This window comes from Uloborus diversus, chromosome 4 (assembly GCF_026930045.1).
Source record: "Uloborus diversus isolate 005 chromosome 4, Udiv.v.3.1, whole genome shotgun sequence".
Lineage (NCBI taxonomy): Eukaryota > Metazoa > Arthropoda > Arachnida > Araneae > Uloboridae > Uloborus > Uloborus diversus.
Genome location: NC_072734.1, coordinates 36,929,098 through 37,001,186, shown reverse-complemented (window position 1 = coordinate 37,001,186; position 72,089 = coordinate 36,929,098). Strand labels below are relative to the sequence as shown.

The 72,089-nt window shown below is 35.2% G+C and overlaps 1 protein-coding gene across 1 annotated transcript; it reads right to left on the bottom strand.

The window, feature by feature from the left end:
- Positions 1 to 36,170: 36,170 nt before the first annotated feature.
- Positions 36,171 to 52,290, bottom strand: LOC129220043 (synaptonemal complex protein 3-like). Its single transcript, XM_054854375.1, has 4 exons — positions 52,216 to 52,290; positions 39,881 to 40,042; positions 38,536 to 38,634; positions 36,171 to 36,326 (listed from the first exon to the last, which is right to left on the bottom strand). Exons 1-4 carry the CDS (start codon positions 52,288 to 52,290, stop codon positions 36,171 to 36,173), a joined length of 492 nt encoding a protein of 163 aa, XP_054710350.1.
- Between the last annotated feature and the right edge of the window lie 19,799 nt (positions 52,291 to 72,089).

Sequence of the window (72,089 nt, the reverse complement as noted above, 5' to 3'; positions counted from 1 at the left end):
GTTCACTCCAGAAAAGCAATGGCTTTTTCTTTGAAATATTTGTTTAACCCTTTTCTTGCTATTGCTTTGCAGTTGAATGCATTAACAATAGAGAATTAATCCCCTCCCCCCTAGCCCTACGTTTTATTGACAAGAGAAGCCAAATGTGTTGGGAGAGCAAATATTGTGCAAAACTTCAAACTCCAATGAAAACGCCACTGCAATTCTTGAGTCCTAAGTGCTATTCATTAATTACGAAAGGATGATTTTGGCAATTTTTGACCCCCCCTCCCCCCATATCTGAGTACATTAGATTTTTAAAACCCCTCACCCTTATTCTTACGTAAGATTCCATTTCGTTTTTCAAAATAATAACGTGACGAATCTTACATCCCTGGTATTATTATTAAATTCTCTATTATTAAACTAAACCTTTTTGTGTAAAGAAATCTGATATAATTAAAAACAGAGCGTATGTATCTATGCATGTACCTATGTATCTATGTAGTCATCTATGTATCTATGTCCAAATTTCTTTTCACGAAAGACATGAACTAACTGACCATCGAACCAGGTATCGATGGATTCGTAAGCTTCCCGTCTTTCTGTTTGGCTATTTAACATAATCCTCCGATAATAATTAGCGGAGATATTAATTAGAAACTATATTAATTATGACACTTTGATTTCAACACAAAAATCTCTATTTTTCGAAGGCTTTCCTCCATTTAAATTATTATTCAGTGTTCATCTCAACTTTCCGTGAGAATGCTTTTTATTAAAATTTATAGCGTGAAAAAAATCATTGAGATAAAAGATCTGTTGCCATTTTTTCTCGAATATGAACAAGTAAAATTCTTGTTTTTGCTTTAAAGGTTTTTCCTGTTCTCGAGGGATTTAAAATGTTTATTTTTTGGTTATTTCTCCGTGATCTGCCGCAAAATTTTACTGATTTTTTTTTTTTTTTTTTTTTTTGGTTCAAGCCTGAGTGTTGAATTCGCTTCACTTGACCTAACTTTTATTTTCGAGGTGGATCGTGCAAAGCTGGGCGACGCAGTTGGTATTTACTTAAAAGTTGAAATCTAGACTGAATGTTTTTTCGATTTTTTTTCTTTTTGTATATGATGTGATATTAATTAAAAAATAAAACATGCCATACATAGTGCGATTCTTTTACTACATTTTACACTAAATGTATCACCTCCCCTATTTGCCGCCCCTGGAGGTGGGTTAATTTTTTCTTCCTGATAACAGAAATGCTGTGGTGTGCTGTATTAAAATTAAAACCCCGTCATAACTTTTGCTTTCGCTTTACCCGAAATGAATCGTCAAATGCTTCCGGAGTCTTTCTTATGGGTAAAATGATTTTTGACATCAGTGGGTGGGTAAAGTTTTGTTCCTTCATGATAACAGAACTAATGCTGTGGAGGACTGTATTAAAACCCGGTCATTACTTTTGCTTTCGCGTAAACCCGAAATGAATCGTCAAATGCTTAAGGAAGTTTTCTTATGGGTAAAATATCTTTTTATATCAGAGGGTGGGTAAAAATTTTGTTCTTTCATGATAACAGAACTAATACTGTGGTGGACTTTATTAAAACTCTGTCATTACTTTTGCTTTCGCGTTACCCGAAATGAATCCTCATATGCTTCCGGAAGCTGCCTTGTGGGTAAAATGATTTTTGAAATCTGAGGGTGGGTAAAGTTTTGTTCTTTCATGATAGCAGAACTTATACTGTGGTGGACTTCATTTAAACTTATTTTTTCTTACAAAATAAAAACAGAAATTTGAATTCGTCAAATATTTAAACTGATATGAGTTTCAGTCCCGGATCAGATCTCGGTGTGAACTTCATGTGCTCTTTCAGCCTCATTCAATAGCAAAAATCGAACAAGCTTAAGCAAAGAATAACAAAATCCATCACGATTTTTTTCTCCACCTCGAATGGCATCATTCGGGTTTGTTGACCTTGACAAGGCAGTGGCTAAGGATGTTCTTTGCACGATTTCCGCTCCAGGGCACCCCCTCACACGGGGGCTCAGCTAAGCATTCTCAAATAAATAAATAAATAAACCCTTTAAGTAAAGGCCCCATTCTTTCTTTTGTTCATTATTATCGGGCCATTTATTTTATTTATTTCTTTAGCTGCCATCCTTCTTATTATGATTATCCATTTTAAGCTAGCAACGCCGTCTGCACGTCATTATTCACAGCAGGCGCGTTCCGAGGTAGAGTGGAGTGGAGAGGATATTTTGCTTCTCCCAGTCCGATTTTGCTTTTCTTATTTATTATTGAGAGATTTCTGATCCAAGAGTTCGGTAAATCTTGTCTGCCGTGATCGTGAGTTTTAGATTTGTTTCTATGAGAAAAGGAGGTAAAAAGAATGATAATAAATACACGGGGAAACTTTCTGTTTGTTTTGTTGCAACACCGTGCAAAAATGGCGTCATATTTTCTCTCAGCACAGAACGAAGAAAAGAATCTTGCTTCGTACTTTGCGCCCTAATGAGATGTTTCCAGAGATGAAGATTGTTTTAGTTTTTAAAGAGCTTTTGATGTAGTCAAAATGCATACATAATGCGACTCTTTTCATTATGAAAACACTTACATAAGTACATTGAAATGTTCAATTTTTTGATGATGTGACCAAATCACCAACCTAAAAAATATTTTATTTAATGTGGGTGAGTGTGCTTAAAATTTGAGAGCAGATAAAACTGTTTTAACACAAAAAAAAATCTGTACCTCGTGGCCAGACTAACGTAAGTACAAAAATGGCGATTTTCATGTTACTACTGTATCATAAGCATAATCTTGTTCCGCATTGAACCATATCTATACTAATAATATAAAGTTGTAGAGTTTTTTTGTTTGAACGCGCTAATCTTAGGAACTACTGGTTTGCATTGAAACATGTTTTTTGTGTTGAATAGTCCCTTCACTGCGGAAGGCTATAAGCTATATAACATCACCCTATGACTAATAGGAGAAGAGCAGCAATAAAAAATGTTATGAAAACGGGAAAATTTATGTTATAAAATAAAATGCTTGGAACGCAGGATATGCGTAGCCACGGTGACTCGACCTGAAAGCGCTGGATTCGCGACCCAGTGGGCCTAGGTTCAAATCAGCCTGAGGCAAATCTCGAGGTTACTTTTCAGAGAAAATCCTAAACGATGCTAAAAAATATTTGTAAAAAAAAAAAAAAATCTACGCATCATTGTGTTATTTTTTTATATTAACTAACTGATAATATGAAGCTGAGGAATGTATTTGTTTGAACGTGCTAATCTCAGGAACTACTGGTTCGAATTGAAAAATTCTTTTTGTGTTAAATAGTTCATTCATTGAGGAAGGCTATAGGTTTTATAATATAACATCACGCTATGACTAATAGGGTTGCAGCAGCAATAAAAAATGTATGAAAACGGGAACATTTTCATCTATACTAATATTATAAAGCTGAAGAGTTTTTTTGTTTGAACGCAATAATCTCAGGAACTGGTTCACTACTGGTTCGAACTGAAAAATTCTTTTGTTTTGAATAGTCCATTTATTGGGGAAGAGTATCGGCTATTTTTTTTTAATCAGATTGACCAAAATATTTGTAATTGTAAATTGAATGTTTCATCAATTGTTTAGTTCTATGAATTCCTAATAGATGGCGGGGTAAGTTAACTCTTCGAGAGGGTGCTGGCCGACAGTGTTAATAGCTGCGAGGAGCCATGCCCATGGTACGATGTTGCGATCAGCGAATAGATTTTTGAATGCGTTTCATTTTTCGATGTTCAATTATTTAATTTGATTTTGCAGGATTTTTCTACTGGGTTTTGTTTTTCTTATTTGTTCAAGGTTTGCTATTCTTCTTATAGCTGACGATAGTTACTTATCTAAGTAAATAATTTGATTTGCCGTATTATTCAGTAGTGATTGTCCTTTATAATGTTTTTTATAGTATTGTTTATTTGGCGAAACACTTTAAATTGCAGGGGAAAAACCGCTTTACTCGCGAAAAGGGCAGGGTTGTGGTTGCGTGGTTGCTTGGCACGTTAAGCGATGAACTAATGTATTTGGAGAATTATTTTGAGCTTTAAAGCTACTGTTAATATTTTTATGTGTTTTGGCTAGTAGTTTTAAATTCCAAAGAGACTTTAATAGGTCTTTTGAAAAGGTGTGTACGCATTTTAGTTTAAGAAAAATGATCATTTCACATTAAATGGGGTACGGGGGGGGGCGTGAATTTTTTTTTAATTCAAAGGACTTCCTTTAACTTCTTAGCACGGGTATTGTCGTGCGAGTACTTCTAGTAATTACATAATTCAGTAGAAAACAATCATTTATAATTATTTACTGTTTGACTACCGAGGAGATGGAAAGCCTAACTTCCTGTTTACAAACGGAAATGGACGAATCTATAAGATTGCAGGGATAACAGCTTTCGCAGATGTGTGTTAACCTTTAAATAAATTCAACGGAGTCACATTGAAATAAGCAAAACATCCGCATTAAACTTTCACTTTTCCAGAGGTGCCCCCTCCCCCTAAGAACATAGGCACCCCCCTTAATGTCACGAAGACCCCCTCCAAAAGCAAAAGTCCTTCCCAAAAAGAGAAATATACCCCTCAAACCCCCCCCCCTAAAAATTTTAGTGGCGCAGTCTGCGCCATGACCCCCTCCTAGGTAGGCACCCCTGACTTTTTTTGTTCATTCAGAGACCAGCGGACCAGAGGAGTTTGGATTAAAAGATAGAAAAATAAGAACAAAGTAGTATCGAGTACGGTCTAAGAAGCAACTCGTGAGAGCTCAAAAAAAAAAAAAAAAAAAAAAAAACTCATCTACAGTTGTTACTTTTCATGCTTTTTTAACCGGGTCGACAGTCCCCCCCCCATTAGAGATTCTCCCCCCCCCACCCCATGATTTAGTCTCAGAATCGTGAAAGGGTTGCCATTGCTCAGTCCATTTTTATTTTTCGTCTATGTGTCGATTCGTCTGATCTGGACGCTTACCAGTTCCATAGTAACCGTAAGCAGACAATACCAGTGTGACAAGAGCGTGAGCCCCACCCTTTGTACGCAACAGACAAACGTGTTTATGCTCTCGTGAGAAATGGTGATAATGTGGCTTACTTTACAAAGTTTCACTTTGAGGTACAGAACTCGATTCAGTCGTCTTTTGTCCCACAATAATTTTTTTTTACCAAGAATAAAAGTACTTTGCATATATTAAATACACATTATAGTTGTCAGTAAGTGAAAATAACAAACTTCACCTAATACTTATCAGTTTAAGAACGGTTTATCAATGCATGTTTCGGAATAAACTCGATCTGATGATTAGTGCCAATGAGATAGTACGTAAACGAGTGTCAACCTAAGCACAAAATACCGAATTTTCCTAAATTATAATGGTTACAAAAAATTTTATTTGCCAAATTATACTTGGCACTGGAAAGAACAAAGAGTTCCGTCAAGAATTAAATGAGCCTACGTTCCCGTATATCAATATTGACTTTCTAGTATCTAATCAATATTCTCAAAATAAGCTAAGACTACAATTTTTGATTGTCATTATGTTGAACGTACCTTTTAAAGTTCGGGACCTATATTGACTTTTATTTTCCCCGTAGGCTCTAATTTTGAGGGCTGTTGAATAGTTCAAAACTAAGAAAAAAATTGTTCAAATCAAAAAGATATGTTCTATGTATGTTCTTCATCATGAGCGTTTTCCGGTAAAGGTTGTTTGAAGCAAATTCCCCTTTCAGTTCGGGGTTTATATTTGCCTTAAATTTCCTTGTACCATACATTTTAAGGTTTTTCGATCTGTTCAAAACTGAACGAAAATTTGTTCAAATCAAAATGTGACATATGGGAATAAGGTGTCTTTGCCGAGCTCTTTTAAATAAAAAAAGTTTTTTCAAATCAGACAATTCCCTCAAAAGTTATTAGAGGAAGGGGAGCAGACACACAGACCGACAAACGCACATTATTTCCATCTCAATACCCTACTTTCCAATTTTTAATTTTTCGACATTCATTTAGTTATTTTATTTATAATTGACTTTCTTTTGTTTTTATTTTTAGCAAAAGATGAGTTAAGCTTTCTTTTATGCTTCTTTCTTCTTTCCTTTTACGGAAAATAAGGATAACACACAGGCAGAATGACTCTAGAATCTCTCATCTGATATTTTTACTCTAGAATCTTTCAACTTAAACTTTAATGCAGTCATATTCGAAAATATTAATGTCTATCAACACAACGTTGAAACTTAATTCAAAGTTCTTTAGACGGAACTTTTCAACGACAAAAAAAGAACTAATCATATGTTCTTTCTCAACTTAGGTTGATGAAGTTCGACAAGAAAGAATCACGCAACTTAGTCGATCAATCTTAAGCTCATGCATACGGCGTCGATCGATTATTGAACAAATCGACATTCAAGTTTGATATATTACTCGCAAAAATAAGAAGTTAATTTTCATTACAATGTATCCGTAAATGTCAACCAGCCAATCCATCACTTCAGCCTTCCGTGTCGGGTGCAGATTTTTTGTTCCTATATGACAAAGAACCCGATACTAATAAGACTTGAAATTTGACGAGCAATTCTTTAGTGATCGAAATTCTGAAATCATGGATATTTTATGACATTATGATAAAATATATTTAGTAGAGTAAGAATGCGATACTGATCATTCTATGTATCTCTTAGTTTCTATCAGTACAGCAAATCAGTCTTGTTTGCAATATCAATATTGCATAAAACTAATTGTTAGATTTGCCACAATTCTTTTTCCAGAACATTAATACGAAATAATTTAGTACGAGTTCTGTGTGCTATCTACGGATCTAGTAACTTAATGGATTGCGATGTTTTAATAAAGTGATGTTTACATATATATGAAGTGGTACCATCTATTAACTAAATAGATAGCTAGAGTTATAGATTGGCTGTTACACTAATACCAATCACTATGGTTTTAAAATTGAACACAGTTTAAGATTAGGCAAATTATACACATAAAAAAAATTATTTTTACAATAGCAGTTCTGCGCCATGATTTGATCAAAAAAAAAAAGAAGAAGAAGAAGAAAGACGTGTAACATCTTTAACAATATAAGATTATACAGAAACGCAAGTATACCAGTGATGTCAAGTTTCAAACTTCCCATCATGGCTGAAATCCAAAAGTGAAAAAAAATTTACTCTTAGCTGTCTTTCGGTGCGAAATTTTAAAGTATTTATGTCCAATTTTTTTTGGCGACATTTCAGTGAAATTTCTCGTATTTTGTATTCAAGGATTTAACAAATAGGGGGAAAAAACAAATTAAGTAACTAAAAACAAAATCAAATAAATAACGAAAGCGAAAGACATATTTTTTTTCTATAACTCCCTATCGTTTACCCTGAAGCTTTTAGGGTTACTACTGAGAAAAGGTTGTTTTTTCTTTACAGGAAATGAGCCCAGGTCTTCTGTACATGTGACAGCGGTTCAAACCACTACTAAACAATAAATAAAGTGAGACTGCTAAGTACGTCGTCACAGTCATTCTGATTATTTGAAAGATAAATACGTGTCGTATGATGCAAAACGTTTAAGAACTTTTATGGCCTTCGAGCAAGAAATCAATTGTGTGAAGCAGAGTTATCTACTGTGTACTGTGGAAGTCAGACTTAACACCAAATTACGATACAGTTGGAAAAGTGAAGCAGCACACCCTACATTGCCAGCCTTGCTGCCACAAGATAACAACATCAACAACATGTTACCACTTTTTCTTCTATCCTTAAATATATCATAGACTATGATCGAGTAACGCTCTTGACGCCATCAACAATGAAACTCGCACCACGGCATGATAATTTGATAATACGTTTTGGTAATGTTTAAAAAGCAGGGTAAGATTTTGTTGTGACAAGGCTGAACCGTGTCCGGTCATTCAATTGTTTTACTGCTAAGACTGTGTCATTTCAGGGGAATGAAGAAACGAAAAGGGGGTCAACTATGAACGTTATCTACTGGAGTTTGGAGTTAATCCACTGGAGTTAGGGTTAGAATTCCAACTATCAAATATAACCAAACTGGAAATTGCTTCGTTCAAATAAAAAACCAATTTTCACCCGTCCTACCTTGACGGACGATTTCCTAGTATGTTAAATAAAAGTCACTCTGTTTTTTTTTAAAAAGTCTTACTGGGATTTTAAGTGATTAAATATGAACTCAAAATGTCTAATGTTTACTGAGCATTGAAGAAGTAACATAAAAAATTGTGTATGTGAACACACAAAAAAATATACGGGGTGTTCCGTTTTAACCTGCAAGACCTTTATTTTCGCAACCGTTAGTCCAAGATGTATACTTTTAATTGCAAAAATGTTCAAAATCGGATGAAGAGTTAAGATATTAAAAGTTTGAAGTGAAAATAAAAGCAAGTCAAAAAATACAAAATTTTACTTTTTATATGGGCCCCAGATCTCCCAACTTATATTTAGAGAACTAATAACTTTTGAAAAATAATTCCAACACAAAAAACTTGAAATTAGTACGGTCAATGTTCACCGAGATATGAAACACTGCGTTTCGTGACTTACACCACTCTTCACTCGCTGTCAATAACATCTTTTAGGAGAACACATAGCTGTTAACGGGTGCTTAAAATTATACGTGTGCATAGAGTGCGGTTTTTTCAAATTGTTCGAGGTTTTGTAGCATATTTTTGAGCATCACAACATAAAATTTGCATTTATTTTTTAATAGCAATGAAAAATATAAACACCTGGTTTTTCTTACTTTGACGACCTGTCATTCTTCTGAAAGGACGATAGGTTCTAATCTCATCTTCTGTATGGTCCATTAAAACTTTGAACTGGAATATCTCCTTTAGTTTTGGTCGCACATATGTCAAGTTTTTTATGTCAGTAATAGTTTTTCCTAAATATAAGATAGGAGACCTGGGGCCCATATAAAAAGTTAAATTTTGTATTTTTTGAATCATTTTTATTTTTGCTTCAAACTTTCAATATCTTAGCTCTGCATCTGGTTTTGAACATTTTTGCAATTGGAAGTATACATCTAGGACTAACGGTTGCGAATCTTGCAGGTTTAAACGGAACACCCTGTATATGCTTAGTAAGAAAACTTAAAGATGTAGATTGACATTTTTAAAACAAAAATAAGCATTGCATTTAGGCTGTTAGGATTTGAGCGAAGTTTAATTCCAAATGACAGTTTTTAACGTAAATGAATAAAACTGCGTGAATAAAATATCCTACGCTGTTTGGTGTCAATCAAAGGCGCGGTGTGTGGCATCGTGGTAAAAATATTACCGTGAATTCCTCTCACACAGGAAGTGCTTGAAAGTAAAGAAAGGAACAGTTACATAAAATTCCGGAAGCAGCTAGCTACAGATTTCGGTTAAGTAAACGGTTATGTTTGACAAGAGTTGCTTTCTTACTTTTTTACAACAGACATGAGAATTGAGAAAAAAAATAGAATATTCTATTTGTTAAAAAGATTTATTTATTTATTTTTAATGCTGCCGAAAAAGGATGAAACCTTTCTATATGGGGTAGAGATGGACAACGTAGTTCTTTTTAATGATCCATTTATGAGAGGATAGTTTTTTTTTTTACCCGTTTATTTGGCTTATTCATTTGAATGACGTCAATGACGTCAATCAATTCAAAGGAATTGCAAGTGATATCCCGCCAAATTTGACGTACCCTGAAAATGTTTCACTCTATCACTAATATTATTTTAAGGTAAGGAAAATCAACTAAAATAAGCTTGCAGGTAGAAAATATGGCGATAAAAATATGAAAAAAAAAGGATGATCTATTCGTTCAAAAGATTTATTTATTTACTAGTGGTAACCGCACGGCTTTGACCGTAATAGAAAATTAAGAGGTCTTTTGGTTCGCCTGTATATTTACAAATAATGCATGGTGAATTTTCTCGCCAATTGACTTGTGCCCATGTTATGGTTCCACGTCATGATAATTTCGTAATTTTCTCACCTATGTCACTCCATGACTTGTGAACAAGTCATGGAGTGACATAGGTGGGACTGGTTAAGATAATTTTGTTCTTAATACTGGAATAGAAAAAGAACCACATCGAATTTTCGAAAAATAGCTTCGAGGTGCACACCCCCATGCTACAAACTAACTTTGTGCCAAATTTCTTGAAAATCGGCCGAACGGCCTAGGCACTGTGCGCGTCACAGAGATCCTGACAGACAGAGAGACTTTCAGCTTTATTATTAGTAAAGATTTTTAATGCTGCCGAAAACGGATGAAATCTTCCAATATGGGGTAGAGATGGACAACGTCGTTCTTTTTAATGATCCGTTTATGAGGTAATAATTTTTTTTACCCATTCATTTGAATGACTCCGTTCTTTCAAAAAAAAAAAAAAAAATGCTAGTGATCTCTTGCCAAATTTGAAGTACACTGAAAATGTTTCACTCTATGATTAATATTATTTAAAGGTAAGGAAAATCAACTAAAATAAGCTTGCCGGTAGAAAATATGGCGATAAAAGTTTATTCAAAATGTATTTTATTTAGGTTTTGATGAATAAAGCAATTATAGTTCATTTTTTAAAGATATTTCTCAGTGACCGAGTGGTAAGATATCTGCTTTCCTTTCCAAAAGTCGCAGTTTGATTGCAGTTTGGTGCAAATTTAAATGAATAAATTTTATTTTATAACAGAAGTAAATAAATTTAATTGACGTGAAGTCTGAAAACAAGCAACATTGATCTTGAAAAAAAATTACCGAATACCGTCCTCTTAAACATTTTCAATGCGACAAAAATAGAAATACAAATAAAGAACAAAATATGAACTTACGTGAAATAGTGCATAATTTCTAAATCGAAATATCGTATCTCCTGGCATTTTTGGTCACAGATGAAAATGCAACAAAAAGTGACTTTGAATGTGTAAAAAATGAAATAATATCAAAAGATAAATAAATAAATTTAAAACAGAATTTAAGGTTTGGATTACCAGCTGCCATAAAAAAAAATCTAAATCGATTTGTTATTTCAAAAAAAATGAAAAGCTCCCTTTTCAAACCATCCTTTCTTTTTTTTTTTGACAAACTACATCCCTTTAAACAGAAGTTAAAACTTCATATCGCCAATTTATTTTCGGCTTCAACTTCAACTAACTTGCATCCTTAAAAACCCGTTCTAAATATTTTACTTCATTATTTCTTGGCGGACGAGCTTTCAGTTTCAGGCTTGTTACATTATTGTTACCACTTTTGCTTTTCAAAGTACTCATCAATAGGAACTGGTTAGAGGAAAGAACGAAACGAGGCACCGAGAAAAATAAAAAATAAAAAACCAATATACGTCAACGCCATTTTGTTTTTTTCTTTGAGAATTCTTTATGTTTGATGAATGAGTTTAGAATTCGATTGTTATCTCAAATCGTTGCTGTTATTATTTGATTTAGTAACGCTTTTGTTCATAATGAAGTAAGTACTATGCGCAGGTACGTTTTAGTTAGATAATGAAAGATTATTTAAATACTGATACGTTATCGTGACTTTGAATATGATTTAGTCTTATTTAGTACTTTATTTGTGACAGTTTTGATATTTGTTGCGTGTTACATTTTCCTTGTTTATTACTTAATTAACTTTTGTAAAGCCATTTACAGGAAGTTATACGCATGAAGGTAACAGACAGTGTTGCAAAAACTATTCGCGATGGGGTTGCTTCCTTCAGTCAAAAGTACTACTTTTAGTCACTGAAATTGATAGAATAAGCAAATATTAATAATAATAATAATAATAACATGGAGCCAGAAAAAACTTTTATTTTCCCAACAATTGTTTTTTAAGTCAAAATATGACAACGTGTTAATATGCTCAAATAAAAGCATTTAAAAAGAGTTTTAAAAAAAATCCTCGAACAGCTGTTTCGGGGTTATAAAATCAAACCCCTTCTTCAGTGCATAAAAAGAGCGATGGAACAACCAAGTCCGACAACAGACAAGCGGTTCACTTATCTTTTCAGGTATCCTTTATCGTTGTTCTCACACATACTGAAATGTCTCTTGAACTGAAGTGACAAAAAGGGACAATGAATGTTTCATCCGAGAAGAGCTGTTAAGCATCGGCGTCATAGGCACCCCGATGGGAAGTCACTGTGACCTCCCAAAAGTTTCCTTATTCGGGAAATTTTGTCCGAGTACTTGGAAAAAATTATCATCACTTCATTTGTTTTGATTTCGTTCGAATATTACATTTTTGTAAGTTTTTGGGTTAATTTCTATTTTTTGGCTTATTGTCTTATTTTCTTTCTGTGAGACTTTTTTTTATGCGGTCTCAATCCAGTGCATAATTTTTCTTTTAAAACTGTGTTGCAAAAACAACTTTTTGAAGCTACTCGTGAAGATTCGAGCAAGTTTTTTTGTAATGCGATTTTTTATGTGATCCTATCCACAGCATAAAAACAGGTTTGGGTGTATTTATTATTCAATACAGATCAGAAGCAGCAAAAATATTGGTATGAGCAAGTTTTTATTTTGTGGTACTGAAAAATTAATTTTAGGACGTCCCTAAATTAATACTCAGCTACGTCCGTGTGATCTGGTGCTCAGTTACTCAAATGGCTCAAAACTACTCTAAATAAATGAATTGACTCTTACTGAGCCGCAAACGATATATACATTACATCAAAAATTATTTTCCGCAAACGTAAAATTTACTAGACTGAAAGATCGACCAAATACATTCTCATACTTGTTAACATTAGATCATTCATTATTTTATGACTTTTATCTAGCACTACGTTTTTCTGATAAATATATCTCTTTACAGTTAATGGCACATTTATCTGTGGAAGTAAATCAAGAAGTTATGTTCGGCGATAAACACAAGACATCAAATACATTTCTTGCCCCCAGTTTTGTTAAATCAATGAAGACATAAAAATAAATATGAAAAAGATCATGATGAGCTAAAGCTAACTTAAACAAAAACTTGCAGCCGAAACCATTCAAAGGCAAGGGAAACATAAAATTAAAAGCCGGGTACTATAATAGCGGAGGAAAAAGCAAAAAGGCACTCGGTTAAATAAATGAGCATCCCTGTGACAGTCATTATTCAACTCAACTCGTGCAGTCTATTACATCCCCGACTAAAGATAAAAGAAAGTTGGGAAACTCTTAACTATGTTATGCTGAGAAATTGATACATGATTTTTTTTTCTTCGGTTCTTTCCCATTTTGAAGCCTGTAATTCTTAGGGGAGAGTTTTGTTCTCTAGTGTTGGATATTCGAGAAAATCAGTTTAAAAAGCCATCTTCGCACGCCGCTAGGAAAAAAAGGTTTTGACAAATTTGCTGGTGTCTTGAAATACTTGTAATTATTATTTTTTCCTGTGAATAGATTTAAACGTCATTTAAATAGAAAATTGGGTAAAGTATTTTTTGTTTATTGTATTTTGAAATAACTAATTAAATGATGGAGTAGTAAAACTTAGTTTGTATTTAGAAATAAGTAAGCATCAAACACAACGGCAATGCTATGTAAAAATGTAATACAATTACCATTGCATAATTTTTGTTTCTACTATTTTACAAACGAGTCCGATAGAAACCAACTTTTTTTTTTACATTAAATTTAACAATAAATGGCAAAACACAAGGTGACGTTGCGGAGAAGACTTTTACGCGATGCAGGGCTCGACTCCCAGTCATCACAGGAATACTGTTAATTGGTACAGCACTCAAGTCTTATTTGCGCATAATCCATTTTCAGTACAGAGCTCTTTTCAAGGAAAGCTACTAAAATTGGGTACCTCTGTAAGCGGTTGCCTAGTCCTTCCATGCGCGTTAAATAGGAGAAAACCAGAAAACTTCTGCCAGGAAAGGTGATCAGGATTACACTAAGTGTTACAGTGTCCACCTTGCCTGAAAATAACGATTCAATTGAAATATCGGAATTATAACCCAGAACCTACTGGGTCACATTGTGGCAGCTGGACCACGAGTGATACCTGACACTGTCTTTCATAGGCCAAATTGTCCAGCAGCAAATCGTTACTGTGATTTTTCGGTTGAAGAACTTTTTGAAAAAAGCTTTAATTCTTTCTCTTTTCCCCTCTTTCTTTCTGTTAATTATTTATTATTTTTTTGCTCTCAATTACATAACATTCGAGGTGTACAAAATCTTTATTTCAGATTTTAAATATAATAATTCTGTACCTCCTGAGCCAGAAGGACGTACTGTTCGACCACGGATTGTATGGAATTGGCAAGCGTCCAGTTAAGATAAGTCTATCTGAATAAGGGAGAAAGTAAAATTTTGATGTACCTGTTCCGCTCATTTGAATGTGACTCTGCTTAATTCAGAGGCTAACATGCATCTGCAAAAACTGGCAGCCCTGAAAACTAATAGATGCCTCCATTTCTGCCTGTAAACCGGATGTTTGCTTTTCCATACAATCAGTGGTCAGACAGTAAGTCACATAATGATAATTGTACAGAAGCAAGGAAACACTTTTTTGCTGGCGGATGCAAAGGAAGGGACGCGCGCTCTTTTAACCCTGGTAAAAAATTGAAAAGGATTTTTTTTAAAAGAAATACGTTCACATGACTTGATGCGGAAAAATATTCTACATGCAATGCACTAATAAACGGAAAATCGCAATTTTTGGACATCTGTCCTTCTGGCTCTAAAGTACAGAATTTCTTTACTAATAATAAAGTTGAAAGTTTCTCTGTCCGGATCTCTGTGACGCGCATAGCGCCTAGACCGTTCGGCTGATTTTCATGAAATTTGGCACAAAGTTAGTTTGTAGCAATGGGGGTGTGCACCTCGAAGCGATTTTTCGAAAATTCGATGTGGCTCGTTTTCTATTCCAATTTTAAGAACAAAAATATCATAAGATGGACGAGTAAATTACGAAATTATCATAACTTGGAACCGTAACATGGGCCCAAGCCAATTGGCGAGATACGAAATTATCATAACGTGGAACCGTAACATGAGTAAAAGCCAATAGGCGAGAAAATTCACCATACATTATTTGTAAATATACAGGCGAACCAAAAGACCTTTTAATTTTTCTATTACGGGCAAAGCCGTGCGGGGTACCACTCGTAGGGAATAAAAGGAATTTTTTTGTCATTGCTTAATGTTATGAACTGCATCAAATGATCACATTTTAGGTGAAACAGTAACCTGTTTTAATGTAACCACATAACTTTGTTTGCTGAAGAATAATTCTTGTTCATGGAAAGTTGTGCTTCGCAGTATTAGTTATACATTGAGCCTGCAAGTCCGCAATAAAAATAAAAAATAAAATAAAAAAATAAAAACTCATTGCAAAAGCAACCGTTTAACGCTATGATACACAGAGGTTTCTTTTGGTTCACCCTGTACTTCAACGGGCCCTTTATAACTTTCTAGCTTCTAAAAAAAAAATTCACAATTTGTATTCAGTTATTTGATAAATTTTTAATATAATACAAGACGCATATTTTAAATGCCTTTGATTTTCAGATTAATCATCGATGGATGAATCTTTTCTTATAATAAACTAATTAGTTTTCAATGCGTTGGAATTAAACTCGTTTCCAAACTGACGCTGGCTTGATGAAATCATGTACGATAAATTGATTAATAGCAAAGTTAATTCGTTTCACCAATTAGGCAAAAATAAATGGAAAAGCTTTTACAATACTCCACTAATGAGCCTCAATCATAACTCAACACCAGATTTAATCGGTATTTATTGAAAGTACAATCTTTATGCATCAAATAAGCTCATGTCGCCAACTGATATTAATATCGATTACAGTAATCGATTTTTGTTGTACTGTTTGAGGTGGTCGGTCTCTTATTATGGTTTTAAGCGTCTATCAGAGTATAACACGTTTCATTGGAATTTTTATTTATAAGATTAAATATTAGATATAGTATAATTAATAAGGATTTTTATATGAGTGTTTTTACTCTCCGTAGCTTCAGTTATCGAATTCTTATTTTTAAGGAATTTTATCATACTAGCAACTAATAAATTAAGCGTACATTTTGTAGCATTAAAAAATTATACTGGAGAAAGAGGAGGTGGTTATACTCAAAAAAAAAAAAAAAAAAAAATTCTTGCAAAGTCCTTTTGGGATATTTCATATGTCCCTTAGTTGTAACTACTGTAATCTTTTCAAAACAATCGGTGATGGTCGTATGACAGACCCTGCCTGATCTGAAATGGAATAGCTCGTACTATGGTTGCACAAAAAGATTTAAGTAACAATGGCTTTTAATGATGATCTGGAACAAAAAGAGGTGTGGAACGGAAAATATTTTGCAAAGGGCACTGCTCTCAAAATAGGACCCAGTTAGTCTAAAAGAGCCCTTTTTATGTCCTACGACGGACCCTTTACACAACTCATGCTCCGACTTACGGCACTTTGGCAAGTGTAATATTTCCTTACTGAAATATAAAAATAAGCATCATTCATATTTTAATTCAAAAACTAGATGATCTGCATGAAATACATTATTTTGGAATCGATAATTTCATCATTTAAAAATACATGCACCATAATTTCCAGTTAATATAGCATTATTCTTTTCATAATTACTTATAAAAATATTTACTTTCCAATTAATCGCATTTGGCTTCCTTAAGGTCCGAAATTACCTTTATAATACTTAAATTAACAAGAGGAAAAAGCCTAATAACTCTTCAGTTTTTCTGAGTTACTGAATGCGAGATATTTTTTTTCTTCCACCTGCAACTTAGCATCATATTTCTCCCCAGTGGCTCCAACCAAAATTACGGCAGTCTCCAAAACATGTATTCAAAAGTATCCCCGTGGAATGAAAAAAAAAAAAAAAACGGGTTGAAGTTGCCGGACTTTTTTCTGCATTGCTTCCAATTATACTAATAGGCTGCTCCATTTAATATAGTTAATGCATCCTGGAAAGCAAGCGAGAATAGAACAGCTAAGGGAGTCCCTTAACAGCTCTAAAAATCACCTGGCTTCTGTCTGATTTTTATTTCAGTTGATGTCGTAATTTATACATTAATTTTGAATTAAAAAACCGGAATACGGAATTTTTTTCCATCCTAAAAGATATTTTTATTTTCAATAGTTTTTGTAAAGCAAATATAGGATTCAGTTTACGTAAAACTTGGGCCTGTGGGATAGTATAGCTAACGATCAGGGGCGTCCCGAACGTAAATTTTCAGGAGGGGGAAAATCTCAATTAGCCAAATAAAACATAGTGACTTCCCGTGACCTTCCATCTGCGCGCCCCTGCTAACGAGATCGTATAGGCTACAAAAAGTATTTAGAATTGGCATCATTGGTAAACAAATATCTATTTCTTAGCCATAGGTTAAAGCTTGACCACGGATAGATGGCGGATGACTTTAAAGCAAACCATCATTTGTATCATTCGTAATAGAATCTGCAAGAAAGTACCGAGTAGTAAGAGGTACGGTCTCGCAAATCCCTATCTATTCCAAATTTTGCTTCAAGGTCATCCGCCTTCTTTTCGTGGTCAAGCTATACCAACATTAGGTTTTTTTTTTTAAATCTGTGTCATTGAAATGTAATCTTTGTTGTTCTTTGGTTTCTGTAATGTTATTTTTTCCCACCTAGTTTAAATTTATTCAACCCTACAAGAAATTTATCTGTACTGCAAAGCAATTATGTTAGACATAATTTGCATTTTTGGCTAATGAAGAGAATACTGACAAAATGCTAGAAATTCGCTGTTGGTACACGGAAAGTAAGTTCCTTCAGTTCTGGGCGGAACTGATTGTAATTTCTTATACAAATGAATCAATAAGTGAACAAAAAATTTTTACAAAGTTAACTTTTTTTACATCACATAATTGACTATGTTAACGTAGAGTCTGTGAAAATCTTGCTAAATGAAACGCCATCGAATTAGGCATTGCTTTTTGTCGCCTAATTTCTCACCAATTTAGTGATAAATATAGGTGACAAAAACATGGCGCGCACGTGGCGATATATCGCTAGCCTCTTTAGTCTGAACTGAAATTAACATCAATTTGCAATTAACAATAATTATGTCAATACCCCTTTTGGAATATCGGAATGCATCCAAAAGTGAGCTGCACAGTTAGACCGTATATAGAACTAACTAGTGGTACCCGCACGGCTTCGCCCGTAATAGCAAATTAAAAGGTCTTTTGGTTCGCCTGTATATTTACAAATGATGTGTAGTGAATTTTCTCGCCAATTGGCTTGTGCACACGTTACGGTTCCACGTTATGATAATTTCGTATCTCGCCAATTGGCTTGTGCCCATGTTACGGTTCCACGTTATGATAATTTCGTAATTTATTCGTCCATCTTATGATAGTTTTGTTCTTAAAATTGGAATAGAAAAAGAACAAAATCGAATTTTCGAAAAATCGCTTCGAGGTGCACACCCCCATGCTACACACTAACTTTGTGCCAAATTTCATGAAAATCGGCCGAACGGTCTAGGCGGTATGCGCGTCACAGACATCCTACAGACATCCTACAGATATCCCACAGACATCCAGACATCCTCCGGACAGAGAGACTTTCAGCTTTATTATTAGTAACTAGTGGTACTCGCACGGCTTCGCCCGTAATGGAAAAATTAAAAGGTCTTTTGGTTCGCCTGTATTTACAAATAATGTATTGTGAATTTTCTCGTCAATTGGCTTGTACTCATGTTACGGTTACACGTTATGATAATTTCGTATCTCGCCAATTGGCTTGTGCCCATGTTACGGTTACACGTTATGATAATTTCGTAATTTATGATAGTTTTTTTTTCTTAAAATTGGAATAAAAAAAGAACCACATCGAATTTTCGAAAAATCGCTTCGAGGTGCACACCCTCATGCTACATACTAACTTCGTGCCAAATTTCATGAAAATCGGCGGAATGGTTTAGGCGCTATGCGCGTCACAGACATCCTACAGACATCCTACAGACATCCTCCGGACAGAGAGACATTCAGCTTTATTATTAGTAACTAGTGGCACCCGTACGGCTTCGCCTGTAATAGAAAAATTAAAGGTCTTTTGGTTCGCCTGTATATTTACAAATAATGTATGGTGAATTTTCTCGACAATTGGCTTGTACCGACGTTACGGTTCCACGTTATGATAATTTCGTATCTCGCCAATTGGCTTGTGCCCATGTTACGATTCCACGTTATGATAATTTCGTAATTTATGATAGTTTTTTTTTCTTAAAATTTGAATAAAAAAAGAACCACATCGAATTTTCGAAAAATCGCTTCGAGGTGCACACCCCCATGCTACATACTAACTTTGTGCCAAATTTCATGAAAATCGGCCGAACGGTTTAAGCGCTATGCGCGTCACAGACATCCTACAGACATCCTACAGACATCCTACAGACATCCTCCGGACAGAGAGACTTACTGCTTTATTATTAGTAAAGAAGAAGACTAGTGGTAGCCGCACGGCTTCGCCCGTAATAGCAAATTAAAAGGTCTTTTGGTTCGCCGGTATATTTACAAATGATGTGTAGTGAATTTTCTCGCCAATTGGCTTGTGCCTACGTTACGGTTCCACGTTATGATAATTTCGTATCTCGCCAATTGGCTTGTGCCCATGTTACGGTTCCACGTTATGATAATTTCGTAATTTATTCGTCCATCTTATGATATTTTTTTTTCTTAAAATTGGAATAGAAAAAGAACCAAATCGAATTTTCTAAAAATCGCTTCGAGGTGCACACCCCCATGCTACATACTAACTTTGTGCCAAATTTCATGAAAATCGGCCGAACGGTCTAGGCGGTATGCGCGTCACAGACATCCTACAGATATCCTACAGACATCCAGACATCCTCCGGACAGAGAGACTTTCAGCTTTATTATTAGTAACTAGTGGCACCCGCACGGCTTCGCCCGTGATAGCAAATTAAAAGATCTTTTGGTTCGCCTGTATATTTACAAATGATGTGTAGTGAATTTTCTCGCCAATTGGCTTGTGCCCACGTTACGGTTCCACGTTATGATAATTTCGTAATTTATTCGTCCATCTTATGATATTTTTTTTTCTTAAAATTGGAATAGAAAAAGAACAAAATCGAATTTTCGAAAAATCGCTTCGAGGTGCACACCCCCATGCTACATACTAACTTTGTGGCAAATTTCATGAAAATCGGCCGAACGGTCTAGGCGCTATGCGCGTCACAGACATCCTACAGACATCCTACAGATATCCTACAGACATCCAGACATCCTCCGGACAGAGAGACTTTCAGCTTTATTATTAGTAAAGATAAAGAAGATGAAATTTCAATCTTGTACGTATCAACGTTTTTGAGGTAAATTAAATTGGCGATGGAAAATTTACTCGACATTCATTCAAGGATAAGAAAAATGGAAATTTAGGCCAAAATTTGAGTGATTTTATCCATTTATTTTGCCAATACATTAATTTCTGCATTTTGTACAAGGAAGTAGAAAGCTTATCAGGTGAAGTTGTCCTCATTTAATTAAAGAGAATAAGTAGACAGTTTTAACATAAATTTTTACCGTTTAATGTAGTAAATCAGTTTGCTTCTATCTTCTAGGCTGGCCATTTATGGGTGTCAATGGGCCCACTCCGGCTTTGGATTTAATATATTTTCACGCAAGTGGGTGTGGGTTATATATATCCTAATTCGCCCCTCCCCCTGAAAATTCGAAATGACGGATCTGCTTATCTTTAAATTTGCAATCTGAAACTATACCTTCAGAATCAGTAAGTAAGAAACTTTGTGCATGAAACCGTACAATCAGAAGTCTCAATTTTTATATATTTTATAAATTAGTACTTATTTCCACATATTCATTAACAAACACCTTGAACTTTTTCCTCTCGAGCATTTGCTTTTTTAGCATGTTTTTTGAGTAATGAAACACTTCCAATCCATCGTACATTTTCTTCTCCTTTCTTTTTTTTCTTCCTTTCTTTCTTTTTCCTTTGTCTCTAGCAAGCTTCCAACGAGAAATTTGCCAGCGCTGCCATCCAATATTGGACGAAAGAACTGTCTTGAAGTACACTTGGAACGCGTTTAAAATGATTCAAAGCTAAATCTTGAAACAGAAACCGAAGAACAGGTTTTACTTGTTGACAGAGTATGCGCCTTTAGTTTTTTCGAAAGGAAATACTCAATGATTTTTTAAAAACAAAATAAAGTAGTTTCTTTGAAAGTTGCGTAAAAAATATATATTTGTCTTAAACTGCGGATTTTTTTTTTTTTGTGAATTACGTATATGGATATTACACACAACCCAATTTTTTTAAAATTTATAAAAAATGATCTACTCCAGAAAAAGAAATATGTAAAAACCTCAGCGAGCAAGCAAAAAAAAACTGGAAATTCTGAAAACCTACAGAAATAACATGATCCTGAAACCGAAATATTGTCCAAATCCTGACAAGGCAGCAACTAGTGATGGGCATAATCGAGTTCTCATAATAGAATCACTCGATTATTCAAGATCATTCGAGTACTCGATTACTATGCGTTCTCAATTGTCACTTTTCGAGTTCTCAAGCGATCAACTGCTCGAATTCTCGCTTTGAACTTCTCGAGATTGTTGAGTTCTAGAGATGTCAATCACTCGAGCAGTGTATTTTTCGAACCTTTCAATATAGTTGACTTCTGACAGGTGTGCCCACCTTGGGGGGGGGGGGGGGTCGTAATGCAGACTCCGCTATTGACATTTTATAGGGGGTGTTTTGAGGGGTATTTTTCTCATTTTTTGGGAGGAGGTCTCTACGATATTGAGGGGGGGGGGTTGCGCCCTTGACTTCAAGGGGTGGGAACCTCTGCTACTGAAGTGATTCAGCCGCAGGGGCGAACCCGTCATTTAGGGGGTCAGAGGGCTGGCATTGAAAAGTTAATGATTTTACTTATGAATGCGCATGGTTTTTGTTGTCTTCCGAAAAAAACTGCGTTGACGCCCTTTAACCCCAGAGTGCTTTGAATCTCAAGGCACTCTATTTAACTCGTCCCTTACAAAAATTTGGAGTGACGGGCTGCGCTGAGGTGCCCACAGGGGGAGGTGGGCCATAGCGCAGACTGCGCCATTGAAATTCTTAATGGACGTTAATCTTTTTTTAGGGAGTATCCTTCTTGAGGGGGGGGGGGGTGTTTTCAGGGGTATTTTTCTCATTTTTTGGGGGCTGTTGCTTTTGGGAGAGAGGTTTCTGCAATATTGAGGGGGTTTCACCCTTGCCCTCTGGGGGTGGGCACCCTTGCTTCTGAAGTGATTCAGTTGCAGTGGTGGATCCGTCATTTACAAGGTCAGAGTGCTGGTTTTGAAAAGTTAATGATTTTAGTTATGAATGAGCATAGTTTTTGTTGTGTTCTAAGAAAATTTGCATTGAAACCCTTCAACTCTTACCCCAGAAAAATGCGGAGTGACGGGCATCGCTGAGGTGACCACAGGAGAGGTGGGTCTTAGCGCAGACTGCGTCATTGAAATTCGTAATGGACGTTAGACTTTTTTAGGGAGTAGACTTCTTGAGGGGGGGGGGGGGTCCCGAGTTTTTAAAAGGTGTACCAGCACATTTGAGGAATAGATACCCTTGCGATCTAAATGGTGTTATGATCAAATGATTGCCTCTCGAATGTTTCATTCGAATATTGTTATAATTGACTGTATGCTGTCGAATTCTTGATTATTAAATGATTCTTTGGGATGCTTTGGTAGTCTAATGATATATTTTGAGCGAAAGGTGTTAATGAATAAACACAGGGACGGGTCTGTGGGAGACACGTGTTGTGTTTCCCGGTGGTGAAAATAAAGGTTGTCGGTGCTAAAAAAGTCATAACTTGAGAGGCATTAAAATTATATTTCAAGTAAAAAAGGGGAATACTTAATTTGAAAACCTGAGGGGACGTCTTCCCCCTTACGTCCACCTTCGACTGTAATACCATTTGGTAATGATACAAGATTAAAAGGCAATAACAAACGTTTTAGAGCCCAAAATATACAAATTACTGCAGACACGTGTTTCGGGGTTTCAAGGAACACCTTTTTCAACGCAAAATAGTGAGATTGTGGATGTAAAGACATTACTGGATGTCTTTACATGCAAAAGCTTACTATTTTGTTGAAAAAAAGGTTTCCTTAAAACCCCAAATCACGTTTCTACAGTACTCTGTATATTATGGCTACAAAATTTTTGTTACTTCATGTTTAGGCACAAAGCTATTTATTTCTTAATGAAATAAGTAGTTTATTTCTCGTGCAATTCATTTCGTATGGCTGCAAATATCACATTTCATAAATACATCACATTTCATACCCATTTCACAAATTGAGATTGGGGGGGGGGGGGGGTAAAGCACCAACCTCAATCGCTACGGAGCATCCCCCGAGAGCTACCAAGAGTCAAGGTGTGCCTATTGGCAGTTTTCTAGCCGCTACCTATAAACCTATGAAAGTTTATACTACTCCGAGTCGGGTCTCCCAAATGCCGGGCCCCTAGTTTCTGACAAGCTAACATGGAATCTCATCGAATCTGCACCCCCAAAAATTGAGACCCCAAAATGAAGATTAAAATCTATCAAATCGAACCCCTAAAACAGGCTTGCATTTCGAACTTTTCCGGAATGTAGGGGCAAAAGATGTATATGCTCATTTTATCGGAAAACAACAAAAAACTAGGCCCACTTTAATGTAAAAACAAGAATTTTTCAAAGAACGGAGGGGGGGGGGGGGGGTAAATGACAACCATAAATTGAACTTTCAGTGGCTAAGTATGTCTCATGACACTCCGACCCGTTATTTCGAACTTTACAAGAAGAGAGGAGGGGTTTTAAAGAGTATCTTACAGGGTGCATATTGCGGAGAATGACAAAAAAAAATTATTTATATAAGCACAATAATTTCTAAAAGCCAGGAGGGTTCGTACCTTCTTAAACCCCTAAATGACAGGCTTGGCACATCTGTATCTCAAGCGCATGGCAGCCAAAACAACTCGAGAATTCAACTCCAAAAGTCAAGGGTGTCACCCCCCCCCCCCAAATGTTACAGAGCATCCATCTAGAAAAAGAGCTCGCCCCCACCCTCCCGAAATGAGATTTAAAAAAAACTCAAAAAACCGCTCCCAAAATGTCAGTTACGCAGGCTGCGCTATGGACCCCCTTCCCCTCCCAAAAATGAGATTAAAAAAAAAACCTCTCAAAAGGCGCCTTTAAAAAACTTACTGGATTAGGCTGCGCCATGCCTCCCCCCTTAATTGGGCACCCCTGTAAAAGTCAACTCAATTCAAAAAAAGCTCAGAAAATGAACTTCACGAGTACTCGATTCAAATATCTCGACATCTCGATTTGAAACATGTCGAGTACTCGATTCCAAAGATCTCGAGAAATCAACCGCTCGAGTACTCGATTCAGAAGATCTAGAGATGTCAATGCTCGAGTTCTCGATTTCAAAAAATCTCGATTGCAATCACTCGAGTTCTCGATTTCAAAAAATCTCGATTATCAATCGCTCGAGTACTCGATTTCAAAAGATTTCGATTGTCCATCACTCGATTATCAATCGCTTGAGTACTCAATCGAAAAAGATCTCGATTATCAGAAGTGCTCGATTCACGAGATCTCGATTATGCCCATCATCAGAGCAACATTTCTGAGAAACAAGCCAAGTGATAAATTGCGGTATTAGGGGAGCAAAATCTTTTCCGTACATAAATACATTATTCTCTGTAAAGGTGAAAAGCATAAAAGCTCACAAAAAAATTAAATTTACTTTACGGACGAACAGGGAGACCATTACTCATCAGACTACGAAGCATCCATTCATAATTTTATAAACAGTTGTTATTCCTCCTCCCAGCTCCATCAAGATCTTTATCCTCATAATTAATGAGCGGAGAATTTTGCCTATTAATCTACATGTGCCGTCGTTCCCCCTTGCTCATTAACTTCTCCCGGCATTATAAGGGTATTTTTTCCATCTCAGTCTCCAGAATTTGGGCGTTTCAATCTTTAACAAACAAGAACAGGGTTTTCTAACAAAGGCTTTTCTTATATGTGCTTTTGAAGTAAAGGCTTGTCAATGCAATATTTATGCACTGCTAGGAATAATTATCAACTAGAAAATCCCCCGTATTGGTATGATGGGTGACAATTCCTTCTGCATTTGAACGAAGAAACTGCCTGTTTGGTGATGTTTTGATAGTTGAAATTTCAACCCTAACTCTAGTGGATTAATCCGAAACTCCTAACAGCTATTTTTGCTTTAAAGAATATCAATTTACACATCCTGCATCCTTAAGTTTTCTTACTAGGCATATATATTTTTTTGTGTGTTCAATTCCCAATTTTTTACGTTACTTCTTCAACGCGCAGTAAACATCAGACATTTTGAGTTCATATTTAGTCACTTCAATTCATAGTAAGACTTTTAATAAAATAAAAAAAAAAAATCAGGATGACTTTTATTCAATATACTAGAAAATCGCCCGTCAAGATATGAACGGTAAAAATTTCTTCTTCATTTGAACAAAGCAATTTCTTGTTTGGTTATATTTGATAGTTGGAATTCTAACCCTAACTCCAGTGAATTAACCCAAAACTCCCAGTAGATCGTGTTCAATGTTGGCTACTTTTTCGTTTCTTCATCCTCCTAAAATAAATGAAATCTTACGGGTAAAACAGTTAAACTACCGGATCCTGTTCAGCCTTGTCAAAATAAAGCATTTTCCTGCATCTCAAACTGTCAGAAAATATTATCAAACTCCCATGCTATGGCACGAGTTTCATTGTTGGTGACGTCAGCGTTGCTCGATCAGTGAATTGGCTATTATGTACGTGAGGATTTTACATGAAAATTGTGGGGTGTAATAGCGTACATGTTGGATTGTTGAACTAAACTTTCCCCAGTTGTCTCGACTTCCAGGGGCGCCGCGATGGGAGGTCACTGTGAACTCCCAAAAAATCCTTATTCGGCAAATTTTGTCCAACGATTCGGCAGAAGAAAAAATCATCATTCGGCAAAAGTTGGAGTTTCATTCATCAAAATTATCTTCATTCAGCAAAATTTGGAGTTCCATTCTGCAAATTGAGAATTTCCGCCTTCCCAAAAGTTCAAGTTCAGGAAACTCCTGCGTACGTACAGTTCAGTATTGCCGTAACTGCACATTTTTATTTTTTGATTTTATGGCGGCTTTTTAGTGTTAACATGTTGTATTTTGAAAATTAAATCATGGCCCCACTGAATACTTAAGCGCTGTAAGCGCCAGCGCATTCAGTGGGGCCATGATTAAATACAGCCACTAGTTATCGTCACTTGAGGCTGCATTTCATTTCAAAGTCCAACGTGTTTGCACTAAAATACCGAAATAAAATAGAAAGGTAAGAATTTTTACATTGGCGGTATAGAACAGCGTGAACGAATTGTTCTACAGCTATCAGGAAATCGTTTTATTAATGAAAGTAGCAGTAACGGGAGATGTGTACCAAATTTCGTTCGATTTCATGCAGTAATTTTTGCTCTGAACCTGTCAAAAATAAAAACGGTCATACACATACACAGAGATTTTCCAAAAATGGCCAAAGTGGACTTAGCACAACTCAAAACGAGCAATCCGTCAAAATTCGAATATTTTGACGAATCCAATGTTTTCTTCTATATATCAGATATAGAAGAAAGTAAAAAGGCGGCCCTAGGTATGAAGGTTTCCCCTAGTTTTTGGCATTTCCAAACGTCTAAGTTTAAATACGTCCTTTTTCCTCAGTGCTTAAAAAAGAGTTGAATGATAGATGCTAGGCAGTTTCGGGAACACAATTTACTCTACATCACTTTGTACTCCGGTAATACTTCCTTAAAATAGCAAGAAATAAAAATGTTAGAATAGAATTAAAATAGCTTTTGAAGGGTATTAAAACTTTCCTTCTTAGCACACTTAACTGCAATTTTCACTGAAAATTTAACACCGCTGCGTCTTAGCTAACTCTCCAGATAATAATGAAGATATTAAACAAACAATGAAAGTCATATGTTCAAAGTAGAAAATGAACTTTGGTAATTGCCTCATCAGGTGAGAAAATTTCCAAAACACTTAAGGCATCGTGTCAAAACATAATCATTTTAAAAGAATAATTACGCAATTCAGAAGAAAAGATTGGAAACTACTTTCAAACATGCTACCGAGCTAACTTAATGGAGTACCGTAGGTGTAATGTTATCTTATGATGAACATAAGATGTCTAATTTTGGTAGAACATAGGATTCGATAAGGGTATACAAAATTTGATCTCGGGTTTCTTTCACCCTCTAACTATCAGTGTCGTATTTGATGATTAAATCTAGAGCAATATCTAAAAGTAAAAAGGCTCTTTTCAACTAGGAATTAACACATTAATCACTTTTCAATACTTCCAACAATTAATTTAAAAACATGTAAATAATTGCTGGGCACTAGATGCAGTATTTCTTTACGACCTTATAGACCTCATGATACCTATAGGGGTGATAGTGGACTCAAGTAAAATTTTCGGAAACTATGAGGAAACTCGACCACCGCCTCCTCCCCCGTAAAAACGTTTCAAATCTGTACCTAAGAGCCAGACGGACGTAAGTCCGAAAATGGTGTCGTTTCTAAAATTTTAAAAGTATTTTTTTCTGAAAGAGCATGCTTAAAAACATAGGATCTGACCATTTTTTAAATAATTTATTTAAGTTTAATATTTTTAAAAAATTACTTAAATCGTTGCGCTTTTATTGTTTACACTTCTGTCGTGTGACATCAAAAATGATGAAATGCCATTCAATGTTGCTATTCACAGAACAAAATATTTAATTCGCTTCTTTACTCACGTGTATTGGCAACGATATGGTTGATAGCAAGCGTAGAGTGCAATTTTAATTCGCTGCTTGATTATCATAACGCGGAAACGTAGTAGAAAGATGCGCCAAATTGCATCATTTGTGACGTCATCAAGACCACGCCTCGCTTGAAAAATCGGACATTTTAAAAAAATAATTAAAAAAAACTGTTGGAAAAATGAAAGTTTTTTCTGGGTCCATGTAATTTTTTTTGCTCATCCTATCCATTTCAATAACTAAAAGTAGTACTTTTGACTGAAAGAAACCACCCCATTGTGATTTTCTGTTTATTAGCAAATTGAATGTAGACGTCTACTCTGCAATGAACCATATGAATGTAATTCTAAAAAATAAACCTTTTCAATTTTTTGCTAGAGTTAAAGGAGCTCTCGTACCATTCTTCGCATGCACCAGAAAAAAGTTTTTCTCTCTCCTGTAAAACTATCATAATGTGACTTAAGTCCTTCTAGCTCTGAGGTACAGAAATAAGCATATAAAAATCATTGAAATGATTCAAAAAAAAAAATTTTTAATAGTTTTTTTTTTTTTTAAATAATTTTTCAGTTGCAGGCTGTGTTGTCAGAAAAAAACTTTTGGAAACATTTCGAAGGGAACATGGGACACCATTGCATGATGAACCTCGTATCTGTCTTGCTTAAGGGGTTACAGTACCTCAAAAATGATCAAACGATCAAAAAACCTTTTTGCTTATTTCAAAACTAAAACCTATTCTAAACACAGGGAAAAAGCTTTGTTGCTTTAGCTCAAATATTTGGAAAGCTATGAGGGATTTTAGGTCGTGCTCTTTATGCGTTCCTTATGCGCAAAAAAAAAAAAAAAAAAACCCTTAAAATTGCTTTTTCTTGATAATCGTTTTTTTTTTTGTGTGTGTGTGTGTTTTCATGTCATTAGAACGCCTAAGGATTTTTTTCATTAAAGATACAGCTTTAAAGTAATACTTTTTGCAATTAGGATAGTATATTTAACAAAACTGTGCATTGGATAAGCGTTTTATAAATTATTCAAATGTTTCGAGAGTTATGTACCATTGAAAATTAAAATTTCTTTTAAAAATTACGTTTTTTTACATTATTAACTACAGAATATTTTCTAACAAACATATGAGCAAGTGAATGCAGATTTTTTCAGATGCTTATTGTGATCGTTTAGGGAAAAAAATGTTTAATTAGTGCAAAAACAAAAAAGCCTTAAGAATTTTAAAAAATTTAAAATTCAATATTTTTTTTGAATTTTTAAAAAAGTAGGCAATAGTTTAAAATTTTGAAAATAACCGATTGATTACGAAATAAGTATGCATGTTCTGGTTTCAAAGAAAAATGAAATTTACTTAAGTTTAAAAAAATGTCTGAAAGGTAATGTGACCCCTTAGTCTAAACAATTTAGCTTGGATTTAGGGTAAGCAAGGGATTAACCAGGTCATCCTTTTTCTTTTTCAAATCGTATGTTGAAAACTTGCTTCTAGTCCCTTAAATTAGGAAATGATTATTTACATAGATAGAAAAAGGAGGCTAGGAGTTGGCCTTTTACATTCAAAGGCGCGGGTTCAAAATCTGCTCCAATCTATAGAATTTCAAGATGCGGCAAATAAAAGATCCTTTGAACATTCGTTTTGACATTGAACACTCTTGTCAAAATTAAACTCCCACTGCAGTCTCGCTACGAAGAAAATCCAAGTGACTCCATTTGGTGGGGAAACTGGGAGTCAAAATTCTTGTTGTAATGGCTATCCGTCAAAAAATGTACCATGTCAAAGAATGGATGCAATGTACTGGGCCTTTAAAATAGTGAGACAACGATACGCAGCATTATAAAACAAACTGTATAGGTTATGCTACATTTCAAAACCAATGCAACAGTACCCTCGCCGACATGCAAAAGGAAAGCTTAGTGTGCAAATCACTGATACAGAAAAATTTAGTGTGTTAAATTTGATAATGGCTTTAGGTGAAATACTTTCGTGACTTCTTAGTACAAAAACATCTCGAACGCTTAAAATTCAAAATCACCTTTCGCATGATAATCACGAACTATTGACGCGTTGAAATCGCGTCTGGTCGTTAATTATACCCTTCCTTGCCTATCCCCTCGGCTTGCTTTATCAACGCGAATCGACGTGCAATGCCGTCCGTCAGTTCAGGGAGTTAGAAACCGAAAAGTTAATTACACAAATTACGCCTAATTAGCTTGATTCTGCGAAGGAACATAGACTTCGGAAACTGGCTATGGTCCAGGGGATGGAGATAAAACTCGAGGAATGAATGCATTCCGTGGTGGATGATCGAGGGGGATGTCGTCAATCATCCCGGCAAAGGAGTGTCAGAACAGGATTTATTCCATTGAATTCTAGTTGAGGTTACAGTTTGAATTTTCCTAGAGGCGAATTTTAAGAGTTTTTTTTCTTCCGATTATAGCTGTTAATTTGGTGAATCCGTGGGCTTATCTATCAGAAAAGGGAGCAGAGCGGTATTCAAATGCCTGAGTTTAATCAGATCTAGATTTGTGGATACACATCTGGGTTATGTTTTGTTTCAGTAAAAATATTATTTCATGTACTGTCAAGCCATCGATGAGATGGAAAGGCGAACATCCGGTTTGCATGCGGAACCACTTTTTTTTTTTCTTTGCAGGGATGCCAAATTGTCTTATTCAGTAGCGAAATTAAGTAATCTCATTGTGAAATGAAGAAAACACGCGAATCCTTGTTTTCTTTTTCCCCTCATTCAGATTGACTCGTTTAACAGCTTTTCAATTATACTGCAAACGTGGACAGACAGTACTGCAAACAATTTACAAATACTTTTTTATTATTATAGGTAAACTTAATTTTCTTCACTGAAAGGACTTTGTTGAAGTATTATGAGAGTTTTGTATACTTAATTAAATAATCGATGTTTTTTAATCGCTCAAAAGAAAGGGTGCGTGTTCTTACGTATGCATGGCATACACGAAATAATAAATCTCAAAACGTAAAACTGTATCGACACTTTTCTACTCTCATATAGTAAACATAAGGGAATAGAGAGTGACAGTTTGAAATTTAAAAGAAAGGAGATTTAATAGCTAGCAAGTGAGATCTAAAACTGCCCAAAAACCATATGACACATGTACAAGGAATAAAAATACAATAACAGTGCCTAGGGTGAGCAAAAGTCCATTTTAAATAGTTACAATTAGTGTTTTTGCAAACAGATGCAGAAAAGACTTTTGCCGAATTTCTAAATGTCGACATAGTACGGTGCAAATAGACCAAAAAAAGGCCTAACCTCAACATCCAAAGTAAAAGTTTCCCTTCATCTCCAAATTGTTCTATACAGTCCACATATTGTTTGGTAAAAAGTTACACCGTTTTCAGCGTCGGGTTTTGGGGGGAGGGGGGGGGGGAGAAGTTGGTAAATTAGTAGTTTTTATCAGTTTTTCCGAAATATTTAGAAAACTATGGCGTTTAGCACGAAAAGTGCAATATACAAAATAATCTACACTGAATTTCGAACAAAATGGTCCTAAACATTATTTTGTTAAGTGAATGGTTGCAGAGTTACGGCAGGTGAAAAATAGAAAATTTTCATATATTTTTTAGATTTTTCGGAAAAAATATTCATTATCACTTAGAAAACTAATTTTTTGTATGAGGAGTGTTTTGTAAAAGCAAATTGCGATCTATAGGGCCGGTGGTATGTTTGTGATAAACCCTTGAAGGAACGACAACCTCACCACCTACTCAAGGGGCTCTTCTTTTAAGGGAAAAGAAGCATTCATGTACCGTGGCTATATAAATCTGCAGCATGGAGAAACACAAACTTTCTCTAGACAATGCCGCAATAAAAATGAATATATTTTAAACATAGATGATTTTTTAAATTATAAAAATTCATAACAATTATGATTTATTGCTATATCACTTTTAATTATGACATTTTTATAAGTGCAGCTTTTGAAGTTTTTTCTGTAGAAAATAGGCATATTTGCCTGTATATTACAACCATATTTTATTGTTGTATATTTTTGACGTTCGTAAACTGAGTTCAATACTAATGTTTAATAAAAATGTAGAACGTTGAATGCGACAGATTGTGATGTAAATTATTCACCAGTATTCAGTCCTCTTCAAGCATACCACCGTCCTCTTCTAGATCTTCGTCTATGATATTAGTGCCCCTGTTATTACTTCTTAGACCTGAGCAATTGCTGCACATACTTGAACAGTTTAGACCACTACTTCTGCACTCGCAGCTACGGAAGCATTCGGCTTTGCAAACGCGCACTATGAGGGAAAGTAATTCCCAGGGAGCTAGAGAACGCATTGTTATAATTGGTATCAGGTATTCACTAATCTTCTTCCACCCCCACTGGAGGTAAATTCTTTTTCTCATCCAGCCGTTGCTGAACCTGGTAATAGGTTCTATAGGGTCTATATGAATGCTGCCTGGTTGCTGCTGAAGTGGGGGTAAGCCAACTTGAACAATGAATGTATGGGCTGCTTTGCGATAGCCTGCAAGTAACTGTTAGCGAAAGCAATATAGATCTTCAGTATTATTTGCTCTAAACATCGCAAGAAAGAAATACTTCCCTGCGTCAGCCACTGCAGTGGGGTCAGCTTTGGAATCATTAAAGACTTAGAAGCTTCGTACGAAGAGCGTTGTTGGCTTACACTTTCCTATACGGTGAAATGTTTCCCTTCTTGTAGAAAGATGGTACATTGTCACATCCTGTGAAGGCGTATATTGCAAAGAGTACACCCTTCATATCTCCAATGCTTCGCTGAATGTCGAAACAGTGCATACCTTCTCCTGATGATTGCCTTTCTTTGGTACCACCATTTTCAATTTGTTTTCTGATGGTGTGTGAACATTCAACAAGAATAGTAAGTCCACGTCATCACCGATCACACAAGCTTCAACTCCATTCTTAGCTTTATCAATCGCTGTTAAAAGTATTAATAAGACAGCATCACCTGATGCTTGATGAACTGTGCAACCACCTCTTTGCAAGTACATTGTCAGGAGAGAAATAAGGCCCATTTTGTTCTTAGTGTTAGCTAGAAATTCACTTTGGTTGATAGTTACATCGATTCAGTCTTCAACTTTGACTTCAATGTTAGTGGTAGAATGTGATCTACGTAATTGTTCTTCATCTTTTGTGGTTCCTTGCTCGTATTCATCAAAAACAAGTTGCTGGCCTATAATGAGCAATTACGTAATTTATGTATTGCTCGCAAATCTGTCTGAAAGTAGCTGGGAAACCTCAGAAAACACAATGAAGAAGGTGATCATCATCAATGATGTAGGACACTTTTTCTAAATCTGGGGTGACCGATGATTCATTTGAATCTGTAACCAAAACAGACACCATTGAAGATTTGCTCCCCATCCTTATCAAGCCAGATTCGTCGAACAAGGATGGAGGATATGCACATAATTCAAATTAAAATACAGTTGAGCCCGCTTATTAGAACATCGGTTAAAAGAATATCCCGCTTAATATAATACATTTTCAATGTACCAAACCAATATAATGTGTTATTTTTATCCAGGTTTTCGGAATATCCCGCTTATTACAATATCTTCTCGTGGCAAAATGGCTATTCACTTAAGCGGGGTTCGACAGTATTTCTTACAATCTCTCATATTTTCATGCAGTGCACACAATCCGATGTAAGAGAGTATTAGGCAGGGGCGCAAGTGGACTCAATTAAAATTTTTCTGAAGGCAATGTGAAATTTTCTGAAACTATGAGGAAGCTCGACCCTTCCCCCTACCCGGTAAACTCTTCAAATATGCATACAAAAATCATTTAAATCATTGATAAAAATTATTTTAAAAGTTTTTTTAATTTTTTAAAAAAAAAATTTCCGTTTTAAAATGTGTTGTTAACCCAAAATTTTCGGAACTTTCTGAAATTTCGGATCAAAAACACCCCTGGTATTAGGGTTCACACATACAGTGGTGTTTTTAATTGTCATAGACTTGGTAATAGAGGCTAACGACTGAACAGCTAACTTTCTTTTCAAGTGTATCTCTGAATGTTTTTGTTCTCAGTCTTTTTTAAAGCTAATAGTCTAACTTCAAGTGCTTTATCACAGTTCACGCAAATTGCAGTAAACCGGTTCCCGTTCCCAGTATTTCTACGTTTCTAGAAAGAGGTAGAAATTCTTACTTTCACGTTTTTACAACTTTTGCTCTTCATCTATGGGTAACAATTTTAGGAAACTCGATGAGGGTAGGCCAAGCCTAGTGGGATCCCATGTAATGCCTCTTAGCTTCTTTTAGACTAGAATACTACTATACAATATTACTTTTTAATAAAATTGTTTAGTTATTTCTGTTTACGTAGTAGTTAGAATTTCATTTTCCAAAAAAATCTGAAAATTTTCTACTTTTACAACCGTCGTAACTCTGGAACCGTTCACTTAACAAAATAATGCTTAGGACCATTTTGTTCGTAATTTAGTGTAGATTATTTTGTATATTGCACTTTTTGCGCTAAACCCCATAGTTTTTTTAAATATTTCCAAAAAACTGATAAAAACTACTAATTTACCAACCTCTTCCCCCCTCCCCCCAAAACCCGACGCTGAAAACGGTGTAACTTTTTACCAAACAATATTTGGACAGTATACAACAATTTGGAGTTGACGGAAAACTTTTACTTTGAATGTTGAGGTTTATGTCTAATTGCACTGTACTAACAGTTAAAATGCCGATTGTATGGGAATCTAGCTGAATATCGGCAACTGACACAAAATCCGATATTTTATTTTTCTCGCCAACTCGGTGACGAAATTTGAAGACCAAAAGCTTGGCGATTTTTCACCAAGTGGTCACGAATTTATGACATCACTTCAGTCAGAATTAAAATGAATACCGATTTTCCCCGAAAACGTGTAACAGGCCCCTTTTGGAACATATGAATGCGACCGAAAAAGGAAGTGGGCAGCTGAACTCTCGTTAGACCTTATACACATGATATAAACCTTCGACATAATACTATTTTTGAATAATGCAAGATACTTACCTCACGAGAAACTAGTAATAATTATCTCAAGGATCGTCAAAATGGATATAAGGGCTATCCATACATTCGTAGATATATATGCACCTGCGGACAGGCGGCGAAAAGGACTCCATATTCATTCAGTGGTTAGTAAAAGGAAATTGAAGCCAAAATTTGAATGAATTTTTTTTTTGGAAATACAGTTTTGTACTTCGGACCCTGTATTCAGAGTTTCTCTAGAATGGAAAAATCATTTCTATTTCGTATTTTAGTGTTCACATTGAAATTGAATTTATATTTTTCATAATATTGCTATGTAGAGTACTATGCTTATGGAGGTGACTCATATTATTGCAGTCTACTACAATACAAAGTCAAATGTTCTGAAACTCGAAAACTAACGAATGCATCAGTGGTTTTATCTGATTGCAACCCTGAATCTGAACTGAGCTCAGATGTCAGGGCTGAATTCGAGGCGTTCCGGCACTTATTAACTCCTGACGTATATCAACACACAAGTAGCCGACAAAGCCTGGGAGACTAAAAATATCTTAAGTATCTTGGTGACTAGTTTTTTCAGAACAAGAATTTTTCAGAAGCCATGTCATACTGAATGTTCCTACAAACTCTGAGAAATAAGGCGAATTTTGTCTAGCTTTTTCAGTTTTTACCGCGGTCTATGTGTATACACAGAGTTGATACAAGACAAATTATTTATTAAAGTTTGTGGGGCAAATTCACTATAACATGACTTCTAAAAGATTCTTTTTCTGAAAAAACTTACTAACCGCTAAGGAATTTTGTAGTCGCATGGGGTACTTAACACACGAATATTGTCCAACCTACTTGTACATAATATGTGTATGTATATTTGGTTACTCTGTTTATTATTTCAACTGAGTAAAGAATACATCCATTTAAGGCCAGATTTAAATTTTAAAAGTTTTTATTGAGGCATTTATAATTACGTAAAACAGGAGAGCTTGCATAAATATCCCTTACATAATATATATATTATTAAGCATTTGTCTCATAGGAACGAAAGTTGTAGTGAACACAACATTATACCTGAAAAAAAAAAACTGTCTCGAAAAGCAAAGTATAAGGTACATAAAGATTGCGTATTCAGTTTTATGCAATCGATAAACCGTAAATTTAGTTTCTAACTACACAATATAGTTAATTTAACGTAATGATTATGTAACTAAGAAAAAAAATGCTTTAACAGTTTTAAATGTATTTTTTTCTCCATTAATAACGGTTAAGTATCAGCAAACGAAATAAATTTTCTTCAAGAAACTAATAAAAAATAAATAATAGGGAAACAAATTAGAGAATATGCTTCAGTTGGTTTCGGATGTTTGACATCTCTTGTTGTTGAGTTTCCCCCATCATCTTTTTCAGCATAAGAGCCATATCTTTACGAAGTTCATCGTGAACTGAAGCAAAACTTTGTATATGATTTTCTTCCAAAGCATTCATACCCTGTATGCAGGAAAAAATTCATTAATTTAAAAATGCTAACGAATAAATTGCATTGATGAGAGACTATCCATTGCACGACCTTAGATCATGGTTATCATTACCTGACAAATTAAGAATTCAAACATGTTGTCATTATCCTTAAGAAAGAGAAATGAAGACTGTGGGTAGGTGTAGACTTTAATTAAGTGATAGAATGGAGCATAGTCATTCAACGAGGCATCTTGTTTATCCTGATATTAGTAGTTTTTTTAAGCACAGTAGAGTCTCGAAATTTCGACCCCAAAATGTGGACCAAAAATAACACTATTTGTGAAAATGCCAAGTTAAGCAGAAATACGTGGTAACATATTTTTCACGTGGCTTTTTTCTTTTTGTCCCGCCAGAGGTAAGACCGAATTTTCGGGACTTAGCCGGGTTATCGTCGAGTTTCCGATCCTCAACTGTAAATAAAGTCAATCGGTAAATAAATGATTCAAACCTTTTTTGGTAAAAATTAAATTTTTTAATAATTCTATTACAGGTTTACATATTTTTTCCACGCGTGATAAAATATGACAAAAAAAAAAAAAAAAATGCGTTTACAAATATATCCATTTTTTTCCTTTTCGAAAATAGAATGATATTTCGGACTGTGAAAGCAAATGAATCGTTGCGAATAGAATCGATACAGATTCATTCAAAAGTCATGCAAGCTATTAAAAAATACTTAAAACCTACAGTAATTAATTTTAAAATACAACTTATTTGGATGATTAGTAACATTATATTGTTCAAAATGACGCACTATTTTTATTTTTATTTTCCATACGCTCTGATACTTTCTGGAACTTTTAGTTTGTAATTTGGTCAAGAATTTTTTCCCTTTCAGCTAAGATCAGGAGTTTTTACGGGTTGTAAATTATTTTCAAGATACACATGTGGATTTTCGGCGGATCGTATAGTCTTGTGTTCTGATTGCTAACGTAACCTGCAGGATGACAAACTCCTGAAAGTGTCCGTGCGCATGGAAAATAAAAATGGCTTGTCATCATAGTGCTGTCATCATCCAGACAAAAAAAGTAGTATTTAAAATTAATAGTTGTTTTGTAAAAGAAAATGTATGAAAAAAAAAGGTTCCGTGAATTTTGGATCCTCTGTAGATTGATATAATTCTTAAATTGTGCGCAGCGGCTCCGTGAAGTCATCACAGAGGAGTAGCAAAATTTACTAATATCTAAACAAAGAATTAAAAGTTACTGCTTGTGCTAAATAAATGTTTCGTAAACAGATATACAAAGAAAAACAAATAATTATGATCTGAAAGTTTTGACACATCTGCTTTTTTTATAATTTCTAGTTTTGGTTTATAAATTGGAAAATAAAATAAATAAATAAACCATAAAAAGTAAGGGGGAGGGGTGGGGCGGTTGCCCCTCCCCCCCTCTTCCCGAATCGCCGCCACTGGAAAGATGATTCAAGACAGTTGAATAATAACTTTTGGGAAAAGTGATTTTACTTTCATAGTAATAACGCCAAACTCAATTATTATACACTACTGACATGAAAAGTAATTCATGTATTGAAAATTTGTAACACTTTTTGTGAATGAATATTTTCAATTAACACTGAAAACAATGGGGTCATTTCCAATATTTTAAAAGTATTTTTTCTGAAAGAACATGCTTAAAAACATAGGCTCTAACCATTTTTTAAATAATTTGTTTAAGTTTAATATTTAAAAAAAATTACTTAAATCGGTGATCTTTCATTGTTTACATTTCTTGCCGATGACCATCACAAGTGATGAAATGCCATTCTGTGTTGCCATTAACCTAGCAAAATATTTAAATCGCATCTTTACTCACGTGTATTGGCAACGCTATGGTTGATAGCAAGCGTAGAGCGCAATTCGCTTCTTGAATATCATAACGTGGAAACGCGGTACAAAGATGCGCCAAAAAGCATCATTAGTGACGTCATCTAGACCACGCCTTGTTTGAAAAATCGGACATTTCAAAAAAAAATAATTAAAAAATAACTGTTGGGAAAATGAAAGAATTTTCTGGGTCCATGTTTTTTTTATTTTTTTATTTATTTTTTTGCTTATTCTATCAATTTCAGTGACTAAAAGTACTATTTTTGACTGAAGGAAACAACCCCATTCAGCTTAATTGGGAAGGACAAATCGTTAAAATTCAGTTAATATTAGAAAAGGGGATAACCAACTTACTTTGGAAAACTCTTCACTCATGTTTTTCAGCGATTGCAGGCGCAGAACCTGTGAGCTTCTAAACTGCTGCTGTTGCTTCTGATTTTGTGTCATAAATTTCTAAAACATATACATCATTTTCAGGATTAGTGCAGTACCAAGTGGCTTTTTAAGTTACGGGCAACTTGTCTACTTACCGAGTAAGAATCGTGTTTGAAAAAAGAAACATTTACATATACATGAAGAATTTTGCCCTCATTAATGTTATTTTAATTTCAGTATATTTTTTAAACTGCATGAGAAAACATAAATTTACTTTAAATAATACAGTGTAAATGGGTGGAGATGAAATTAAAGCTAATTTATCAATATATTACAGCTCTTACTGTTATTTGAAATCTGCCATTCACACATAAATGATTTTGTTTCGAGTATAAATCCACTGCATAAAAAGCTTCATACTTTCGAACTGTGTTTTACTCGCTTATAAAAGACCCTGGCAGAAACAAATTTACAGCTAAATTTTGCTTGGCAATAATTCTATATCAAAGGTATGCGATCTAGTCATATTTTACGAGTGAAGCAGTAGTATATGATTTTAAATTAAATATTGTTATGTTGCAGCTCCCACGAAAAGTGTTGAGCCACATACAGGCACACAGTCTTGAAAAGCTCTCAAAATGAAAAATAGCACTTCTTAAAATGTTTAAGTCCACCAAAATTAGAAAATAAAAAATTTTTACGAATACAGTAATTTCTTGTATATTTTCGGGAGAATAAAATAATTGTAAGTGATTTTGACGTAGCATTAATAAAATTTTTTAAAAATGAAGTGAAATGCAGACCTAACTAGCTCTAATTACACCAATTATGTCGTACAAAAGCCTAGAAATAAATAGTGGATACTGTAGCTAAAATAGTTAGAAACTCAGAGATCACTTTTAAGTCGACAGAAAAGAATCTTTCGCAAACACTTTTGATGTTCTAATGCATCGTAACTCTGAGATTTCATTCGCTTACTTAAGATCTCTGAGCCTCCCCCCCCCCTCCCTTAAAATGTGAGGTCCAGTTACTGTTTAATTTTATGAGCATTCTAAGAAAATATCAACCTAACGATAGATACAAATACTGACTAACACCAACATTCATTAAAGCAAGTAAATGCTGGATTAGAAATAAGACTTCAGTTTCGGTACATCTTGAAATTGAATGTCATTTCTAGTGTAACACCACCTCAAACCGCTCCTTCCCCACGACTGACCAAAACATAGACTGAAAAATTTGTTTTTGTCACTGGATTATCCAAAACACTATAAGTAAATCTGACAAAATATATTTATGTCAATAAATATTTTAATATACGTACCTGGAATTTTGCTTCTGCCTCCTTTGCTTTTGCTACCTCTGTTTCAGCTTCATGTATCATTGAGAAAAATTGATTCCGAAATTGCTCGATAACTTTTTCTCTTTCTAAGTACTGTTTTTTACTGACTTCGAAAATTTTATTTACAGTCATTCGCATAGTTTCCTGGAAAGAAAGACATTTTGTAATTTTTTTTCAATGTTTCGAGTTTTTGAATTCAGAACAATCCGGAATGCTTAAAGATTAGAATATTCAATTTTACTAAGCGAATTTCGAAGATATCGCACGTTTGCGATTTAACATGCATTTCTTGACTTTTTTTAGTTTGAAGTTTTTTGAAAATAAAACGATAATTTTTTGTTTTACAGGGGTCAAACAAATTTTCTGATTTTCAGGAGCTGTAAATTATAAGGGGATAAAACTGCACAATTACATTTACTTCTTCTGATTAGGTTGATTCCAGTGACTAGCGAATAAAGTGTGTCTTATTTCAATTTGTGCTTTGGTCCCCTTTGAGAGTTATGAACTACTGAAATTTGCAAAAATTTTGCACTTGACCTTGAAATTTGGCTTGTTGCCAGTCATTTATTTACTACTAGCGATATCCGAACGACCTTGCCCGTGGTAGAAAATGAAAAAGTTTTTAGGTTCACTTGCATATTTAGATACCTGCTGTTGGGCGTTCAGTTGTATTGTTTTTCAAGACCTCTACAAAAATTAAGGCAGATTTGAATGTTTGACACCCAGAGCTACCAGTTGATTAGGCTCTATTTCGTCAACAACTGCATTTTTTTTTTTTTTTTTTTTTTGCGAGAATAATGCAAAAGAAAACCAAATTGTGTTTGAATGTACTCATACACGCTTCGTACTGAATTTGACGCACCATTTTATAGGCATCAACATTTTCGAGATTTTTCTAAGTTGTCGTCAAGTGCTCACCAAACATTCACGATGTCATTTCCCTACCATTGCGATTTTTCTACCACAGAAAGTGAAATTACTTTTATTGGGCCAAAATTAGTAACCCGGGCCCAGGCCCACTCCGGAAAATTTTCGAAGTTGAAATCTTAGAAACGCAGTTGTAGGTCATCTTTAGAAACGTTTAGAGGACCGAAATAAAAGATTTTAGAATGCAATTAAAACAACTCTTCAGAAAACCTCGACAAAAAAATAATTTAAAGAATAATGATTAATCTGTTAATCTCTATTTACAGTTTTTAAGCCGTTGCTCAACAACTTAGTACAACTCCAAAAATTTAAAATACACAGCTTCAATATTTCCCCAAAAATAGCATCGTCAACTTCATAAATGTAGAGAACTTCTTAAGTAACATCAAGCTTTCTCGCTTGTAATTCTAATAATTTTGAAATTATTAATTAAAAACCGGATTATATGGAAAATAAGAAAATAAAGAATAAACTAGTATGATGTGACCATCACAAAACTTTTTTCTATATCTTTCTTATAATTCTGACCACCCCCCCTCTCCATGCTTCACGAGGAAGCAATATTCCCAACAAAAACAAAATTACACATGCCAAAATTTGACGACCATCCCAATTCCTGATTTATCTCCAAAGCAAAGAATGAAAATTGAAAATTATTTTATAAGCCTTGCTAAAAATAATTACAAACCTTTATTTGTTAACAAACACAAGATGGCAACAGTTAAAAATTTTAAATCATTGAGATAATATTTTCGATCATTTCCATGCAATTAAAATCACGAGATGTACACAAACGACAGTCCATAACGATTTATTTTTCTTATTGTTGCAATTGTAAAGCTATTTTTATTCACACAAAAAAAAAAAAAAATCAGCCCCCCCCCCCCATGATGTGATTGGCGCGAAAATTGAACCAACGCCTGTTTACATATGGATTCATATTTATTCCAAATTTCATCCAAGAACATAGCATTACTTCTGGAGATATGGCACTCGCAATGAAAAAAAAAAAAAAGAACGTTCGATTGCGCCACCCCCTTTTTATTTGCTGACCCCAAAATAAAATAATTTCTTATACCCTCTAAGGGCTACTTGTCGATAAATTTTTGTTTGATTACGTTCATTATTTCTTGAGATATAGCAGTCACAATTGACGACAAAAAACGTTTTATAACTCCAACTCCGTTTGAGCTATTGACACCAAAATTGAATCAGCACCTGTACCTGTTAAGGGTAACTTATGGACCAAATTTTGTTTGATTCCACTAGTTACTTCATGAGGAATAGCAGGCACGCAAAACTCAAAAAACGTCCCATTGCTCCACCCCCCTTGGAGGAATTCGCGCCAAAACCCAATGGGCACAAGTTTACACAGGGGCACATATGTGTACCGAATTTCTTTCGATTTCATGGGGTAGTTTTTGCTGTAGAGCGGCCACAAAAAAACTGGTATGACACACAGACACACAAACACAGACAATTTGCACGAATCCAATACTTTCTTCTATATATTGGATATAGAAGAAAGTAAAAAAATGAAACTGCTAAGCAACATTTACAGGAAAAGGAAAAAATGAGAAAACAAATTAAAAAAATGCTTACTAGTTTGTTTTCTTTTGTTTACCAACACACACGAAAAATATTAGAATGGATTTCTGTCACATCTATTCTGACTAATATTACAGTATCGGCTGCAGGCTTAAATCAAGTGTTTTTTAAGGTCTTTATTAAATTTAGTGCACTGGCATTGGCTATATTGTACCCCTTTTTCCGCCTTAGGCAAAAAAGTAAAAATGTTCTTCTCGCATCTCTACAAAACATTTGTAAACACGCCTGCCAATTCTAAATACTGCGAAAAAATCTAAAATAGTAATAAACAAATGAAGTGTACAGTCAAACTCGCTTGTAAACGAACGCTTGCTCCTTATATAACTATGTGCTCGTGAAAACGGCTATGTGGAAAAATCGCAAAAATTCAAACACATTTGCTTCGTGTAAGTTTTATTTCTATACAGTGCTAAAGTAAGCTAATATGCTTTGAAGTGGTCTTATTGTCTCTTTCTTGCTTTACGGTGTTTCGGGAAATGATCACGACCTGAAAATTCATTTGCACCCTGGTCATCCGAATAGTTTGAAGCTTTTCTGCACGCAAAATCCATTGACTATGTTGAGCGTGGTTCAGCTTGAAGTTCTTCACAATTTTCATTATCGTTGTATCTTTCATGATCGTTTTCATATGTTTTAATTTGAATTAGATCTAAAAAACTTCGGAAGTGACCAAGTTGGCAGCAACTCGTTGACAATTTTCAAATGCTTCTCAACTCCACATATTAAAGAAAAGAGCAGTAATCACTTGCTCTCAGACTTTGACTCATCACTAACTTTGTTGACTTTGGAAAGTTACAGGAATTTTTTCAAGAAAGGATTAACTGAGCTACAAGTTCAATAGAAATTTTATGAATCCCAAAATATTGTTTGTTTTAAGCGGGTTTTGCTCCTTAAAAGTCCTCCCGTACAGTAGCGTACCTATGGGGGTTTAGCACCCCCCCCCCTCTTTCAGGATCGCCTTGATGGGAAGCCACCTGAGATCAATATGACCTCCCCCCCCCCCCCAAAAAAAAACATACATTTTTGGAACAATTTGACTAATTGGTTCAACAAACTAGGGTATAGTATTGCTAGGGTATCGGTTGGCTTAATATTCTTACTCACATAAATTCAATGAAAACAATGATATTTGCAATTCAATTATAATTATAAATAATGTACGTTCTTAAACCGAATGACAATAAACATTTTTTCAGTTCCGTTTAGAGTAATGTATTTTTTTTTCAGAATAGTTTTATATTTCAAATCAATTTGTTTTAAAAACACTGGGAGAATGTACAATAAACATAATTTACACACTTCTTAAAAGAAAGAAAAAAAAAGCCTTAAAAAATAAATAAAATAAAAATCAAAGCATTAAAAAAAATTCAATTATAACTAGGAATGCAAAGCAAATATACAAAAAGCATGGCTAATCTGAAATCTTTACTAATAATAAAGCTGAAAGTCTCTCTGTCCGGAGGATGTCTGAATGTCTGTAGGATGTCTGTGACGCGCATAGCGCCTAGACCGTTCGGCCCGATTTTCATGAAATTTGGCACAAAGTTAGTGTGTAGCATGGGGGTGTGCACCTCGAAGCGATTTTTCGAAAATTCGATTTTGTTCTTCTATTCCAATTTTAAGCCCATTTTTCACAGAAATTTAATAAAATGAGAAAGAATCTTTATCTTTATCTTCTTTATCTTTACTAATAATAAAGTGCACAAAGTTAGTTTGTAGCATGGGGGTGTGCACCTCAAAGCGATATTTCGAAAATTTGATGCGGTTCTTTTTCTATTCCAATTTTAAGAAAAAAAACTATGATAAATAAACGTGGAACCGTAACATGGGCACAAGCCAATTGGCGAGATACGAAATTATCATAACGTGGAACCGTAACCTGGGCACAAGCCAATTGGCGAGAAAATTCACCATACATTTGTAAATATACAGGCGAACCGAAAGACCTTTTAATTTTTTCTATTACGGGCAAAGCCGTGCGGGTTCCACTAGTTGGCTTATAAAACACGACCATTTACTACGGGTAAAATAAAGTATTTTATGGTACAGATGTGATATACCCCCCCATTTGGCGACATTCGATTTTTTTGCACAAAATTAAAATATTTTTCTCGCCAATGAGGCGATAATTTTTTATGCATTGCATCCCTGGCCAAACTAACCTGTGTTTAGCAACCCGAAGGCAATCTTACAGATCTGTTCAAACTTGTTTACTTGGGTTGTTTGGGTTTCACGCAGGAGAGATACGTGGTGTTGTTTCGTTCAATATACCTTACAGGAATGCTTATTTTGTGTTAGTTTAAATTCAGTAGTTGTGTTTTGAAGTAAAAACATTAGAAAATGCCAGTTTCTTCAAACTTGAAGGTTAATTAAAAGTTAACTCCAACGTGGTGTGTATCTGTAACGTGCCATTGTCATATGATGTATTGTTTTAGACTGAGTGTGAATATTTATACCACATAAAAAGGTAAGTTCTTTACTTTAGAATTCAAAAAAAACCTCTCACTTCCAAAATTCTTTGTTTTTACAAATCCTTGAGGGGTTCTTGTAGTTTTTAACTTTATTTTTTACTGTATGTAAATTAATTTTACAGAAATAGTACGGTTATTTTGTTCTAAAAGTTAATTCTTATCGATGCCACGAATTATTTAGACATTCTATTAACGTGCCTCCTTTAGGTACTGAATTTTATGTTAACAATTGAAAGTTCTTTCAGTTGTACTCTTAAAAATGCTGAATTTTATTAATAAATCTGCACAGTAATGGTGCATATTTCACACTTAAAGCTGTGTCATTATTGTACACTGAACGGAAGGAGCCACCCTTGGGTGTCTCCATGAAAATATACATAACTGTGACCATAATCCGACTGTAATGTATATTAACAGTCGGAGGGATAACGGACCGAGCGGAGCGAGGTCCTGGCGAGCCAGAGGTCTCATAGTACTTTCGTAATGAGACCTCGGCTCGCCGAGGGCTCGTATCCCGGAGAAATGAAAAAAAATTAATGCATTAATTTCGACTTGTAATTAATACAATAATTTATTTCATTGTATTTTAATATGTTTACAAAAAACCCCGGCCCTGTACATTTTTGAAGCATATATTTATGATGTTTTTTGTTGTGCTTTTATGTTGTTTTTGGGTCATTCCACGTCAATTCAACCAAGCCATGACATCCACCGACTCGGATTTTGATGAAACTTGGTGAGTTTAGTCCTTTAATGTAGAAAAATATCCACATCAATTTTTTCTTCTCAATCTGCTTTAGTTTTCATTTTACAGCCAGTCAAAAATTTGAATTTTTCGTATTTTCCAAACTATGACTATTCTGCTCGTTGATTGAAAATAATTTGTATTTCATTTGTTTTTCAGCCAATTTTTATGAAAATTTACAGTAATATTAATGAAAGTATGGGGATTTCAGAAAAAATATAAAAAAATTCTAAGTAATATTTTAAAAGTAGAAAAAAATTATTTTCATAATTTTTTTTTTCTAAAAGTATGAAATACGTTAAAGTCAATACCAACCAAAGGGAATATGATAATCAAAAAAATTCTTTTTTCCTGATGATCTTAGATGTGTGTTCTGCCATTATAAAAAATAAAATTAATGGCTTTTTAAGTTCTTTATATTTTTAGCTTAAAAACATATCTGCTTCATAGTTTTTCTTTTCTTTTTTAATTTTGTTTTTATTAATTTATTTTCCCACACTATTATCAAAAAGTGAATGTATTTAAAATATAAATATCTCAGTAATTTTCACATGAAATACTCTTAATTTTTATTTTAATCGCAAAAAATGCTATTTTTTTTACAAATTTCATTTACATAGTACACTAGTGTAGCCAGAAATACCTTCTGGAGGGGGTTTTCGGACCAAAAATACCTACTGGAAGGGGTTTTTGGATCAAAAATACCTTCTGAAAGGGGTTTTTTGATTAACAATACTTTCTGAAGGGGATTTCTTGATCAAAAATATCTTCTGAAAGGGGATTTTTTTTATCAAAACAGTCCTTTCATATTCAGAAACTACTGTATTAGAATATGCATATATGATGAAACCAATGCTTTTGGAAGAACCTTAAAAGTGTGTTCTGCCTTTAAAAAAATAAAATTAATGGCTATTCCATTTCTTTTTATGTATGTATATATTTAAAACAAAATATTTTCGAAAATTTTCATTACCCAATTTGTCTACATAGCTGTATTATTTGCTAGAATAAAGAGCCTATAAACTCAATTTTTAATGTATTATTTTATTAAACATTTAGCATCTATCAAATTAGCCTCTTATTCTTATAATTTACAAGATAATTTTTTATTTATTTTTCTCTGAAATATTGATTCAACTTAAATGTTTTTCCAACTTCTTTCGGTAGTATGATGATTAATATTTTATTACCTTTTGCAGAAATTCAAACTTTTTTCAGAAATATTTTGTGATGCAGACAAGTAGTTTGAATTCTCGTTCCGATTCAGTTCGTAACTTTAGGAAAATTTGTTCATCTTCAGCCAAATCATTAACATTTTCTGTAACTTGTGTGCTCCATGACTAAATTTGTGACAATGAGTTTATGTCAACTCTCCTACACTACACTTATCTTCCATTTTTCTTACTAAAACAGGTAAACATAAGCAGCTCTAAGCACACATAGCATCTAAATGCTACTTACTGCAATAGTTGCGAAATTAAAGTATCTCAAAGTTTGACTCAAATATCTGAGTTTCAGTCTTACTTTATGTTCAGCATTTAATTTGCTTCTCTGTGTGTGGGAAAATCCTTTTGATCCTTGAAACATTTATCAAAAGGGGATATCAAATTAAAAAAAGATTTTTTCTGACTCAACAGTATATTTATTTGTAACATTGAATCAGATGACAATTAAGGAATAGTTTTAGAAAATACCCTTTAGAAACTCTCAGTTTAACAATATGATCCTTTTTCTTGCAATAAAACCAGAACAGTCTTTAAATTTATAACTTCTTGTACAGGATTATGAGTCTAGCTGTTTGGTAGGAATATACGGCGCATAAATTTCATTTGACTGCAATTTCGAGTGTGAGTGCTTAAGAATTTTCTTTCATTTTTGAAAAACAATAGAACTGCTTTAATAATTTATAAAAAGGGATATTTAAAAAAAGGGTATTTTTTTTTTATCGAAAAACATATTTGTATGCTCACTTGTTAAGAGAAACTCCATCTGAACAAATTTCATGAATCCTTTTTTACACACACCACAAAGCAAGTTGCATAGTTTATTCCTTTGTTTTTTTTTTTTTTTTTTTTTAACTGTGTAATTCACACTGTAGCAAGTTTCACCCAGAAAACTTTTCTTGAGTAAAAATATTTTTTCCCATCCCTGATGTATTTTTGGGTTGCCAATCATTCCTTCTCTTTTTCATCATTAAAAGCTCATAGGAAATTGTTGTTAAGAAACAAGGCAACTCCTTCTCCCACTTTAGTAGTGAAGCAGGCGTTCGCATATGCTCTATGTACTGTTTCGATTGTGTTAATCAAATTTTCCGATCAAAAGCTACTGAGAAAACGAAAGTATTTATATGTTTTCAGCTTCATATACCCTGTATCCATAAGTGTAACTTCTTCAGCACGCTATGGAACCCCACGCCTTGCAAGAGACAAATGAATAAATGATGAGTAAACAGCACATGAATTATAAACTTCCGCCATTACAATAGTATTTTTGACAACCTTTTTTCTACCTCTCAGCCCTCACGAACCCCTAGGGGTTCGCAAAACACTGGTTGGGAAACGTGTAGATGAAGAAGGATTTCTGTTTCACGTTTGCAGTAGGAGAACATTTCACAGGCTGGAAGAAAGATAAGAAGGGAACACTTTTGAATAGACTACTATGTCAGTGGCTCAGCGAGAGGGGGAACGCCCCCACTGCCATTAAGTTCTTAACTTAATGGCAGTGGGAACGCCCCCCCCCCCCCCAAAGGCATTGGTTTTAACATACATGCGTATTCTAATAGAATAGTTTATGCATATGAAAGGACTGTTTTGATGAAAAATTCCCTTTTAGAAGATATTTTTGGTCAAGAAATCCCCTTCAGAAGGTATTGTTGATCAAAAAACCCCTCCAGAAGATATTACTGATCCAAAAAACCCTTCCAGTAGAGATTTTTGGTCCAAAAACCCCCTCCAGAAGGTATTTCTGGCTGCACTAGTGTACTATGTAATGAAAATTGTAAAAAGATAGCATTTCTGTGATTAAAATAAAAATTAAGAGTATTTCATGTGCAAATTATTGAGATATTTATATTTTTATATACATTCATTTTTTTGATAATAGTGTGGGAAAATAAATAAATAAATAAATAAAATTAAAAAAAAAAAACAATGAAGCAGATATATTTTTAAGTTAAAAATAAAAAGAACTGAAAAAGCCATTAATTTTATTTTTTTTTATGGCAGAACACACATCTAAGATCATCAGGAAAAAAGAATTTTTTTGATTATCATATTCCCTTTGGTTGATATTGACTTTAACGTATTTGATACTTTTAGAAAAAAAAATTAAGAAAATAATTTTTTTCTACTTTTAAAATATTACTTAGAATTTCTTTATATTTTTTTCTGAAATTCTCATACTTTCATGATTATTACTGTAAATTTTCATAAAAATTGACTAAAAAATAAATGAAATATAAATTATTTCCAATCAACGAGCAGAATTGTCATAGTTTGGAAAATACTAAACGTTCAAAATTTCGACTGGCTGTAAAATGAAAACTAAACCAAATTAAGAAGAAAAAATTGATGTAGATACTTTTCTACATTAAAGGACTAAACTCACCAAGTTTTATCAAAATCCGTGTCGGTGGGTGTCAAAATGTAATTTTTTTGGTTGAATTGATATGGAATGACCCTATATATATTGTGTTCTGAAGTGCTTTGATCATGTTTTTTTATCTGTTTTTTTCCTGTTGGCGCTAAAAAAGCATCGCTAAGAACGATGTATGACATATGTCATCATACATCGTTTTCTTGGCGACGCTTTCTTGGCGCCAATAGGAAAAAGTCGCCAAGGGTGGGGTATATCACATCAGTTCCTTTTTATATTCGCTAATGAAGGCCTTCCAATATTTTGTTATAAGACTTATTTTGCTTATATCATTTATTACTCTGAGAATAAATACTTAGCATAAGAAAAATTATAAAGTTCAAACTGTACACGACAAAATGTCCCCCCTCCCTCCCGAAAAAAAAAGGAATCATCCGGTACAGAACGCCCTATACCACAGCTCCTTGGTATGAAAATTGTGTGTAGAAGTCTTTAGCAAACTCCATGAATCTGAATAAAATTTCACACCACGGGTAAAATCCCCCCCCCCTTTTTTTGTGAGAATTACGGATTATATCATTTTTTCCCCCAGCTCTTTTTCTAGCAAGTTTTTTTTTTTTTTTTTTTTCGAGCAATATTTTATGTCACCGAGAGTTTTGAAAAATCGGCGGGACCGCATTACTGTTCGTCAAGCAACTGTTTGAACAGCTAATAATGTGAAGTGCAGAAGTAAACAGAAATATTGCATTTCCCCCCCCCCCTAAGGCATAAGAATAATAACGGTTTATTTATTTATTTATTTGAGGAGTGAAACATACGAAAACAGTCAAGACCGTAATAATGATCAACTTTTTAAAAAAAAAAATGATAAAAAAATAAGTAAAAATAAATAAATAAATAATAATAACTTTCAAGGATCAAATGGAAGATGGCAGGGAGAGAAAAGATGTTTCCACTCAAACCTGTTTTGGTGCGGTAGATAGGGACCTCATTAAAAAAAAATCGCTCAAAATTACACTATTACGCACTCGTTTTAAAGGCAGGTTAGTCAATTGAGTTCAATTTGTGTGAAATTTTCATAGATCGCGCAAAAGGGGAAAAAAAAAAGACCACACAAAAACAGATTTGGGTGTATTATTATAATTATTATTATTGGAGGGTTTGATAATTTGAATGTGAAAAAAAACACAAACATTTAATTGAGAGTTCAATGTTCCAATTGTTTTTTCTGACTAGGTAAAATTTTCATTTTAGATGCAAAGCGTGTGAATACGTTCCACTAAATTTTGATTTTCGAGGCGTGATTAACTATTCCAGGTGCGTAAATAACATCTCTGCAAGTAGCATTTAAAAAAAAAATAATAATAATTTGAATTCTGACATTTTGAATTCAAATTATGTATTTCGCAATCACGAGTTGCGACAGTACCCTATTCATTGGAGTTATTGTTTCTAGAAACGGCTCCTGTCCCCCAAGCTTGCCCTTCCTCCTGGGTGGTTACGTGTGTATAGTTGTGTGCGCGTAGGCTCGCATGCATACATGTGTAGGGTTGTGTGTGTGCATAGACCTGTGTGTATGCACGTAGGCGTGTGTGTACCGGACATGGACGCCTCCAACCATGAAAAGCGGATAGCTCACGACCGGGGGACAGCCGCCGCGCCGCCTGCAGAGGCCGGTGGGCGGTGGTGCTGCAGAGCCGCTGATTCAAGCTGAAAAAGGAACCACAACGTCAAGAACGGTCAAATAAAAACAATAAGCAATCGTGATTGCTCAATAAAAATTTAACGCGTTCGCAGTTTGATTGAATCATATTGATCACTTTCTCAGCCAGAGTTGACTTTTTAGGGGGGGGGGGGCATATTCGCCTTTTTATGTACGTAAACTACTGTACTAGAATTGTCAATACCCGACAAAATAAAGGGCTTGAGCGTGTTGACTTCTACCAATCTTGCTATTGATAAATATAGTTATATCTCATCCTGTATGTCAGGGGCGGAAAAAAACTACCATTTTAGGTGGCTATCATGCTGAAAACTGCCACTAAATATATTCCTACGAATTTTTTCAAGTCTTGAAAATACTCCTTGACAACTATTGAGGGAATTAAATTTCATTTTGGGAAAGTGAAATGTACGAAAATAATTAAGATCACAATATTGATCAACTTCAAAGGACGTAACTTTCTCAGTATGAAATGGAAGATGGTAGAAAAAACAAAAAGAGGTGTGTACAATTTTTCAGTTTTATGAAATAAAATAAAAAAAATCAAATGTAATGTTTTAAAATTCCAATTGTTTTTTTTCTCCCATTTTCCACGTCGCATTTTTTTTTTTTTTTAATTTAAAATACAAAGCGTGAAAAACTAATACGGTTGAAAACATTTATTGGCTTATTTCAAATTTTCAAACCGTGAAATACGCTTGTAGGTGCGTTGAAAACATCTATGGTTACCACCCTACAAAATCCTAATAAATCAGTGGTATTCCGAATAAGACAATTATACAAATAAATATGCGTAGGACACCAAAAAACTTAGCACACAACACACGCAAAATAAATCGAAAGCAAAAAAAAAAGAAAATAAACATGATACGCCATTTTTAAATCAACGTTGTCTGAGAAAACAGTAAGTAAAGAAAATAAAACTCATAAAAAGCTTCTCGCAAGTTACATCAGCGAAACAAATTATTTACGGTTCGTTAAAACCGTGAAAATGTTTTAAGAAGAAACTATTAATATAAATCTATCATTCCGAGACATTCCATAGAATGTAAAATTTGTTTCTCAAATCAATAAGATTTTACGTAGTAGTAGCATTGTTTATAAAACCTTTGAACGATTTACTGTTATGATCATGGTTTTGAAAAATCAAATACATGAATGAAATGTAACACTAGTTGATTAAAAACAATAATTTCAATTCTAACGAAGACATAACAAAATGTAGTTGAAATTTCTAAAATGCATTTACCTGAGTAAATTGCTCCATTTTTTTCTTCTTGACTTGCATTGTTTTATTGACTTCATTGCCAAATTTTTCAAGCATTTTCGATACTTGTCCACTTATTTCACACGCGTCAATAATTTTATCGTTTTCCGAAATATTTGGCGATTCCGTAACATCAGCATTTTCGTCTTCTGAGACAGCAGAATCGCTGTTTCCGGCATTATTTTGCACGAAACATAGATTTCTTTGCTCTTTTATTCGGTTTGCAAATACTTTCAAGCTTTACTTTAGGCATATTCACAAAAAAATATACCAATGGAAATGAAGCAACTTTAAAATATTCTAAGGAAGAATTTCCCCATGCAAATATCTAATGCTAAGCAGCTAAGCTTACACAAATATTCTAACTAATCAATATGTTGTTGCCAAACGATAAAAAGGAAAAAACGTTTAAATGAATAAAGTTCTACGACTGAAAATTCAGACGATCAATTGAATGGCGATTTTTTTTTCCCTAGTTTTTAAATACATTCGCATTCAATGACTGAAATTGTAAATTTTCGAACGATTTTTTCTTCTTTATTTTCGGTTGTTATTTCTTAATTGCTTTTTTTATTTCTCAAACGATTAAGAGGCAGTTATTTTTTTTCGTCACCTGGATAGCATATAAATATTCGCAACTCCAATAAACTATAGGGGCACAGCAGCCACCGTCTAATGGCCGATGAAAAAGGTAAAACAAACGCATGCCGTAGCGTATAAAATGGTAATAAATCAAGTAATTTTTGTTTGTAGAATTATTTTTTTAATTTTTGTTATTATTATTAATTTTTTTTTGTTCTTCTGAAATTAATTCTTTAAGTCTTGTGGATATTCTGGTCCATGTAGAAAGAAATGAAAAATCAAGAAGCGTTACTGAACGTTAGAAATTAATGCAAACCACGTAGTTCGTAGTTCTCAAGAAGCCATTTCCACGATTTTGAATTCGATATTTATGAATTCTTAATGAAACTACGTTTTTATAGTGTCCATAAGACTGACAAAAATAACATTTAATACTAGATAATTAAATTATTTGAAAATACGATTGTTTATCAAAGGATGATATTTCTTTGTTCTGCTTCGCTAGCGCTAATTGTTTTACATTTGTAGATGACTACTGATTTCGCAAATTGCCGAATCGGTTAATTCTAATTTTTTTTCTGTTTCGTATGTTTCTAATTTCTGAATTAAATGAGTTTATTCTGTCATGCTTGGAAAATCATCAAAGAAATTCTTACGGACCCATGGTGGTAGTTTATTTTAATTGATCTTTCATAATTTATTTACTTATCGAATTCTGCAATCTTTCTACCATTTTAATCCACTCAACATATCTTTACTGAGAAGCGAAATCTCGCCAAGTGTTTTTCTTTTTTCCCCAACTAAAATGAAGGCAAAAGCCCCTATTTACCGAATAATAAACCCTGAATTAACAAATTATTCTAACAGCCGATTTTATAATTTTTTTTTTAAGTTTGAGTTAAGCAATATTGGATTGGTTTCCAAATGAAACATTCATCTTGTTCAAAGCAAAAAAAGACTTTTCTTGCATTCAGCAACTTTTTACTGGCGTGGGGGCTACCAATGAATAGTGATTCTGATACAAAAAGCGATAGTGAAACTCCCGTTATAACTGTTACTTTTTTTAATGCTTTACGTGGCAAAAACTCTAAAAACATAATCTCATGCAGCAGACTGTAAATGACACAGCACTTTCTTCTCGCCATAAAGTAGAAAGAAAACTATTTCAAATCAAGTATCCAAGAAACTGTCTAACGTCTGTCACTTAGTACTTAAAGATTTCAAATTAACTAGTGTGTAATAAGCGCAGAATGCTGAATAAAAAGTGAACACTTTTCTAATTATACATATTTTTGTGTAGTTACTTATAAAGGCTTTTGGATAAGGTAAGTACATTTTTTCTTACCCCGATATTACGAATATCCCCGATTTAACGTATAAAAGCCACGGTCCCGATGAATTCGTTAATGTCGTTATGAATTATTCGAGGTCCTACTGTATAACCCTAAACAAATTTTTGACGGAACTCTTCAGCCGGTACTATGAGTAAAAAAGTTGGCGCACTATTTTGGGGATTAAAATTCTAAGCTTTTGTTTTTGCCAGTTCAATATTCTAAGCGTTCTTTCTCAGTTAAACATTTTTCATTCCATTCTGCGATAACTGTGCATACTGTCTATTTCAACTAAATACTGCAGTAAAATAAGGTTAGTTAAATTATTATTTTTTTTTTAATTAGGCGGAGATAAAAGCCTTAATTTTTAGTTAATGTTATCAAATCCTCCTTTCGAGCTTTAGATTTGAAAAAAAAACCCCCTCATATTTATACAAATTTACCCAAAACAATAAAAAAATGCAACCTGGTAAAACTTGATCCTCTTTTAAAGAAAAAAAAATCTTCGAACAGGCGAGCATATTCTTTGTTAATTGCATGCCAATGCGAAGTTTGTAAATCCAGAGTTTTCTTCTGTTTATACTTTCCCTATTTACGACAATCAACTCACTTTTTATTGGGAAATAATGGAAACGAACAGTATTTTGAGAAGCTCGAGAATACCATTAAGGGAAAAAACAATTTCTATTGCTGAAAGCACTCTAAGACACATCGAATGCGTAAATAAATACTCATAACAAACTGCCTATGTTTACCTAAATAGGCACACGTGGAACGCAATGTTTCACCTTTTTTCTTTAATTTTATAAATCACCGCAAGGTAGTGTATTCGAGCTCTGGAGTTCCGAATAGAAATTTAGCACTTATTTCAAATAATCAGGTTAAAAATCATTATCTTAGTTTACATTATTATTTTTTCCCCTGCATTTTCTTTTTCTTAAAAATCAAACGAATTTATAATTACAAAAAACAAAACAAAAACATTAACCGAGCCATTTGAAACCAAGATTCAATGTTTTTTAAAAAAAAAATCTACCATTTACATTCGCTGCAAGATGTTTCGAAAGGTTTTAAACAATAAATTTCTTCCTGGCGGGGATTTTAGAAACTACCGAAGGAGGTAAAACATTCCGTTCCACGGTTTTGCGTTGTGGCAAAATATAGGCTTCAGATAGTTAGGGATGTAATGTAATTTCGAAAGAATAAAAAAGAAAAAAAGATCTGTGACCCACTTTCCCCCAATTCCGAAACTTGGAATTCAAATTATGTTTTTCGCAATCACGAGTTCCGACAAGACACTACTGATTAGAATTATTTTTTCTAGAAACGGCTCCCCCCCCAAGCATGTCCCTCCTCCTGGGTGGTTACGTGTGTATAGTTGTGTGTGTAGGCTTACGTGTGTGCACATAAGCGTGTGTATGTGTGTAAAGGCGTGCGCACGTAGGGGAGTAGTGTTTTTCGCAATCACGAGTTCCGACAAGACACTACTGATTAGAATTATTTTTTCTAGAAACGGCTCCCCCCCAAGCATGTCCCTCCTCCTGGGTGGTTACGTGTGTATAGTTGTGTGTGTAGGCTTACGTGTGTGCACATAAGCGTGTGTATGTGTGTAAAGGCGTGCGCACGTAGGGGAGTGTATATGAGCATGCGTATGTAGGACATGGACGCCACCGCCCAGCAAAAGTGGATTCCGGTGGACAGTGCTCAGGACCAGCCGCTCCGCCGCCGGTGGACGATGGTGCTGCAACCCTGGTCCAAGCTGAAAAAGGAACCACAATGTCAAGGACTGTCAAGTGAGAACAATAAGCAATCGTGATTGCTCAGAAAAAAAAATAATAATTTGAATTCGAAATTTTGAATTCAAATTATTTTTTTCGCAATCACGAACTGAGACAGGACCCTACTCAATGGAGTTATTGTTTCTAGAAACGGCTCCTGTCCCCCCCAAGTCTGCCTCTCCTCCTGGGCGGTTACGTGTGCATAGTTGTGTGTGTGCGTAGACCTGTGTGTATGCACGTAGGCGTGTGTGAGTGTATGTGTGTGAAGTCGTGTGTGTGTGTGTGTATGTGTGTGAACGTGCGTGTGTGTAGGACATGGACGCCTCCGACCAGGAGAAGCGGATAGCTCAAAACCGGAGCAGCCGCGCCGCGCCGCGCCGCCGGCAGAAGACGGTGGGCGGTGCTGCTGCAAAGGCTTCTGATCCAAGTTGAAAAAGGCACGGACACCAAAAACGGTCAAATGAGAACAATAAGCAATCGTGATTGCTCAAAAAACTAGTCATTCACTAAGCTTAAAAACAGGTGATAAGTTCCTGCATATGTTTGTTTCACCTCTTTCAGCCACCATTAGCCAGAAACTGTAGATCATCCTATCATTTATTGGAACTGCGATTTGCAACCTGGTTTTGAAACAACGTCCCCCCCCCCGAACCCATAAGTTAATTATTATAGTAGTCCGTGCTAAATTTAAAATATATATAGGGCGTTAATTCCAGTCTTTTTTCTTTATTTTCAGATTTTATATTCATACTTAACGTCATATGCATACAAAAAAAAAATTAATTTGAATTCTGAAATTTTGAATTCAAATTATGTTTTTCGCAATCACGAACTGAGACAGGACCCTACTCATTGGTGTTATTGTTTCTAGAAACGGCTCCTGTCCCCCCCAAGTCTGCCTCTCCTCCTGGGCGGTTACTATGTGCATAGTTGTGTGTGTGCGTAGACCTGTGTGTATGCACGTAGGTGTGTGTGAGTGTATGTGTATGAAGTCGTGTGTGTGTGTATGTGTGTGTGTGTGTGAACGTGCGTGTGTGTAGGACATGGACGCCTCCGACCAGGAGAAGCGGATAGCTTAAAACGGAGCAGCCGCGCCACGCCGCCAGCAGAGGACGGTTTGCGGTGGTGCTGCAAAGGCTTCTGGTCCAAGTTGAAAAAGGCACGGACACCAAAAACGGTCAAATGAGAACAATAAGCAATCGTGATTGCTCAAAAAAAAAGATTACAAAAGTCATTGGAATTTTGACGTTTTGAATTTAAATTACGCTTCTCGCAATCACAAATTGCGATAGGACCCTACTCGTTTATGTTTCTTGTTTCTACAAATGGAATGGAATGGAAACGGTCAAGAAATTTTCACCCTTCATATTATGACTGATGATTTCCTGAAATCTTTACTAATTTTATATATTTATAAATGTGAAAGTGACTTTGTTTGTGTATTTATTTGTTTGTAATTCTTTCACGCCTAAACTACTCAACCGATCATCATGAAATTTTGTATACGTATTGTCAGGGAAGCAGAATATAACATAGGCTACTTTTCTTCCAAAGAAAAAGAAAAGAGTATTCCAAGATTTTTATTCCAATTTTACAGAAAATTAGCAATTTTAAGTATATCATCGTAAAAAGACATATTTGTTTAACTTTTGCAGCATTTTAAAACCTTTAAAAAGCTGCATAATATTGTTACAAATCCTGTAAATAGTAATTATTGTAGTAACGTAACCTGTAAATAGTTTCCCGTAATGAATATACAACCCCTTTTCATTCGGCTAAAGTATACGATCCCCTATTTTCTTCTCTTTTCATTGATAAAATTTGATAACGGTCTACGCATTTCGAGAAGAGGTAAGAATGTTGTAGAAAATTCTTCGATGTTTATAAAAGCGTTCTGCGTGATAAAAAGGAGAGTTTCGGTTGAGATTTCGAACTGAGAGCGTATTAGCTCTGTTTATAGCGAGGCATTTCGCTGTGTTGTTTTCGTATTTGGAAGTAAATACGTGTGTAAACGTTGAGTTTACGGTGTTGTGTGATAATTGCTTAATTGCTGATGAATAATTTAGCAGTTGTTAACGATTTCTAATGTACATAGTGTAAATAAAGCTCCTGTGTTTTTATCAAGAACTGTGTCTTCATTTCTAGAAAGTGGAAGTCGCACCGAATCCGTTACAATTGGCGCCCAACGTGGGGCTTCTTCTGGACTTTCTTGGAGTAAGTGTGACTTTGGACATTTTTTCATAAAGACTGTTTGAATTTATAGACTTTGTTTTTATGGTGATTACTCGCGCAATGGATGACCAATTAAAACAACTTCTGGAAGCAATTAATGCTGCGAAAAGCGACTTGGCTGAAAGTTTGGCGGCTAATCAAGAACAATTAAAAAATGATATGGCGGCTAATCAAGAACAATTAAAAAGTGATTTGACTGCAAGTTTTACTGCAAATCAAAAACAATTAAAAAATGACATTGCGGCTAATCAAGAACAATTGATAAGTGATTTAATGGTACTGAAAAATGATTTAGCTTCTAACCAAGAGGAAATTAAAAACGACCTTACTTCGGTAAAGACTGTGATGGAAAATAAATTTAATGAGATAGAGCATCGAGTTGATGCTTTTGATGAAAAATTTGAAACAGTAGAAAACCGTATCGCAACAGTTGAAAATCATGTGGATGAGAAAATTAAAAACATGGAAAGGAGATTGGCGATCGCGGAAAGCAGCTCTGTACAGTTTGGCGCTCCCACATCGGTTGCTCGACCGTCCATTAAACTTGCCACATTTGATGGGAAAACTTCGTGGCAAGTTTACAAAACTCAATTCATGATAGTGGCGGAAGCGAACGGATGGGACTCTGCTACCAAGGCCTTCCATCTTGCAGCATCCCTGAGAGGTGACGCAGCGGACATTCTTCAGACCCTTCCGGACAGCCAGCGCCTGGATTTCGCCGCTCTCACATCTGCGTTGAAGATTCGCTTCGGTGAGAAGTGCCAGAAAGATTTCAGCCGACTCCAGTTGAAGTCCCGTTTCCAGGAAACCGGGGAAACCCTGCAAGAGCTAGCGGCGGACGTCGAGAGACTGTCTCATCTTGTTTTTTGCCACTGTCCTGCGGATGTTCGAGACAACCTGGCACGCAACTACTACATCGACGGGGTTCGAGATCCGGAAATCCAGAAAGCTCTACGGATGACGGATGTCAAAGACCTGAATTCTGCTGGTGTGTATGCGATGAGATACGAGGCCGCCCAAGAAGCAACCCGTGTGGATCGCCATCTAATCCGGACTCAGGAAGCTGATGAGTCTGATTCCAGGTCGTCCCACCTCGCTGAAATTGAGAGACAACTCGGTGACTTGGCAAGACATCTGAGCAGCAAAACAGCCCAAAAGAAACATGAGCAGAAGTGCTGGAAATGCGGTAGTGGAGGACACCTGCGAAGGAGTTGTCCGGCTCGCCAAGCTACGCGAGGGAAGGAAATCACCACCACCAGAGCTCTGCAGATTTCCTCTTCTAGTAGTGGCAGTGATGGACTTTTCATTTACGCACATGTAAATGGGAACCCCTGCAGACTGATTGTCGACACTGGAGCCAATGTGACAATCGTTAGGACAGACGTGGCTCGTGAATTTGGATTGAAACTGTTGTGGACATCGCCACGCGTAAGTCTCCAAACTGTGATAGGCGACAAAATCGAGATTGACGGCAAAGTGGACTTGGAAATAGTGTTTGGGAATGCCACCTACCATCATACGGCATTCGTCGCTAATATCACGGACCCCTTCATTCTCGGATTGGACTTTTTGAAGAAATATGACTTCACTCTTGACTTCAAGACTAATGAGCTGCGCTCGATGAGAGAAGACATAGCCGTTTTCCCCGCAGAAAGTGATGTAAAATCCGCTCATCAAATAATAGCCCAAACAGATTTATCGATTCCCTCAAGGTCAGAATCATTAATACCTGGCTCCCTTGAAGAAAGCAATAGTTTTCGATTTGGACTCATTGAATACCCTAACCTAAGCAATAACCTAAAAGGAGTGCTGGTAGCATCTACGCTTGTGGACCTTTCGAAGGATGTAATTCCTGTGAGAGTCGCCAACGTGAGTGAAAGGTCAAGGAATATCCGGAAAGGTGAAGTGTTGGCAACTTGTACTCCAGTAAACTGCATCATTAGAAGAATCAATTCCCCCGAGACTGTGTCTTCTGCATCCTTGACATCGAAGTTAATTGGGAGCGCGCCATTATCGAAAGATCGAAGAACTGCTGCGGAACAATTGGTGGAGGACTTCAAGCATCTGTTTTCATCAGCATCGGAGGATGTTGGCCGTACGAACTTAACGCAGCATAGGATCTACACTGGAGAACACCTCCCTATTAAACAGCATCCAAGACGACTACCGTTCGCTAAGAAGGAAGAGGTTGAAACCCTCCTGAAAGAGATGAAGGAGAATGATGTAATCGAACCGTCATCCAGTTCTTGGGCCTCTCCCATCGTCTTGGTCCGAAAGAAAGATGGCTCCACCAGATTTTGTGCCGATTACCGGCGGCTGAATGAAATCACCAAGAAAGACAGTTACCCTCTTCCACGGATAGACGACACCTTGGACACTCTTTCCGGACACAAGTGGTTTTCGACTTTGGACTTGAAGAGCGGCTACTGGCAGGTTGATATACACCCTAATGACCGAGAGAAGACAGCGTTTACAACTGGACAAGGCTTATGGCAGTTTAAAGTGATGCCCTTCGGCCTCTGCAATGCACCAGCTACGTTCGAGCGTCTTATGGAGACAGTTTTAAGAGGACTTTCCTACAAATCCTGTCTGGTCTACTTAGACGATATCATCATCGTGGGACGCAGTTTCGAAGAACATCTGGCAAATCTTAGGAAGGTGCTGCAAAAGCTTAAGGAAGCCAATCTGAAGTTAAGCCCGTCCAAATGTAATTTGTTCCGCCGGGAAGTGAACTACCTTGGTCACATCATCTCTTCTGAGGGTGTACAAACCGATCCAGAAAAGGTATCCGCGGTCAAGAGTTGGAGTCGTCCCGAAAACATCCATCAGCTGCGAAGTTTCCTGGGGCTCTGCACGTACTACAGGAAGTTTGTGAAGGGTTTTTCCAACATTGCACGACCTTTGCATAAGCTGACGGAGAGCAAGCAAAAGTTTGAATGGTCCAAGGAATGCGAAGATGCATTTCTACGACTGAAGGAGGCTTTAACATCAACGCCTATCCTCGCCTATCCTCAGCCTGAAAAATCCTTCATCCTGGACACTGATGCGAGCAACGAGGGCATCGGAGCTGTTTTATCCCAAGAAATTGACGGAAATGAACATGTCATCGCTTACTGGAGCAAATGCTTATCAAAGTCGGAGCGAAATTACTGCATCACCAGAAAGGAGTTACTGGCCATAGTGAAAGCTGTAGAACACTTCCATCATTACCTCTACGGCCGAAAATTTCTGCTTCGGACAGATCATGCCTCGTTAACTTGGCTTTTGAACTTCAAGAATCCAGAAGGCCAGATAGCCAGGTGGATACAGCGGCTCCAGGAATATGACATGGAGATCAAGCACCGAAAAGGGTTGTCTCACGGTAATGCAGACGCTTTATCAAGGAGACCCTGTCCTGAGAACTGCAATTATTGTTCCTGAATCGAGAAACAGTATGGAACGACTAGCCCTACTGCCTATCAGGTGACAGTGACTCCAACATCATCAGAACCTGATCCATGGAGTGATGACCAAGTTCGAAAAGATCAACTTGAAGACCCCGACATAAAACCAATTTTGGAGTTCATGGAAAGTGACAGTCGACGCCCTAGCTGGCAGGACGTTTCCATCTTCAGTCCAGCAACAAAAAGATACTGGGCTTTATGGAACTCCCTCCATTTACGGAACGGCGTACTGTACCGAAAGTGGGAATCTGATGACGGCAAAACATCCAGGTGGCATTTACTACTTCCCCAATCAAGGATTTCAGATGTTCTGAAAGAAATACATAGTAGTGCGACTGGAGGACATTTTGGTGTCTTGAAAACCCTCAATAAAGTTCGGGAGCGCTTCTTCTGGAGCAAGGCGAAGGATGACGTGAAGAAGTGGTGCCATTCTTGTGACGCCTGTGCTGCTCGTAAAGGACCGAAGAAGAGAAGCAGAGGGAAGCTACATCTGTACAACGTTGGAGCTCCTTTCGAACGAATTGGGATCGACATCCTGGGTCCTCTACCAAGAACTGCTGATGGGAACAAATACATTCTTGTTTCCATCGACTACTTCACCAAATGGTCGGAAGCATATTCCATTCCAGATCAAGAAGCTACCACCGTAGCAGAGACTCTAGTCCAACATTGGATCTCGAGATACGGAACACCTTTGCAGATTCATTCCGATCAAGGGAGGAATTTCATCTCTGCTGTGTTTAAGGGACTGTGTCAAATTTTCGGAATTGAGAAAACTAGGACAACACCACTACACCCACAATCGGACGGCATGGTGGAGAGATTCAACAGCACAATCCTGAATAATCTCTCGCTTATGGTATCCAGAAATCAACAGGATTGGGACAAGAAGCTACCTTTGTTCCTGCTGGCCTACCGCAGTGCTGTCCACGAGACTACCGGATATGCCCCATCTCAGATTCTCTTCGGACGAGAGCTAAGGCTACCTTGTGATCTCGTCTTCGGTCGTCCTCCGGATGCGCCTTCATCGCCTGAGAGTACATCCAGGATCTCCAGGCCCGGTTGGAAGACGTTCATAACTTCGCACGTGAGCGAATCAACATCGCGGCGGAGAAGATGAAGACCCGATACGACACAAGGTCTACTGGACATGAATTCAACGAAGGCGACAAGGTTTGGTTATGGAATCCCATCCGACGGAAAGGTCTTTCACCCAAGTTGCAGTCGCATTGGGGGATGGACCCTACAAAGTCCTTAACCGACTGAATGACGTCGTAGTGAGGATCCAAAAATCACCTAATGCAAAACCTAGGGTTGTACATTATGATCGGTTAGCCCCATACTATGGCCATAGTTCATGAGTATTACGTAAACAACCATGGTTGATAACATAAAAGTTGTAGATAATTTTTTTGCTTTTAATGTTTAGTAATATTTCTTGTTATTATTGTGTTTCCTATGCATTATTGGTTAATATTTAATGTGTGTATTTGTGAACATGTGATAGAAGTTTGGCACCCTTTCTGGGGATTGTACAGCCCGGGACGTGCAGTCCTTAGGAAGGGGGCAATGTTACAAATCCTGTAAAGAGTAATTATTGTAGTAACGTAACCTGTAAATAGTTTCCCGTAATGCATATACAACCCCTTTTCATTCGGCTAAAGTATACGACCCCCTATTTTCTTTTCTTTTCATTGATAAAATTTGATAACGGTCTACGCATTTCGAGAAGAGGTAAGAATGTTGTGGAAAATTCTTCGATGTTTATAAAAGCGTCCTGCGTGATAAAAAGGAGAGTTTCGGTTGAGATTTCGAACTGAGAGCGTATTAGCTCTGTTCATAGCGAGGCATTTCGCTGTGTTGTTTTCGTATTTAGAAGTAAATACGTGTGTAAACGTTGAGTTTACGGTGTTGTGTGATAATTGCTTAATTGCTGATGAATAATTTAGCAGTTGTTAACGATTTCTCCTGTACATAGTGTAAATAAAGCTCCTGTGTTTTTATCGAGAACTGTGTCTTCATTTCTAGAAAGTGGAAGTTGCACCGAATCCGTTACAATATGAATTTTACCCGAAGTTTGGGGGATAGCTAGTAGAATACCCCTTAGCAGGGCCGGATTTGGAAGTGTGGAGGCCCCGGGGCAACGAAGGAGTGGAGGCCCCTAATCAGGGTTCGAAAAGATCGTCACATTTTCGAAAATATCCGATACTTTGGTATATATCCGAATGTTTTGATATATATGTATATATCCGATATTTTCAACCCGTGAAAGTTAGGATATTTTGTAAAAATTTTATTGTGGGGGCCTCTTTGTTGTGGTGGCCCCGGGGCAGTAGCCCCGACTGCCCTCCCCTAAATCCGGCCCTGCCCCTTAGTTCTTCATTTTAAGTTGATTTCATATTCTAAAACCAGGGTTATATCTTCATTTTTAAATATCGTCTGCGGTTTCTTTTACAGAATTGAATTAAATGAATTTCTGACACGTCGCAGACGATATTTTCGGGAAGAAAAGTAATCAATTACAGAATTTAAAAAAAAAAAAATACTAAGCACTTTTCATAAATGCACTCAAACGGACAAAACATAGACTAATAATAAGAGTAGACCGAGCTTTCCCAGACTTGCTGATCAAAAAATTGGTTCATGGATACATCATGTGACTGGTGGAAGGCTTGGCGAAAACTTTGGCAGCATGGTTGCTAAATGGAAACATTATCTATTCGCAACTCCAACAAACTATAGGGGGCGCTGCAGCCACTGTCTAATGGCCGATAAAAAAACTAAAACAAACGCACGCTGTAACATATAAATTGCTTCTAAACTTAGGAAATGATAAATATTTTTGTTCGCATGTATGATTTTTTGTTCTTTATTCATTTGAAAAGATTTTTCAAAGTCTTTTGGTTATTCTGACCCATGTAGAAAGAGATTAGAAATCAAAAAGTATTACGAAAGTAAAAAATTATGCAGAACACACAGTAAGTTGTTCTGAAGCAGCCCTTTTCACGATGTTGAATTCGTAATTCATAAATTTTTGGTTCGCTTCGAACGGCATTTTCATTTTGTACCGTTTATTCTATACATTAGTACATATTAAGTTCAGTTTCGTGACATTTCCGGAATTTGTTGACATTTTTGTCACATAGTGCACATACGTGACAAACTGTCAAGAGTAACGTTTAACACTAGATAATTTATTTCTATGATTATAGGATTGGATATCAAAAGAAATCATCATGCATTCAATTCATTCGTCATGGAAATGATTTAACTGATATGCGAAATCTTGTCAAGATACATTATTCTTTCACACAATTTTAAAACCATAACCCTATTCGCAACTCCAACGAACCATAGGGGGCACTGCAGTCACTGTCTAATGGCCGACTTAAAAACTAAGACAAACGCATGTGGTAACGAAGAAAATGCTAAAAGTTTTGTGATTTTTGTTCGTATGTATGATTTTTTCGCTTTATTCATTTGAAAAGATTTTTCAAAGTCTTTTGGTTATTCTGACCCATATAGAAAGAGATTAGAAACCAAAAAGTATTACGAAAGTAAACAATTAATGCAGAACACACAGTAAGTTGTTCTGAAGCAGCCATTTTCACGATGTTGAATTCGGAATTCATAAATTTGTGGTTCGCTTCGAACGGCATTTTCATTTTGTACCGTTTTTTCTATACATTAGTACATATTAAGTTCAGTTTCGTGACATTTCCAGCATTTGTTGACATTTTTGTCACATAGTGCACATACGTGGCAGACTGTCAAGAGTAACGTTTAACACTAGATAATTTATTTCTATGACTATATGATTGGATATCCAAAGAAATCATGCATTTAATTCATTCGTCATGGAAATGATTTACCTGATATGCGAAATCTTGTCAAGATACATTATTCTTTCACACAATTTTAAAACCATAACCCTATAAACAGATTTTTGGCGAACTTTTATTTTTTATTGTTAAAATTCTTAACGTTCTTTCTGGATTTTTCAATCTGTTCTGCGATAAATATTTTCAAGAAAATTTATTTGCATACTGTCTATTTCAGTAGGATACTGTAGTAACAAAGGTTATTTAAATCATTTATGTGGAATTAGGTTAAGGAAAAGTGTCCAGTCAATGTTGTTAAGTTCGTTTTTTTTTCATCGAATTGAAAAACTGATATTTATTCAAATTCACTCAGAACAAAATAAATAAAATGTGTACTCACAGTTTATATATGGTGGTAGTTTTCTTTTTAGTTGATTGACCATTATTTCTTTTTACTTATCGAATTCTGTAATCTTACTATCATTTTATTCCACTCATGATAAAAATTAAAAATGGTTTAACTAAAAACGCGAAATCTCGCCAAGGCTACTTTGCTCGCACAATACTAAAACTATAACCCTAAACAAATTTGGCGAAACCTTTCAGCTGAGAATAAAAGGAATAAAGTAAATTCTTTCTCGGTGAAACATTTTTCATTTTGTTCTACGATAATAAATTCAAGAAAATATTTTGCATACTGTCCATTCCAACTAAATGCTGCTGTAAAATATGATTAGTTAAATTAATTTAAGATTAAAAAAAAACTCATATTCTTACAAATTCATACAAAACAATAAAAAATTTTACCTGGTATAACGTTATCCAATTTTGTTAATCCAGAGTTTTCTTGTTTACGCTTCCACGATTTAATACTTTTTTGAAAGAAATAAGGAAAACTAACATTATTTTGAGAAGCTCGAGAATACTACTAAGGGACGAATTAATTTCTGTAGCTGAAAGCAAAATAAGACTCATCGATTGCGTTAATAAATACTCAGAACAAACTGCCTGTGTTTACGTCAACAGACACACGTGGAACGCAACGTGGCAATGTTAGTTTCATCGGCAGTTTTGTAAATCACCGCAAGGTAGCGTATTCGAGCGCTGGAGTTCCGAATAAACAGATTTTTGGTGAACTTTTATTTTTTATTGTTCAAATTCTTAACGTTCTTTCTGGATTTTTCAATCTGTTCTGCGATAAATATTTTCAAGAAAATTTATTTGCATACTGTCTATTTCAGTAGGATACTGTAGTAACAAAGGTTATTTAAATCATCTATGAATTCCGAATTTCCATGGAATTAGGTTAAGGAAAAGTGTCCAGTCAATGTTGTTAAGTTCGTTTTTTTTTCATCGAATTGAAAAACTGATATTTATTCAAATTCACTCAGAACAAGATAAATAAAATGTGTACTCACAGTTTGTATCAGATATTTTTTGATGTTACGCTGTTGCGGATGACGATTCCAAATGATGAATTACGCAAATAAAAAAAAAACACATAACAAACTATTTGTTTTGCCCAAAATGAACACATGGAACGCAATGTTTTAGTTTTGTCGGCAGTTTTGTAAATCTCCGCAAGGCAGCGTATTCGAGCGCTGGAGTTGCGAATAGTTTAGCACTCGACAAGTATTTTAAGACGTAATGTGTTTTCATTATAATTTTTTTTCCAGGTGCAGAGATTGAACTGTTTTTCTTTTAGTTATGCATTATTTTGACATTAGTAATTAATTTTTGATCACAGTTTTCAGTAACTTTTATTTCATTCGGAACTGCTACGTCAGCGTTGACGTGAACGTGATGGCGTAAACGTTTTGCGTTAACGCAAAAATGTACTAATCGGTATATTAAATTGAAATTGTTGGTAAAAATCTTACCATTTGCAGATTCTTTTTGGGCGCATGCATCTTTAATTGCTTAGAGAGTTATTGAAATTGACTAAAGAAAATGCACAGTACTACTATCTAAATGAAAAACTCACAATATTATCGAAATATTTACAACTTAGAATAACAAATTTACAAATTGGACTCCATAAAAGATCATTCCATCAATTCTATTTATTTTATTTCTCGCAAAATTTTTTTATGATCTTTGATTATGTGAAGGGGTATAGCAGACATTTCTCTGTGACAATCAGACCAAGTGTAATTCGCAACTCCAACGAACTATAGGGGGCACTGCAGTCACTGTCTAATGGCGGAATTAAAAACTTAAACAAACGCATGTGGTAACGAAGAAAATGCTAAAAGTGTTGTGATTTTTGTTCGTATGTATGATATTTTTCGCTTTATTCTTTTTAAATTAATTTTTAAAATCTTGTGGATATTCTGACCCATATAGAAAGAGATTAGAAACCAAAAAGTATTACGAAAGTAAACAATTAATGCAGAACACACAGTAAGTTGTTCTGAAGCAGCCATTTTCACGATGTTGAATTCGGAATTCATAAATTTTTGGCTCGCTTCGAACGGCATTTTCATTTTGTACCGTTTTTTCTATACATTAGTACATATTAAGTTCAGTTTCGTGACATTTCCGGCATTTGTTGACATTTTTGTCACATAGTGCACATACGTGGCAGACTGTCAAGAGTAACGTTTAACACTAGATAATTTATTTCTATCACTATATGATTGGATATCTAAAGAAATCATGCATTTAATTCATTCGTCATGGAAATGATTTACCTGATATGCGAAATCTTGTCAAGATACATTATTCTTTCACACAATTTTAAAACCATAACCTTATAAACAGATTTTTGGCGAACTTTTATTTTTTATTGTTCAAATTCTTAACGTTCTTTCTGGATTTTTCAATCTGTTCTGCGATAAATGTTTTCAAGAAAATTTATTTGCATACTTTCTATTTCAGTAGGATACTGTAGTAACAAAGGTTATTTAAATCATTTATGTGGAATTAGGTTAAGGAAAAATGTCCAGTCAATGTTGTTAAGTTCGTTTTTTTTTTCTTCATCGAATTGAAAAACTGATATTTATTCAAATTCACTCAGAACAAAATAAATAAAATGTGTACTCACAGTTTATACATGGTGGTAGTTTTCTTTTCAGTTGATTGACCATTATTTCTTTTTACTTATCGAATTCTGTAATCTTACTATCATTTGATTCCACTCATGATAAAAATTAAAAATGGTTTAACTAAAAACGCGAAATCTCGCCAAGGCTACTTTGCTCGCACAGATCCAAAACTATAACCCTTAACAAATTTGGCGAAACCTTTCAGCTGAGAATAAAAGGAATAAAGGAATTCTTTCTCGGTTAAACATTTTTCATTTTGTTCTACGATAATATATTCAAGAAAATATTTTGCATACTGTCCATTCCAACTAAATGCTGCTGTAAAATATGATTAGTTAAATTAATTTAAGATTAAAAAAAACTCATATTCTTACAAGTTCATACAAAACAATAAAAAATTTTACCTGGTATAAAGTTATCCAATTTTGTTAATCCAGAGTTTTCTTGTTTACGCTTCCACCATTTAATACTTTTTTGAAAGAAATAAGGAAAACTAACATTATTTTGAGAAGCTCGAGAATACTACTAAGGGACGAATTAATTTCTGTTGTTGAAGGCGTTCTTAGACATGTTGAATGCGTTACTCAGAACAAACTGACCGCGTTTACGTCAACAGATACATGTGGAGCGCAACGTGGCAATGTTTTAGTTGCATTCGCAGTTTTATAAATCACCGCAAGGTAGCGTATTCGAGCGCTGGAGTTCCGAATAGAAGTGCTTAAAAACAAACGTGAAGTATTAAAAAAAAAAGAGTTATCTCCCTTTATAAAATATCGTCTGATCCGCAATCATAGTAAATTTGCGGAAAAGTGAATGAAACCTTTTTTATACAGTCGGATCCCGACTTACGCGAGGGATGCGTTCCAAGACTCCTCGCGTAAGTCGAAATTTCGCGATGTGGAAAAGTGTTGCGTATATGACTTTTTTTATTAACATACCCAATCATTTTAGACATTCAAGACCTTTTAAACTGTTTTTGACCATTTGTTAACTATATATTACCTTTTCCTACATAAACAGCTGAATTTTTACCGTATTTTTAAAAAAGTTGTATTATTCAATATAAAATACTGTTACGATGCACAAAATCAATGATCAATGGGAGAGAGATATATAAAAATAAAACAGTACGTTACGTACAGTATGTAGTAATAATAAAGCACTGCACAGATATAGTACTATAAAGTAGATACAATAAGTTACATTTATAACTTAAAAATTGAAGATGATTTATCCTGCGCAATCTGCTCGTCATTCTAATATATTTTTTAATGCAGTAGTTTCGCATTTACTTTTATAACATTTACATCTATGGTCCTGGGACCAAGGCCGTCCGAAGGGCTGATGGCGCCCGGGGCGAAAGTTTCCTGGCGCCCCCCCCCCCCCCCCCCCCCGCCTTATACACAGGAAAAAAATCAAGTTAGATATAACATCAGTGCATAATACGCGTGAACGCATCATACTTGAATTTTTTACATATTATTGAACAGAACAATCAGAGGGGTATGCATAACACACAAAAAAACACAAACGATGAATCTTTCTAATAGTATTTGTGAAACATTAATACATACCGCAAAAACTTTTCGAAAAACGGAAATGTTAAAATTCTAAATATTTATCCACTAGATTATCCTCAAGAACACAAATCCACTAAAAACAAACAATTAAAATTGAATTAGTTTCTCATATTGATCAAAATAAGAACACGAATAAATAATTTGCTGATTATATAAATAGAAAATGCATCGAAGTAAAATACATCAAAATTAAATTTCGATCTGGACTCATCAAGTGATTCTTTTCCAACAGTTTTTTGGTTTTACTTATACCATTTTAATACCAGCTTTCATATATGTTAAAAACAAATATGTCATTTCTTTGCATCAAATATTTGTTTTAGGGAAAATCCCACAAATACTCAACAACATCGGAAATCGCTAAGAATTGCGTTTTTGGATTTCGAAAAATCACTGGTCCTAATTTTTCGAAATATGGCCTTACAATTGCGTTTTAAGACTTGAGTTTAAGAAAATATTCGTGCAAGGGACCCATACCGCCTTTCTTTAATATCACAAGCAATGGGTTTTTTAAACGACACTTACAAAAAAACAATTTAAGTGGAATAGCCTCCAAATGTAAAACATTGCTTAAATTTTTTGGACCATAATTTTGAACAATTTTCCAGGGAAATGCTCCAGATCCTCCTATCCATAAAATCTTCGAAGCTAAGTTGCGTTTTTGAAACTTCAATTTCGGAAACTGGCATGGGGGAGAAGGGATTGATTTCAATCTGTTTAAAAAAAATAATCGATTGGAAACAGTCTCTGAGATCCCTCCCTTATCCTACCGTTAATAAACGTGACCTATAATCGTGTTTTTAAAGCTAAAAATGCGTTTTTAAAACTAAAAGTTTCAAAATTTTGGCCGGACACCTTTGGACCTTTTTCCTATCCGATCAAAAGAGAAAGTTTTTTTTTGTTTTTTCAATGTCCCCCCCCCCCTAAAACTTTTTTCTGGTTACGTCACTGCAAGCAGGGGCAGAATTCAAGCAAATTTGGTGGGAACTAGACAAAGGAGAAGTACCTTTTGTTTGATTCTAAACAGTTATATTCTCAGAAATTATATTTGCTTCAGTGATACAAAGGAAACGAATGTTTTGGGGACTTAGAAAGAGGAATGTTTTCGTGTATTAAGAAAAAATAGAGAATTGTTTCAACAATTCTCTATTTTGTGTGTCACTGTGTATATACGATGCACAAAATGAGGGGGCGCCGCAAGGAGCGCATAATTTTATACGATCGGGGCATTTTATACGATGAGGGGCGCCACAGGCGTCTCACTTCGTGTGAATGTCGTCGTGTTCCATCGAAACGACGTACAGTGGAGTATTTGACTGAAAATCCTGTCCAAAACTAGTTTGAAATTTTCACTCTTCTGAAGGCGACACCCTTGTGTGCGTTTGTGCGCTGTACGGCGAAGCTATCCCACTTATAGACACGAAACTTGATATACAAGTTGTCTGAAAGTTCTGATGTTACAATTTGAAACTCGATTTTTAAATTTGAATTAGAAAATTAAATATTTAATATTTTATCCACGGTTTAGACTTTTGCATGTTTACGACCGTAAAAACGATCCTACTAAACGTAGAAAAAAAACCAATGCATCACTAGAAAGGGAAAATAATTTTCTTCAAGAATATGGTTTGTTTGAAGTTCTATCGTAATTAACCGAATGTCTAGGAATTTACAAAGGGAGGTAGGTCACTTTTTCGACTTTTTTCAATTATTCAATCAATGTAAATTAAAATTCCGGCATCCAATATTCTAATAATGTTACGACTCTGAAACTTTTAAGGAAAAAATATAAACACCTTACCTTCATTTACAGCGAAAACGGTGAAGCTATGTTGTTTCACTGATTTATAATGATTTTTTTTTCAATGAGTTGAAATAAAAATTTTCAATAATTTTCACTCGATCCGAAATAGATACCACAGTTGGCTCCTTTCCAACAATGCTTAGACAAGTGATAAGTAAACATGTTTGATGCGAATGGCTGTTTTCCTTTGAAGATATGTAATTAAGTGCATTGTTCGAGAAAAAAATAATAAAAATAA

What these genes read in the sequence shown, in the direction of transcription:
- LOC129220043 (XM_054854375.1), bottom strand. Translation starts at nt 52,290, where the DNA reads ATGCTTGAAAAATTTGGCAATGAAGTCAATAAAACAATGCAAGTCAAG. An exon ending in AAATGGAGCAATTTACTCAG is followed by an intron (nt 40,043 to 52,215) that starts GTAAATGCATTT and finishes CTTTCTTTCCAG; the next exon opens with GAAACTATGCGAATGACTGT. An exon ending in TGAGTGAAGAGTTTTCCAAA is followed by an intron (nt 36,327 to 38,535) that starts GTAAGTTGGTTA and finishes TCCTGCATACAG; the next exon opens with GGTATGAATGCTTTGGAAGA.